Genomic DNA, 72,089 nt, shown 5'->3' with positions numbered 1-72,089 from the left:
GTGTCCGCATCGTACCTGCGAGGCTCGGTCCGGAGGAGGGTGACGAAGCTGCTCGGTGGCATCAGCAGCGAAGGGCATGTGGTGCGAGAAGCGAAGGCCACGAGGCCTGCTACAAGGCTCGGACAGGAAGCGATGCGAAGGGCACATCAGGGGCTCGTGGCTACTTCAGATTAGGACATGTGTCACTTCTCAGGCTAGGCCACATCTCCGACGACGCACCTGCTTCGTGCGAGGTGACGTGGCCGGTACTATTCAAGCGAGATTTCTCGGTTTTCGGGCCCCGAACTTCTAAAATCCATAACTTTCGCATACAAGCTCCGTTTTTGACGTTTTTATATGCACGCGTAGCTAAAATTACGCTCTACAACTTTTGTTTAGACTTCGTCGGCTAATTTTGAATTTATTTTTAATATTATTATTTTTAACAGACTGGGACAAGAAAATCCGTTAAAAATTCATAACTTCTTCATCCGAAATCCGTTTTCGTTAGACTTTTTACCGTTGTACTAAAAATGACGAGACCTTCGATTCTCGTCCTATGTATCGATTAAATATCGCTCGATCTAAAATTCAAGTTTTTAGCTGTCTACTGCTAAGTTGAAACTTCGAAAAATCATAACTTCTTCATACGAAGTCAGATTTTGGCGTTCTTTTTATCAAATTTCTCGGTTTAACGAATACTACGACTTTCATTTAGATTACTAAGGCTAAAAAGTAGTTTATCAAAAACTCACTTTTTACGTCATTCGGCGTCGTCCCGGTTTTGTCGCGGATCTTCGGTTGGTCATAACTTTTTCGTTATAACTCGGATTTCGACGAGGTTTTCGCCTACAAGTTTCTAACGAGATTCTCTACGACATAAAATAATAAAATTTTACTTATTTAAAATTTTATATTTTCGCTAAATTTCACTATTTGGCTTTTAATTGGAATCTCATAAGACTTCCAATATTTTCTGAGTGATTCTAAACATAGTTTTATTTCATTTTTGGTAAAAAAAAACATCTGTTAGAACTCAACACTCAATTTCACATAGTATTTCACAATTTTATTCATTACAAAACACGATTTCAAAACGTGTATGTTACATCTTGGAAGATCTAGCACTCAAAGTAGGAATGTCTCTAATAGCTCACAACCAAAAGACTAAAACCCTAGAAACTTTAGGAGAGAGGAGAGAGATTATAAAATCCAAAAATCTAAACTTTAGGGACTATAGAATTGGATTTACGAATGCCTAAAGGGGTCTTTACATAGATGTGGTAACTTGTAGATAAACCTGATTTGAATAAACTAAATAATTAGATTTAATCCAGATTCAAATCTTTACCTTATCTGTTACGTGGATCAATTCTGGAAGCTCTCCAAAATTGTCCACCTCCATGGAGATCCATAATGTTCTTTTTGCTCAACTATTGAATAGTTAACATTCAGTCCTTTTACCTTTTAAATAAATCCATATTAATTCCAATTTATTCCAAATTATTTCTAATTAGTTTTAACAAGTTTCTAGTTAATTTATTAACTTGTAATAAATTAATAAGCTATTTATCTCACTCTCTTAAAACATTTCTAGCTATTTTAGCTCTTGAGAGCAAACCAAAATGACTTTGCTATTATTCCTAAAGTTACACCAATTAGTTATGACATTGGACACTTATTTCCAACAATCTCCCACTTGGACATGTCATCAACTACTATTGGTCGAATAATCTTCGAATAACCAACAAAGTGTGCATTCTACAGCTCCTGTTGAACTCTGATCTAATCAAAAGTCATCCCTTAGATAAATTATCGATTATTCCTTTGTTTCTACAAGATATTATCATGAACTAAGACATGAATAATGAATCAACCTAACAGTTCATCATTATGTTTCTCGATTTCTAACTTATGATGATCAAGTCAGACTATCAATTAAACACATCAATTTAGTTTAGGCTTGGCCAAGCACATGAATATCATCGTCAAATCACTGAGGGGCCTATGATATCACATTTCCTATTAAGGGGAAAAGGAACAAATAAACTTCGACTACATAGTTTTTGTCTACAAATCAAATCTAGCATAAACTTACCCGTTATGACCACTAATTATGGATAGCTTTAGAGTAAGACTAATACATAACCAACTTGTATGCAAAGAACTCAATGTCTCCCCGTTTTAAGAATAAAAGATATTATCATTTTAGATTTACTTGTGATTGAATCCATGAAGTAATCTCTCTGAGTGTGGGTTTTTCCACTACTTAAATATCTATTAATCACTCATGAATGTTATTCGTAATCTCTATGAAATGTCTAATCACTATAGACAATCTACTAACACTGCACGAAAATCTTAACTCAATACTTACTCCCAAGAGTATGACTGATTGTGGAGTTTGACTAAATTAATATTGGGAAAGTGGGGATCTAAACATGCAAAAACGAAAAAAAAATATAATAATAAATTAGTTGTAATGGAATCAAACTTGAATATAATTAAATCTTCATTATTTAATCATCATAACAATTACAAAAATTATTCATTGTTCTAAATATTTCAAAATAATCAACTAACTACTAAACTTAATATTGTCTCTCATGCCTATGCTCCTAGCATGCACATTATATGTTTCCTTCGTGAACGGATCAAATAGATAATCTTCATATGATACTCTCTTCACAACTAGATCTCCTTCCTCAACTATATCTCGAATGTAGTAGTATTTCCTCTTTATATACCTTGACCTTCTGTGATCCATAGGCTTTTTAGTCATGATGATTGCACCTTCATTATCATATAATATCTCTAATCAATCTTTGTTACTCATAACAACTTAAAGGTCTCCTATGAAGTTTCTATTCCAGGTAGCTTCATGAGACATTTCACTTGTAACAATATATTCAAACTCGCATGTAGAGTCCTTCATAACTAGTTCTTGTTCACCACCTTACACAAGCAATATTTCTTTAGTATTTCTCAAATACTTGACAACCGTCTAATGACTAAGTCCTGGATTTTCTTGATATCAAATCACCATGCTCAAAGCATACAATACACCAGGAAGAGTACATACATAACATACATGATCGATGCTATAGTCGAAGCATATAGGATTCGTCTCGTTCTATCTTATGCATCATAAGAACTAGGACGTTGAGTCTTGCTCAATTTAATGCTATGATTGTAACACCCCGGTTTTCAGGTATTTTTGAATCCTTCCTTTGGTTTTAAATTATATCATTTTGATCCTTGGATTGTAAGGATGTAGCCCTAGTGGCAAAATGGTAATTTTGAGATAGGGGTGTACGTTGAGCGTACATGTGAGTACGCTAAGCGTACTAGGGCGCACCCTAGTAATGTTAGAGTTATGAGGTTGTCCGGTATGGTAAAGAAGAAGATGCGTGAAGGTTGATGTGGCACGGACCAAGACGCGTGAACACCGACCCATATTCCAGTGGGGTGCGCGTGACGTGAGGCGGAGGACGGGCGAACACGCAGTCAATGATTGGTCAATTCTTTTTTTGACCGTTGTTGTTACTGTTTGATAAATAAATAAAAAACTTTTTATTACCTTTTCAAATTCTCTCCTATATATACATCCATTTTACATATAATTTCTAATAAACCACACCCACATTTTTTCAAAACAAACACACACATTAAACGAAAAATGGATAATTTTCCACCTCCGCTTTCTGCGTCATCCGATGATAACGATTCTGATGACGATTTGATTTTGTATACGTTGTTGTCCGCGACACGAGACATGGTACGTGAGAGGGGAGAAAGTTCAAACGTCGAGAAGAAGCATAGAAAATGGGTCAACCGGGATCGTGAGGCGGCACATGAACTTTTGGTACGTGATTATTTTGTCGTTGATAGTTATATGATCTATCGAAATTCGAAGAACGTTTTCGTATTAGTAGAAATTTATTTTTATGTATAGCTGGAGATTTGGTACGTAATTATGGATTTTTCCAATTACGATGGGATGCTAAAGGTAAACGTAGTTTTACTACGATACAAAAATATACGGTCGCTCTTAGACAATTGGCATACGGTATCGCTTCAAACGCATCAGATGAGTATCTGAAAATGTCTGAAAGGATGGGTCGAGAGTGTACATATCTATTTTGTGAGTATGTCATAGAGATTTACAGTGACATATACTTGCGATATCTAACAAAAAGCGATGTTGAATAGTTGTATGCCACACATCAAGCTAAGCATGGTTTTCCAGGGATGCTTGGTAGCATTGATTGTACACATTGGGAGTGGGAAAATTGTCCCAACGTGTGGCGTGACCGGTTCACGCGAGGTGATCATGGGGTGCCTGTTAGGTGCATTTCATGCATTCATTTTTTATAGTTTTAGTTCATAAAAGTGCATTACATTTAGGTTTAGACTCATGCATTTTGTATAATTTCGGTATTTTTCATGATGCAATTCCATTCACACGCTTTTAGAATATTTCAGGGACTTATGAAGGTTGGATCTTGTTGGAGGAAGTTATCAAGAGTTGGATACAAAGTTGTAGAAGTTTTGGAGCTTTGAAGAGTGAGAATGAAGAAATGAAGAATTTGGTTTCACAGGAGTTTACACGGCCGTGTAAATTTATGCCTTTGATTTACACGGGCCGTGTAAACGTATATGCAAGGACATTCTACTTCGAAGACCTGGAAGACTTAAGCATTCTACTTTTCTTGTTTAGACGGCCGTGTAAATGGAACCCTTTGGTTTACACGGGCCGTGTAAACGTCTCGGCAGTTTTAAAGTGGTTTTGTCTTCTTATAATTCAGACAATCAGTTTTTATGGGAGTTAGATCGGATTTTGGAAGGAGAAGAGAAGATTTTCAGAGCTTTTGCAAGTAGATTAACACTTGGAAAACACTTTAATTTCTTTTTGTAAGTCAATTTGAAGTTTAAACTTGTTTGATTTGTAGTCCAACCTAGATATGTGTGGTTGATTTTATTATCATTTCCGAATCTGAATTCTTAAGTATGTGTTGTTAGATTGTAACTTGAATTTGACTTATGTTTAACATCTAGTAATCTTTGATTTGATCTTAATCATGTGTTTGATTAGTTCTCTTTTTCACTTGATCAATGAACTAGGGTTCTATTCAATCTAGTTAATCAAATCATGAAATTCGTATATGTTTTATGATTTGATGTTAGTAACACTCACTTATTTGGTTGTAATTAGATCAAAATTAGTGCAATCAAAGATTAAATGTTTATATTCCCAAGCTTAAGAGGAATGTTAAACATTGTTGGTAATTAGTGCAAGAACTTAATGTCATTTAATGATTTAATGCAAGAGCTTATTTGGGTTGAATCAAATAAATGAAATTTTATTTAAAGAGCTTATTTTGAATAGAATACTTTTGCCAATTTGGATATTAGAGTTTATTAATATCCAACTTACTAACCTAGATTGAACATGAGTTATAATCATATTACATCTTTCAACATAGTACATATATAAGAGTCAGAATCGGAAATGTACTTCTTTTACTGCGTTTGTTTTCAATCTTTCTTATTTATGACGTTTAATTCAAGTTTAAATACAAACCCCCATTTAAATATTACTTGTATTATGTGTGAAAATATGGTAAGATGAAAAGTCTCGTATCTCTGTGGACCGACCCTGCTTACTCTATACTATCTTTAGTATTAGAAATAGCAGTGATTTGAGTTATATTAATATTATTTTATCCCATCATTTGTTGGTTTGACACCCAAACAAATTGGCGCCGTTGCCGGGGATACGGTAGTACTAATTGTTTATGCCAAGATCTTTTCGCACAGGTACACCTTTACCAGTTGATTTGGAAATAAAGAAATCTGCTAAACAGAGAAGGAAGCAAGCCAGACTTTTAAAGAAACAACAACAATCCAGAGCTTCTTCATCAAATCCATCAACTACATCCTCTCCAACATCCAAAAGTATCACCCCACCATCTTCACCTACTCCTACCATGGCAGACAACCATGGAGGACATCAAAATCCTCCACATCCACTACCTGAACAAACCTTTAGACAATGGGCTACTCAAGATGTCACCCAACAACCTTTGTGCATAAATTACCCTGCAGCAATCAACTTTGAACTCAAGTCTGGACTCATCCATTTGTTACCCTCATTCCGTGGTCTTGAGAATGAAGATCCACATAAATTCCTTAAGGAATTTCATGTTGTTTGTGTGGGTATGAAGCCACATGAAGTCACAGAAGATCAAATCAAGTTAAGGGCATTCCCCTTTGCTTTACAAGATTCAGCCAAGGAGTAGTTGTATGACTTACCACCGGGGTCAGTCACAACATGGAATGAACTTGCAAGGATGTTTCTGGATAAATATTTTCCCGAAATGAGAGCTTCAGCTTTACGTAGAGATATAATTGGCATCAAGCAACAAAAGAGAGAAGCCTTGCATACTTATTGGGAACGGTTCAAGAAATTGTGCTCAAGATGTCCACAACATGGGATTACAGAATATCAGTTGCTGCAGTATTTTTGTGAAGGAATGTCATCTTGGGATAGGAGATTGCTCAATGCATCAAGTGGTGGATCTATAGCTGATAAGACTCCAACAGAAATCAGAGTTCTTATAAAAAAACATGGCAGAAGAGTCCAAGCATACAGTCCAAGAAGAAGAGTGGTATAGTGATGCACCAAGGGGGGTGAAAGAAATTTCTACTCCAAAAATTGAAAGTCAACTTTCTGAGTTGACTAAGGTAGTAATGATGCTTGCAAAAGATAAGGGCGTGCAACCACCAATAGTCAGACCTTGTGGCATTTGTACACAAGTTGGACATCCCACTGATATGTGCCCCATGTTACAAGAAGATGTAGAGCCAGTTCAAGCTATGGGATTTTCAAGTCAACAACAAGGAAACTTCCAGCCAAGAAGCAATCCAAATTGGCACCAACCTAATACCAATTTTCAGCCTAGACCACCACCTTATCAACCAAGACCCCCATTTCAAAATCAAATGCACCATCAACAAAATTATCAACCACATTTCCAACCAACTCAACCTCCTCATCAATCTCAATATCAACCTTAAAACATGCATCAAGGAAGTAGTTCAAGCGGATCGGGAATGTCCTTGGAAGACATTGTTAAGAGTTTAGCCACAAGTACTCAAACATTTCAAAATGAGACCAAAGCGAGCATCAAGACTTTAGAGCAACAAATGACTCAACTCGCCACATCTGTGAGTAAATTGGAGTCACAAGGCAAACTACCCGCGCAAACTGAGAAGAATCCAAAACATAGTGCATGTGCCATCACTTTGAGAAATGGTAAAGAATATGAAGGTCCTAAAATGATTGAAGAAGAAGAAGAGATGGAGTTAGAGAAAGAAGAAGAGAAGTCAAAAACCCCTTCCAAGCAAGCTCCTATTGAAGTAAAAGTCACTCCTCCTCCGTTTCCCTCAAGATTAAGCAAGTCAAACCGTGAAAGAGAAGACAATGAAATCATGGAGATGTTCAGGAAGGTAGAGGTAAATATTCCTCTTCTTGATGCCATCAAACAAGTCCCTAGGTATGCAAAATTCCTTAAGGAATTATGTACATCCAAGAAAAAGTTGAAAGGGAATGAAACTGTTAAAGTAGGGGAAAATGTGTCTGCAGTGTTACAAAAAAGATTACCTAAAAAATGTAAGGATCCGGGTGTTTTTATGGTTCCTTGCAAATTAGGTAATCTTCATGTTCCACGAGCTATGCTAGACCTTGGAGCTTCTATCAATGTTTTGCCATATTCCATCTTTAAAACATTAAATATTGGCACATTGAAGAAGACCGGGGTAATCATTCAATTGGCTGATAGATCTTTAGTACATCCCAAAGGTGTGTTAGAAGATGTGTTAGTCCAAGTGAATGAACTAGTATTTCCAGCAGATTTTTATGTACTTGATATGGATGATGATGATTCACCGAATTTGAGTTCAATTCTCCTAGGAAGACCCTTTTTGAAAACAGCCAGGACGAAAATTGATGTTTATGATGGTACATTGTCCATGGAATTTGATGGGGAGGTGATAAATTTCAATATTTATGACGCTATGAGATATCCAAGTGATATTTCATCTTTGAATTTTGTGGATGTCATTGAACCATTGACAGAGGAGTGTTTTGATCTGTCTAATCTTGATGTGTTAGCTCTTATTTTAGACAGGAATCTTCAAAAGGAAAGAGTGGAAAAACTTGCCAATAAATTTACAATTGACAAAGAGATTATGGAGGTTGTGTCTTGTATGGATGAGAAGAAGAAAATGAGGTTTGATGTTCAAAAGCTGAAAATACCAATGTCTAATGAGAAACTTGTTCCCTCTATTGTGCAGGCACCAGAATTGGAGCTAAAAACTTTACCCGAGCATCTCAAGTATGCATATCTTGGAGATAAGGAAACTCTACCAGTGATCATTTCCACCAAGTTGTCAACAAAAGAAGAGGAAGAACTTGTCACCACCTTGAAGGAATATAAGGAAGCAATTGGGTGGACTATAGCCGACATCAAAGGGCTAAGTCCTTCGCTTTGCATGCATAAAATCCTTATGGAAGAAGATTACAAGCCTTCCCGAGAAGCTCAAAGGCGTCTGAATCCTCCAATGATGGAGGTTGTGAAAAAAGAGATTTTAAAGTTGTTGAATGTGGGAATGATTTACCCTATATCAGATAGTAAGTGGGTAAGTCCAGTCCAAGTCGTGCCGAAGAAGACAGGTATTACCGTTACAAAGAATGACCAAGGTGAATTAGTCCCCACCCGTGTGCAAAATGGGTGGAGAGTTTGCATTGATTATAGACGGCTCAATTCCTCAACCCGGAAAGACCATTTCCCACTTCCCTTCATTGATCAAATGTTGGAAAGGTTAGCGGGAAAAACACATTATTGTTGCTTTGATGGATATTCCGGTTTCCATCAAATACCCGTTGCACCTGAGGACCAAGAAAAAACTACTTTCACATGTCCTTTCGGAACATTTGCATATAGACGAATGCCTTTTGGGCTTTGCAATGCTCCAGCCACTTTTCAAAGGTGCATGGTAAGTATTTTTTCGGAATTTGTTGAGGAAATCATTGAAGTTTTTATGGATGACTTCACCGTTTATGGTAATTCTTTTCATGAATGTTTGGGAAATTTGAAAAAGATTTTGCAAAGATGTATTGAAACCAATCTTGTTTTGAATTATGAAAAGTGTCATTTTATGGTTGACAAAGGTCTCATACTAGGTCATATTGTGTCTTCTAAGGGTCTAGAAGTGGACAAAGCAAAAATAGATGTCATAAAATCTTTACCTTATCCCACTTGTGTTCGTGAGGTGCGCTCATTTCTTGGTCATGCAGGATTTTATAGAAGGTTTATTAAAGATTTTTCCAAGATATCTCGTCCCATGTGTGAGCTCCTACAAAAAGATGCAGAATTCGAGTTTTCTAAACAGTGCAAGCAAGCTTTTGATCAGTTGAAAGAGTTGTTGATCACAGCACCAATACTTCAATCACCGGATTGGAGTTTGCCTTTTGAAATCATGTGTGATGCCAGTAATTACGCAGTTGGTGCAGTGTTAGGGCAAAGAAAATACCGTGTTCCTAATGTCATTTATTATGCTTCAAAAACACTTGATAGTGCACAAGCCAATTATTCAACAACTGAAAAAGAATTGTTATCTATTGTCTTTGCTTTAGACAAATTTCGTCAATATCTGCTAGGTTCTAAAGTCATTGTTTATTCTGATCATGCAGCTATTAGGTATTTACTTGCAAAGAAAGATTCGAAGCCTAGACTCATTCGATGGGTATTACTCTTGCAAGAGTTTGACATTGAAATCAAAGACAAGAGCGGAAAGTCAAATCTTGTAGCTGATCATCTTAGCAGGATTGTTTCTCCCGAAGATTCAACTCCCATTCATGATGCATTTCCCGATGAAAATCTGTTTTCAGCAAAAGTTGCCCCGTGGTATGCCGATATTGTGAACTACATTGTCACAAATCAATTTCCACCAGATTTAACTCGATGGCAAAAAGACAAGATCAAGAAAGAAGCCAAGAGGTATGTTTGGGATGAGCCATATTTGTGGAAATATTGTGCTGACCAAATGATTAGACGATGTGTGGATCAATATGAGGTAGCTTCTATCTTAACATTTTGTCACTCTTATGCTTGTGGAGGACATTTTGGTCCTCAAAGGACTGTAAGAAAAGTTTTAGAGAGTGGATTTTACTGGCCAAGTATCTTCCATGACTCTTATGTTTTTTGCTCAAGCTGTGATAGATGTCAACGAATGGGCTCTTTAAGCTCAAAGAATCAAATGCCCTTAAACCCCATATTAGTTTGTGAAATTTTTGATGTTTGGGGCATTGATTTTATGGGACCTTTTCCATCATCTTCGGGTTTTATTTATATTCTTTTGGCTGTGGACTATGTTTCCAAGTGGGTGGAAGTAAAGGCTACCCGTACTAACGATTCAAAAGTTGTGATAGATTTCTTGAAGGCTAACATTTTTTCCAGATTTGGTGTTCCAAAGGCCTTGATCAGTGATCGTGGTACACATTTTTTTAATCGTATACTCGGGAGTGTTTTGAAGAAATATGGTGTCACTCATAAAGTTTCCACAGCATACCACCCACAAACAAATGGACAAGCTGAGGTGAGCAATCGACAAATCAAGGGCATTTTGGAGAAAACCGTGAATACAAGGAAAGATTGGAGTACACGCCTTGATGATGCTTTGTGGGCGTACCGCACTGCATACAAAACTCCAATTGGAATGTCGCCATATCGTATTGTTTATGGAAAGCCGTGTCGATTACCCGTTGAGTTGGAACATAGGGCATATTGGGCAGTCAAGCAGTTCAACATGGATTTAAGTGAATCGGGTAAGAAGAGGAAGCTGGACATACAAGAATTGGAAGAAATCCGCAATGAAGCGTATGAGAATGAGGTTCTTTATAAGGAAAAGACTAGAGCATTCCATGACAAGATGATTACACGCAAGGTATTTCACAAAGGTCAAAAGGTACTACTTTACCATTCGCGTTTTAAATTGATTCCTGGAAAATTAAGGTCCCGTTGGGTGGGACCATTTGTTGTCACTAATGTTTTTGAGCATGGTGCAATAGAAATCACAAGTGAGAAAACCGGGAAGATTTTTAAGGTAAATGGTCACCGTTTGAAGCCTTATTATGAAGGATTTCAAGTCAAGAATGAAGAGGTGGAGGAAGTAATGGATCCAAAGTATGAAAATTGACAAATAGTTGGGGTCCAAGTCGAGCCAACGACATTAAAAAGGGGCGGCTAACCGGGAGGCAACCCGGGGGTATTTTTGTCATTTAGTATATTTTCATTGTATTTTCTTTGTTTTCAAACTTCCAAGTTGTTTTTCATGCTAAAAAAAGGGTTAAAAATCATTTTTCGGGCAGTAGAGGTTTAGCGGGTTGCATTTTCAAAAAGTGAAAAAAAAAATCAAGTTTTTTGGCTTTCTCAGAAGTTTACACGGCCGTGTAAACTTATGCCTTGCATGTACACGGGCCGTGTAAACAATTGAACACGGTTTTTATGATTCAGGGATTTACACGGCCGTGTAAACCCTCCCCTTTGATTTACACGGGCCGTGTAAACGCAAAAACAGGGCTGAACGATTTTAAGGTCAAATCTCGATTTTTCTAACTCATTCTTCACTCAATACCTGCGATTCCCTCTCTCCCTACTGCCCCCTTTCGAAAAAACCCTTCCAAATACTCAATCTTCCTCAATTTTGCATCAAAAATCAAGCTCCAAGGTATGAAATTCCTCCCTTTTCTTCATCTTCTTTATCTTCCACATCTATATCCTTCTCCCATGGCCGATTTTGGGTTTTTTTTAACAAAACCCTAGAATTTTTTTAACTTCAAATCTCAACCTAATGTTTCAAATTTCTTGTAGGATAAGCTTGGGGATAGCTTGGGGAAGCATTAGATATCATCTTATCACCATTATCAAGCACAACTTGGTATAATTGTTCCAAACTCTTACTTTGTGCATTTAGATAGAACACATTCCTTTTTTTGGGTGTTTTTGGTGAAACTTGCTAGTTCTTGTACTTCAATTGTCTTAATTGTGTGCAATATTTTGTTGATTCATTTGGGTTATGGCTTCCCGGGGTAAAAGACATAGAGTTGGCACTTCACATGATGAACAAGACCCACATGCCATAGACAACCCCTATGAATTTGGTCTTATTTTTTAGAACAATCGACAGGAAATCTTGTATGCAAATCTTGTTACAAGAACAATGGGTGCTCAAAAATTTGTGGACATCCAGGCCCTCAAAGATTTACACATATACAAGGGTGTTCACAAGCTTTTTAAAAATATAGGATGGGAGGGTCTTTTGAATCTTCATGCAGTTAGTTACCAAACACCGATGTTGGAACTTTTGTCTTCCATTTCGTTTGACTATCAAACCCATCTCCTAACTTTCCGTCTGCTCAACCAAACGCATCAATTTCATGCTGATATCCTTTGTGATATAATTGGTGCTCCTAAAGCAAGAAGGGATATATACACAGCTAAGGGTAGAAAAAATGTTGTTTTTGAGCAAGACTGCGCAAATTTTTGGAGAAACATCTCTTGTGAGTATGAGTATCAATCGGGCACCGCAAAAGCTTCTAGCATTATCCATCCGGTCTTGAAAGTAGCTCACCGGATCATTGCTTCTCTCTTATTCCCTCAAGAAGAGATTAGCAAAGCTAATAAAAAAGAGCTAGAAGTCTTGTGGTGTATGATTAACAAGCCTGCAGAAGTCCCTCATTTTGGTTGTTGGGTTATTCAAAAAATGCTCAGAAGTGCTACGAGCAATGGTGGACAGCTACATTGTGGAGGCATGGTTTCTATTATTGCAGAGCATCTTGGCCTCCATCTACCTAATAACCCAACAAACATCATCATGGGCCGTACTCGTCTATCAATTGATGTTATGGAAACAATGCATCTTTTCCACTGCCTTCCCACTGGGGATATTCATTGGACAGTAGATGGGAAAGAGTATCTACGTATAGATAGCAGAAATAAGAAGATACTCAATTTAGCCAATGATATTCCATCAACTAATTGGAAACTCAGATCCAACTTAGGTGTTACAGTAGATCATAGTCCTCCATCCTCTCCTCCTCCTGCTCCTCCTGCTGGTGCTTCTAGTTCCTCTCGCTCTATTCCTTTTTCTGAACATAATCTTTATATGGGCGAGTTTACGCGTTTGAATCATCGTTACACCAGTCTACAACAGGAAATCGGGGACATTTATACGGGTGTCGCTGAAATCACTTCTGATTTTCAGGACTACCGTAACTTACAGGAAGAGCATTGGGCCCAACAAGAGTTGCGGTGGGCTGAGCAAGATCAAAGATGGGCTACTCAAGAGCAGCACAACCGCAACATTCACCATCTGCTGAGTGATATCCATAGAGTTCTTGTGCTCCCCACACAGTCGCAGCAGCCATCAGCATCCCAACCCCAATGACCTCCCTACTATCCTACAGATTACCCTTCACAGTTCCCTCCATATCCTCCACCTGGTTCTCAATAGGACGGTTGCGCCTCTCTTCAAGCATCGAGGACGATGCTATATTTTAAGCTTGGGGAGGGGTATCCATCCATTGCATTATCCCGTTGCATGTAGGTTGCATGTAGTTTTGTACATATTGCATTAATTTTCATTTCATTTTCTTTTTCATTTTTTTTTCTGCATGGAAAATTTTTCAAAAAAACCAAAAAGATTTTCTTTCTATTCTAATTTTTATTATTTTCTTTGCATCTAAATTTTTGCATTGCATTCATTGCATAATTACAAAAAAATAAATAAATAAATAAATAAATAAATAAACGATCCAATCCCAAGCAACCGAATCTTTTCAAAACAGTTGAGCAGGTAAATGAGTCATGTGCCTTGAAATTGGCTTGCTTTTCTTATTGAAAAAAATCTAAAAGCAAGTTAATCACACACGAGCACATCTCCCGAAGCTACTTGTGCAAAACAGAAAATGAGAAGATTGTCAACACTGGAGCATAACAGCAGGTATGAGTCGATTCTTTGGGACATATGACCGGTCTTATGAGTAGTAATGCTCAATTGAACTTAAAATGTCAAATTCAAAAGTTCATAAAAAGAATGCAAAATCTCAATGTCCCGCCTTCCAGCGCTCTTAAAAGTTCTTTCTACTTATTCTCTTTTATATATACCCTGCTTGAGGACATAGCTTTCAACTATACTTACGGGTTTTTACATGTTAACATTTAATCCCTCGAAAAATGTCCAGAAGTCCCTCACGGTAATAGACCGTGAGATGTCCCACAATAGAAAAGTCAAGGACGGAAATATAAGGAAATTGGCCAAATAAACAAATTAATAAGAGTGTTATGTGTTAACTTAGTTATTTGTATATGTGTTATATTAAAAAAAAAAAAAAAAAAAAAAAAAAAAAAAAAAAAAAAAAAAACTATTATTAAGTTAATCTGTGACCTTTGGGATTCGAACAAGTAAACTCTGAGGGGTGTTCTACACCTAATCACCTAAAGCTAAATTGTTTGGGATTGATTGGGTTGAAAGTTCGCTATATAGGTTCCATAGAAAGTCATGAACTTAATAATAGTAAATAAAGCTAATCTGTGGCCTTTGAGGTTCGGGCAAGTAAACCCGAGGGATCTCTTTAAATCTAGCACACTAAGGTCATTTGATTTGGATGTGTTGGTTGAAAGCCTGCTACACGGATTTCAAAGAAAGCCATGAGCTTTATTTATTAAAAAAAAAAAAAAAAAAAAAAAAGTGTAATTAGAAAGTTTGTACATAGTTGTGTTTATAGTTTAATTAGATGTTGTGTTTAGGAAAAATAAATGGTTGTCAAAAGATTCCCTTGGACTTGGATTTGAATTTATGACATTGGACTGAATGTTAATTACTTCAACTGGTGTAAGTGGTTTGAAGTTTGTAATCAATCTAGATAAATATTAGGGAATTTTTAGAAAATATTTTTCAGAAAAAGATTGTTGTTGACCAACAAATAGCTGGAATCGAACATTGTTATATTTTATGAAACAAAGATGGTTGAGCATGTTTTGTCATATATAATTTCACGAGAGTAAGACCATAATTTGTTCCAAGAATTGACTTGATAATATTGAAAAGGAATAAGTGTTGTGATCTTTAATTCTGTTGAGTTGTACTAGGGAGTGGCCAAAGTCTTGTTTCTATTATCATTTAATATTGTGAGACTAAAGCAAAGTTAACTCGAGGCATGACAGGTACATTCTCAACTATGGTACAAAACAGGGTAATTGGGTTGGATCATTTCATGTTTGTTTTGATTTCATGCATTAAGTTTCAAATAGTTTTAACTTTAATTTTCTTTTCTTCTATTCTATTTTATTTCCTCCAGTTTAAATCTTCTTGTTCTTTCTTGAGGACAAGAAAGGTTTAAGCTTGGGGAGATTTGTTAGGTGCATTTCATGCATTCATTTTTTATAGTTTTAGTTCATAAAAGTGCATTACATTTAGGTTTAGACTCATGCATTTTGTATAATTTCGGGATTTTTCATGATGCAATTCCATTCACACGCTTTTAGAATATTTCAGGGACTTATGAAGGTTGGATCTTGTTGGAGGAAGTTATCAAGAGTTGGATACAAAGTTGTAGAAGTTTTGGAGCTTTGAAGAGAGAGAATGAAGAAATGAAGAATTTGGTTTCACAGGAGTTTACACGGCCGTGTAAATTTATGCCTTTGATTTACACGGGCTGTGTAAACGTATATACAAGGACATTCTACTTCGAAGACCTGGAAGACTTAAGCATTCTACTTTTCTTGTTTACACGGCCGTGTAAATGGAACCCTTTGGTTTACACGGGCCGTGTAAACGTCTCGGCAGTTTTAAAGTGGTTTTGTCTTCTTATAATTCAGACAATCAGTTTTTATGGGAGTTAGATCGGATTTTGGAAGGAGAAGAGAAGATTTTCAGAGCTTTTTCAAGTAGATTAACACTTGGAAAACACTTTAATTTCTTTTTGTAAGTCAATTTGAAGTTTAAACTTGTTTGATTTGTAGTCCAACCTAGATATGTGTGGTTGATTTTATTATCATTTCCGAATCTGAATTCTTAAGTATGTGTTGTTAGATTGTAACTTGAATTTGACTTATGTTTAACATCTAGTAATCTTTGATTTGATCTTAATCATGTGTTTGATTAGTTCTCTTTTTCACTTGATCAATGAACTAGGGTTCTATTCAATCTAGTTAATCAAATCATGAAATTTGTATATGTTTTATGATTTGATGTTAGTAACACTCACTTATTTGGTTGTAATTAGATCAAAATTAGTGCAATCAAAGATTAAATGTTTATATTCCCAAGCTTAAGAGGAATGTTAAACATTGTTGGTAATTAGTGCAAGAACTTAATGTCATTTAATGATTTAATGCAAGAGCTTATTTGGGTTGAATCAAATAAATGAAATTTTATTTAAAGAGCTTATTTTGAATAGAATACTTTTGCCAATTTGGATATTAGAGTTTATTAATATCCAACTTACTAACCTAGATTGAACATGAGTTATAATCATATTACATCTTTCAACATAGTACATATATAAGAGTCAGAATCGGAAATGTACTTCTTTTACTGCGTTTGTTTTCAATCTTTCTTATTTATGAAGTTTAATTCAAGTTTAAATACAAACCCCCATTTAAATATTACTTGTATTATGTGTGAAAATATGGTAAGATGAAAAGTCTCGTATCTCTGTGGACCGACCCTGCTTACTCTATACTATCTTTAGTATTAGAAATAGCAGTGATTTGAGTTATATTAATATTATTTTATCCCATCATTTGTTGGTTTGACACCCAAACAGTGCCGAATGTTATTTTGGAGGCGGTTGTTTCAAATGACCTATGGTTTTGGCATGCATTCTTTGGTATGACCTAGTCAAATACTTGCGACATCCGACTAAAAGCGATGTCGAACAGTTGTATGTCGTACATCAAGCTAAGCATGGTTTTCCATGGATGCTTGGTAGCATTGATTGTACACATTGGGAATGGGCAAATTGTCCCAACGCGTGGCGTGGCCGGTTCACGCAAGGTGATCATGGGGTGCGGACTGTTATTTTGGAGGCAACTGTTTCAAATGACATATGGTTTTGGCATGCATTCTTTGGTATGGTCGGGTCAAACATTGACCTGAATGTGCTCCAAGCGTCTCCGATATTAACGATATTTTACAGGGTAAAGCACCAAAAATATCATATGTTATCAATGGAAATGGATACAAATATGGGTATTACCTAGGTGATGGGATATATCCAGAATACGCTACATTTACATTTCCGGCCGACGATAAACGGAAAATGTTCAAGTTAGCACAAGAATCTGCGAGGAAGGATGTAGAACGGGCGTTTGAAGTCCTCAACAAAAGTGACACATAATCAAACATCCGGCACGAACATGGGACAGAGAAAATTTGAGGACGGTGTTGACTGCTTGTGTTATTTTACATAATATGATAATAGAAAAAGAGGGTAGGGCTATTTGTTCATATATCACAAACGATATACTTAATCAACCTGCAATAATACAAATTGACATCCTGACATACTTCTCAAGGGTTTTGAAAATATAAAACCGTGAAACACATCACAATCTACGATATGATTTGACCGAATACATATGGGAAAAACAATTTTAAGGGCAAAATGACGGTGAAGATGAAGAGGATGACGATGGTGACGACGAAAAGGATGATGACAGTGATGACGAGGAGGATAACAATGGTGACGATAAGGCGGATGATGCCGGTGACGACAACGACGACAATTAGAATTTTTCTATGATTTTTTATGTTTTTTAATTTTTATTTTATTTGGACAATGTAATGTTTAATTTTAGTAATTTAAGTTTTAAATTTCTATGTTTTTAATTAATAAAATGTGGTTTTTTTTTATGTTTTAAAAAATTAATTTATGTTATAAATTATGCTTTTTAATTAATATTGTTCAAAAATTAAAAAAAAAAAAAAAACCCGAAGAATTTATGGAGTGATAAATGTTTAATGGGTTGGTGGTAAATTGTGTGTGAAACTGACTTAACACGTATACGTGGCAACATTTTTTCGGTGGATGAGGGTATGGATGAGGGTATGATCACTCCCAATTGGTTGCATCGTCACACCTCGTTTTTGTAAAACAGCCTTATATTTGACTTTGACTTTCTTCGTCTCTCTCATCTAACAAAGCAAGGGTATGATCACTCCCAATTGGTTGCATCGTCACACCTCGTTTTTGTAAAACAGCCTTATATTTGACTTTGACTTTCTTCGTCTCTCTCATCTAACAAAGCAACAATTCGTTTGTTTCTTTGATCCAACTTTTGATCCCCATTCACCCGCAATATCTGCTAAACTTTATCATTCTTTGTTAATCCAACTCTTCTTTCACAATCGTAACTCGTAAGTCAACTCTTAATTTTCTTTACGCTTATGCAAAGAACGATTAAAGTTGATTTGATCTAGAAGTATGCTACTGCTATAAAAAAAAAAAAAAAAAAAAAAGTGTCTCTGTTGTTCTACTTTATGTTATCATTCATGTATTTGGAATTTGGTTTTTAGGGTTTAGTCGATTAGATTCAGTTATGGAAATCTGGTTATTGTTGGGAATTTTGAATGGTATGAGATCGTGAGGGTTTGATGTTCAACGATTTGCGTGAAATAACTGTTGTTTTAGTAGAAAAATTGAAGGTTAAGTGTTGGATGAAAGGCGTTTAGTAGAGAATGGATAATCCTAATTATTTTGGTAATAGACATGATGAGCATCTGGGTGTGAACAAGATTGGAAAAGATATCAGGAAAAGCCCACCACCGTATTTCGCTAATCCGGCCATACAACCACCGTACCCTCAGGTCTACACCGTCAACAAAAATGATTTCCGAGATACCGTTCAACGTCTTACTGGTTCACCTTCACACCACCAAGAACCACCTCCTGGACCTCATCTCCGAATGCAAAAAGTCCGTCCACCAAGATTAGCACCTATAAACGTCTACAGGCCCCAAATGCCACTTCTCCCGCCTAGACCTGCCGCCCAATATGGCCAACCACCACCAATGACTTCCGGCGACCATATGGGGTGGGCAAACAACGCAACAGAGTCTCCTATCTCAGCTTATATGCGTTACCTTCAGCATTCTGTCTTGGATTCAGGCCAAAGACCACCACCACCACCTCTTTTTCCTTCTCCAAGAATGACCGGACCACCACCACTTCTTCCATCTCCGGTAACAAACCGCCCTCTTAATCCGCCATCACCTACTTCTCAGTTCCTTCTGTCATCACCCTCTGGTTACTTGAATCTGTTGTCTCCTCTATCACCTTACCCATTGCTTTCTCCTGGTTATCGGTTTCCAACGCCACTCACACAAGATTTTTCATTTTCACCGGTGGCGGCTCAATCAGGAATCTTTGGTCCTCGGCCACCACCTCCACCTTCGCCGGGCATGGGCTTTCCATCACCAGGGTTCTTTCAATTTTCTAGTCCCAGATGGAGGGATTAGCACCCATTGTTCCCCACGGTGTTTCTTTTGGAGAAATAGGCAAGGGTTCGGATACTGGTGGTGTGTAGCTCAGAAGTTGCAGTAAGAATGAGCTTTTTGCAGGAAAGATCGTAATGTCAGTGGTACAACCCAAAGTGTAAGGTAGATTGGATGTATAGACTCTAGGAAGTTGATTTTTGTTCATAAATGATGGATGTTTTATGTAAACTTGCACTTCCTGTTTAATATTATATATGTTTGTACACATGACATGCTTATTTCTTGGAGATATTCTACTCTAATTCTTTACATAATGTAACGAATAGCGTGGACATACGTTTTCCTAACAAAAGGAAAAGTTCATTTCAAGTTAACAGATTTTAGTTATTACAAAAACTCTACTGCGGTTTAAAACTTTTTACTATCATTTTGAATACTGTTTTTCTTTATGACACACAAACTTGAATTTGAATAACCATTGTCTCATAAACCACTCAACCCAAAATAAACATCAACGTTTCATCCAAATCAAGGTCATTTTTCAAACATCACTTGAAAAAAAATGAAAAAAAAAAAAATACTGTTAACCAAAATAGCAGGGGGGAATTAGGTATAACTAGCAGAGTCTCTATAATCCTTACTAAAACTTTAACAGTAGATGGACAAATATTTCACTAAATTTGATCGAGCAAAATGCAATCTTTTACATATTTGTTGGTAATAGCCGACTCCAGTCCGACGTGCTTCGGAACTAGCAATTACCTTTTCCGACCACCACGTTCTCTTAAAGACAGAGAAAGCATTTCGCCTCCACCAACATTGTAATACGCAAGAGACAAATTGTCCTTCAAAAACCCGGCCTTCCCGCTCAGTTTCTGTTTGTTTGCTGGCAGCTGAATGTCTCCAGCAATTTTCTCTTTCAAACTCCCAACTGTCTCCGATAATGACTGAATCGTTATCTCAAGTATTTGTCCTTTTAGATTTCCTTCATCAAGATTTGGCACCGATACAGCAATACGAATAGGTCCCTATTAAAAAAAAAAGATTTCAATAATCATATAACAGTAATACACATGACTAAATGAAGGGCAATCATGTCTTTTGTAAAAAAGAGTTTTAAAAAAGAAACGTACCGGATGTTGAGCCAAGAACTGATCCTCAGGGACAAGAAAAGAATCATCAAGCCTTTGCTTCTTCGGCTCAGGTTCTTCAGGAAGTGGAGGAGGAGCTTCCTCCGGTGGCGGCGGCGGCAGAATTCCATGAGGCATAGGCGGCGGAGGAGCCATAACCATCCCATGTTGGGTCATAAAAGGACGCGGTGGCAGTGGCGTAAACTGAGATCCCGGTGGCAGTGGCACCGGAATACTAGCCGGATTAACCGGAAGCGGCGGCCGATTCATATAACCCTGCTGACCATAACTCATTTGCATCGCGGGCGGAGGCGGCACCTGTCTTTGCGGCATAACCATCGTGGGCGGCCTCACTGGCGGTGGGACACCTGCGTACTGCACCGTACCAGGGGGGACACGAGGCATATTCAAAGCAAGCCCAGGCGGTGGAGGAAGCGGGCGAACGGAGGGAACACCAGGGCGTGGAGGAGGAGCAGCCGGACCCGGAAGATTCCGGCCATCATCAAGTAGATCATCGGCATTCTGGGACATGGCCTGAGTTGCAGTCCGGCCAATACTTCCGGTGTGTCCATCCCAAATCACTTGTTTTGGCTGCTCATCATTCTTTTTCTCAATCTCTTGTTTGACCGCGTTTGACACCTCCTCCTCGGTTGTCCCGAAAATATCCGGGCGGGTTCGGGCAAGCCCCACAATATTTTTAGAAATTTCATCATCTTGAGCAAGTGTTGTCTCCCGAATCTTTGCAAACATTCTCTCTTTTTGTTCTTTATATTTCGGATCAATAAGAGAAATTCGCATATGCTCCGACATCTCACTAACCGGAATTAGTTCTCCGGTGATCGGAGAAACCACGAATTTAGTCGGATTCCGCTCCGCCGGAATCCGATCCTCCGGCCGCTTCCAGTTCTTCACGATCCTCATCGGCGGCTCGTTTTCCTCCGCCACCACCCTCACCCTGGCGGCAAGCACCTCCTTTCCGTTTCCATTTCCATTTCCATCATCACCATTCTCTTCCAAACTTGCCGCCTGCATGCCCTCTTGAACAAGTTGTACTTCCTCTTCATCCATTTCCATTTCAACTTCCTTCCCGGGCTCCATCACCTCCTCCTCCTCCACCGCTGCTGCCATCTTGCTCCTCCTTATAACCTCCTCGAGAGTCATCGGAGGCGGCAAGTCATCATCCTCATCATCTGCAAAATCAATAGTTTCCACCACTACAAAATCATGCCAATCGATCATGGACATTAACAATCTTTCTTGCTCGATTTCATCTTCGGCTTTCTGTCTCGCCTGTTCTTGAGACTGCTCCCATTCGAGGCGGTGCAACCCCCGTTCAAGCACCGTGGTCATGTCTGCAACACTTTTTTTTAGCTTTTCCGGCAACCCTTTGGGCGGCATTAGGACTTTCGAGTAGGCATCCGCCAGTGATGTAAAGAACATAAACATACTATGAGTCGGCTTCAGAAAGTGGAACTGAGGATTGTTATTTTCACGACTCGTTAATCCTGTCAAAAAAGATTTCCCATTTCTTGCTACAAATTGGGCAGTGAGTTTGATTATATCCAATTCCTCCCCGGTGATCCCCTCCGGCAGCCGGATTGTGTACTGCTCAGCCTCCGGCGGGTCAAGAATTTTCCGAACGGGTCGAAATTTTGCCGATGGGTCGGTCTTCTCCGGTGCATCACCGTCCGCCGGAGCGGAGGACGGGGTGGTTTCCGGTGGCGGAACGTCGGATTGTACTGCCGGATTTTGATTCTGGGAACGGAATTCTGAAAGGCGATGTTGGTAGTAAGCATGATAGGGATCAGAACCATTCAAGAAATTGAATTTGGGATTTGCTGCATTGCTAATGATGATTCTTTTTTCGAATTCTGGTCCATTTTTTGCCACAAAACCGGCGGTTTTGTCCACAATCAACCGGATGTCTGGTGGTGGATGTATGATTCCGATTGTTCTGGTGTGTGTGGCGATTGATGCAGGGGCGGAATTCGACTTATTCTGGTCATCCTCAGCCTCTGGCATATGCTCATCTTGTACTTGGGATGGCGGAAGTGGGCCCAGATTGCCATCGGAGGGTGGTGCCGGGAGGGGCAAAATCGGCAATGAGCCCAACATTTGTCTCCGTTACCAAAAATATCCTTCAAAATGTTGAATAGAATCGGCACTCCACAGAATCTAGTTTCAGTAGCAATTTACCATAGTACCCTGCAATGAAAAAAAACTAGAGTTATGTACTTCCAGGAGACATTAACAACATTATGGAGATAAGAATCATGATTGTTGTTAAAGAGTTGAGGCATAGTTGGTAGCAACAATAAGTTCATCAAAACTATCAAGGCTACCTGCAACATTGTAGTCCTTTCAAAAGCTTTCTTATTATAGCAGTGAAAATTGCTTTGTATTGAGATGACTTTGCTATGCTTGGGTAGCTTTTTCAAAATACAATGTTGTAATAGGAAGAAATCATAATAGAATCCTGTAAGGCCAGAAGGGACATATCAATGATGGTATATTGATATTTCTTTCATTAAACCCAAACCATAACTAGGGTTTTGGTAAATTCTCAAAATTATATTCCCTTATTGCTAACATGTATCAGAGCAGGTCGACCTGCTGACCCATTTTGTTACAAAAGTGATATGCATTTCATATATACAAGCATAACGACAATTATAATTTCCAAGAAAACTTCAATTAAGGAGTTGGAAGAAATGTCTTTGTTCATACTATTAGATTCCATTTTCCATTTCGTATACCTAAACTTCCGTCAAGGAGATGTCGCTTGAGTTGTGAGCACGAATTTACAAAAAATTCAATAAGTTTCATCTTAGGAAACCGGAGATCACTATCCAGCATTCAACTACACAGAAACTGCTTAAAATGAAGCGCGTATACACAGAAACTAAGAATAAAATCATACAAAAAGGTAGAATACAAATGAAATTGAATATTTTTTGCAGCAAATCACAAAAACCCTAATGTTAACAAACAAACAAATTAGGCGATTAGAATCTCAATAGTTCGAGAACTTACCGTGGAACTGTTGGCGTTGCAATAGCAAGAGATGAGAGATGAACAAAAATCCAAGCAAGATTGCGTAACGATGGATGTTGCACCGTGACGCCGACGAAGGAACCAGATGAAAGGCTATCAATCGCAGGCGCGAATACAGAAAAAGAAGATCGCGAAAATAATGGTTCCCTATGCCCAATTAACCTATTTAATTTCAAATTAAAATTATGATACGGGCCTGTTTGACCCATTATGGCCCAAAGATATATACCTTCATAAGATAACCGAAAAAATAGGCTTTCATGGGAAAATAAAATAAATATCAGACTAAATTACGTGTTGGATCAGACACAGTTTGATCCATTTTTTTTTCTCCGCCATTAGTAATTGTTTCGATGTTATAAGCTTTCGTTATGCAATAACATGATCTTAACTCATCCCTTAATCATTCGTACTAGTTTCAAGAAACTCATTTTTTCTTTTTTTTCTTCTTCTACAAAGTCGAGTTTCTTAGCAATCACATTATCTCATTAAAAATATCAATAAAGCGGAAAAGCAATAAACAATTGTTGATCTCACACGTAAAGGATAGTTCTAACGACGTGGTTTATTCATAGAAGAAATATCTATACGACGTTAACATTGTGTACATGGAGTTGGAGGTAGCTCGAGGTTTGTTGTTATTGGTTTGTCATGTGGTAGTATGCATCAACTACTCACCGTCTTCCTATTTTTAATTTTGTAGATGGTTTCGATAACTTGTTTACTTTGGATATAAGGGGGTGTTTGGTTTATCTTTTGAGAGATCAAAATGATTTTTGGGAAAAGATATAAAAAATCAGGTTTTCTTGACTTTTCTAAAAAATCAATTTTCCTTATATCAAAATCTCAAAAATAGTTTTTAAAATGTATTTATCAAATATCTTTTCTCTTCTATCTTTTTCTAAAATGACTTTTTGTCTCTCAAAAGATAAGTCAAACACCCCCTTAAACATGGTAGTGTTTTCACAAGATCTCGAGGAAGAAGATACATAGACAAGATTTTGAACTTCACTGATTATGTAAACATCTATGAGTTTTCGGTTTATGAGTTGAATACAATACTATTTGAACTTAGGGAATTAGGGTATAGTCCATTACTGACTAATGAATCTATTCTTTGTAAGAGAAATTAAATATCCTCTTACATTTTATTCATACTATCATCTTATCTAGGGTGCAAACGAGCCAAGCTACTCGTGAGCTACTCGAGATCGGCTCGTTAAAAGCTCGATTCAAAACCAATTTTAAATGAGCCCGAGCCGAGCTCGAGCTTAATATTAAGCTCGTTTATTAAACGAGTTCGAGCTCGAGCCTATGTCACTAAGCTCGATTAGGCTCGTGAGCCTAAACGAGTTTTTATATAATATAATTTATTATTATATATTAAAAAATATATATTTAGGGGAACTAGGAATTTATGGTATTAATAAACAAACTTCTTAACGAGCTCAAGCCGATCTTAAGCTTATTTAGGCACATCGAACAAAAAACGAGTCGAAGCTGAGCCGAGCTTGTATAATTATTTACGAGCTCGAGCCAAGCTCGGTACAAGAAAGCTTGAATCGAGCCTCATATAACTTAAACGAGCCCGAGTCGAGCCTGACCAGGCTCGGGCTTGGCTCGGCTCGTTTGCACCCCTAATCTTATCCATATTAAATGGTAACAAGTTGACTAAAATATTATTAATTTTAATAAATGTGTCATTAAATGTGAAAACATGTCAACATTTGATAATTGATATGGTAAGAAGATAAATATAAATACAATATAGGGGGATATTTAATTTATCTCTCAGTTGTTATCTAAAACCATGTGCTCGCTTGTATTATGGTCTTGTAGCACTGGGGAATGACCAATATATTTTAGGTTTGTCAAAGTATGTTGCTAAGAAAAAAAATGAGCCTTTATATTGAAGTTGAAATGAAAAGATTGGCAATATTTTTAAGTCTCCATTTTAAGGCGATGATGGAGGAAATATATGATACTGTTTAACCTAAGTGCATAACTAAGATAAAATTTGGTTATGTAGTAGAAAACTAGTTCTATATGACAATGAAACAATGTTCTGATATCCATGGGCTCCCCCCAGGGTCTTTACCTGGACTGCCATGGGCTCCCCTATGGTCTTTACCTGGATTGCCATGGGCTCCCCCAATGGTCTGATATCCAAGTGTCATGGGCTCCCCCCATGGTCTTCTATGCAAGCATCACAGAGATAACTAGCATTCCACATAACAAGTAATGGGTCAGCATTGGTGCCTTCGACCCATGTATATAGTGAGAAGACTCACCTCGATCCACTGCAAATCAGCTAACACTTGGCTACTGAACCGGAAATCCCACACTAATAACAAATAAATTCCAATTAATAATTATACCATAATCCATTAACCGCGGTCTCAACTCATAAGTATGACTCCTAGGGTAAAAGACTGTTTTACCCTTTCCTTAGTGGGCCCATCCCAAACTTAGCCCAAGGCCCACTGATGGCCCATCAACAAAACTCAAGGCCCAATCTATACCTAAGACCAACTCAAAGTCCTGAGGCTCAACCAAAGCCCAACCAGTTAACTCATAGCCCAACGAAACAATCCAACCCAACCGAAGCCTATTCCAAGAGTCCAAGTCCAAAAAGCCTAATTCCTATATGATCAGATGTATGCACGGTGTACATGGCTTGTACGCAAGGCGTACGTCGCTGGTCTAAAACGGGCATCATTGGTAGAATGCACGGTGTTCCCCAATGGTACGCACGACATTCCCGACGGCCTCACAAAAGTCATTATAATGACTTAATCCTTTAGGCCAAACGTCCAAAACCTCATAATAGCTAAATATAAGTGACTTGATCCATAAAGTCGTAGGCTTTAAGCCTTTTCATGGCTTAATGAAGCCTAATCACCAAAGATGAACTCCAAAAGGTCAAAATCACTCCAAAAATGTCTTAAAACTTTTTAATACCTTAAGACCTCAGTCCAAACTTCCAGATCTGATTTTAGGGGACTTCTTAAGTAATAAAGTTTCCAACTTTATGACTTAGCATAACTTAATGGGACCCAAATCAAAACCCTAAGTCCCAAAACTCATCAAATGACTACCAAATCATGCATGGAAGATTTATACCCATCAAGATCTAAACTTTATGACTCCATAACCTCAACAATGACCAAATATGAAGCTTAAGGGTTCTGGAGTAACTTCTACTCACAAGAATCACCTCAAAGGGACCAAAACCATATCAAAACACCACTTAGCTATATTTACATGAATGGGTTATCAAGGTTGAGACTTTATACCTCTAGAAGATAGATCTAGGTGCACAAAGCCAGGATCCAAAAGCTCCAAGTCAAGTAATGACTCTTCAACAAGTTCCTTATTCCTCCTCAAGAACCAAAAATACTCATAAATCACTTTGAAGCTCAAGAATCACTCAAATGGAGGCTAGGGTTTCGCTTTTAGGGTTAGAGAGGATAGAGGATGAAGGAAATGAGGGTTGGTAGTGAGTTTAAGTGTTCGTGATTTGTTATCATCAATGTTATTTAAGTGTAATGGGATTACTTTGTTGACAAAAAGTGATCTTGATAAATATTAAACAAGTAAGGAATGTGTGAAGTACACACTTGTTTAAGTTTGATCAAGTTTCAAAGTACACTGTCATTTAGGGGCAAAGCCCCTGAACGAACAGGGGTTCGAGGCAGCGCCCCTGGGAGCGGGGTCCAAGGGGTGGCAGCCCCTAGCGGGGTCCAATGGGCAGAGCCCCTAACACATCAGAAAATTGGTTTTTTCAGATAATTAACCATTGGTTTGACCCTTATCCATATATCTGTTTTTTTGACAGCTTTTATGGTTTGTTGACAGTTTAAAACTGTCATATGACAGTTTTCAAACAAATATCTTAAAGTTGGTTTTGGTCTTATTTTTGGTACAGACGAAAATATCATTAAACATTCTCTGTTCTTGTCTTTCTGAGTCTTATCTTATTGAGGATTTAGGAGTACCACCCAAATACTTCTATTTGAAAGTGATAATCACAATTCTCAAAATTTTAAAGCCAAATATACCCAATTTTCTAACATTAAGGTCTTTAAATAGGGTCCAACTCCCTAAATTAGGGTTTTAATCTAGTCTGATGAATGCAACGTGCTCCCTTGGGGAACGCAGGGCGTTCCCAAATGCTCTTGTATATGCCATGCGTACCTCCCTTATACATCATACGTACCCGGTTTGGTCCAAATTCCTGTGTACGCCATGCATACCTCCCTACACTTCTATAAACTTTATTTAGTCTGAAAACCACCCGAAAATAAATCCAAAATTCATAAAAGACCTGAACCAATGCCTTTACCAATACCCTTGGGCACCAAAACACAAACCGAATACCCGGATCATCCAAACTAGATCATCCACCTCCATATGAGCCTAAACTCAATTACTCAAGAGTTCTAAGTCTGCTAATACCCACTCCTTGATCGTCACCCTACAATAGGAAACGATTTAAAATAGGGCGTTACACATGAGGTATAGAGTAGCTCATACTCACTAGGACCAAGATTAATGGACAATATAGCACCTGGTTCTTGGTATGTATTCTTGATTATTAACTCTCCTTATGTGTTGCATGTTAACCTTAGACTCGGCGAGTTGAAGGACTAACTCGCCGAGTAGAAGCAGATTTAGACTCGAGTTCAGCTCTGTCTACTCGGCGAGTAGGCCCGTGGGACTCGGCGAGTAGACCCTGTTTGGACTGAAACCCTAACCCGGGTGTTTGCACCCTATTTAAACGGTCTAACCTAGCCTCCATTACCCCTAGCACTCCCAGAGATCTGTAGAACGAAACCCTAGCTCCTTTGTGTCCTTGTGGGTGATTCTTAGCATTGTGAAGGTGGTTTGGAGCTTGGGAGAAGAAGGAGAAGGTTGAAGAGTGCAAGAAGGGAAGAAGATCCGGAATCTACTCTGTAAAAGACTTATATTCAGGTAAAAAAGTTCCTACCTTGATCTTTAGTTCATTGAACCCCCTTCTTGTCCCTAAAAAGAGGTTTTAAGCCCTAAGAACCTAAATCTCTATGTGTTAATGGTTAATGTTCTGCAAGGACTTCGGATTTGGACCTTTAGGACATCCTAGTAGCATAAAGTCTTTGTGGTTGAGGTGATTGAGGTCCCTATTGAGTGTAGGACCTCTTAAAGAGCTTGAAATTGCATGTTTGAGCTCATAAGGTCGTGCATGCACGTAAAGTTTGCAACTTTACGTGGTAAACATGCCCTAGGTGTTGGATTAATGTCTAAGTCCATAACTATAATTGGTAAGACTTGACCCGACCCGGCATGGTCCATTTGGGTTGCATACCATCATGCACTTGGATAGACTATAATGAGAGAAATAAGACACTTATGGTTATTAATATATTGTAAGTTCTAGTATATTAATAATAAGAATAATAAGATTATTTAATTAGTATTGATCAAGAATTAATCTAGGATTAATTAAGTGATCAAAAGAAGACTAATTAAATATATGGGTTGATTGTGTAAATCATCCATACTTATATAGTAGGCTAATGCTCCATGGATAATCAAGTTGGGCTAAAACCCATAGGATGGTCCATGGATGCTCCATGGTGTATTTGAACCCATGGATCCAAGGAAATGGAAAGCCATGACAATTAAGGATTTACCCTAATTGTAACACTATATAAAGATCTTATTCTTGACAAAAATCGGCCACTAGAATCACATTAGAAAGTGAAGAAGAGGGCTAGCCGATTTCATGAAGTGTAGAACTCTCTTAAGTTATTCTAAGTGTTTTGATGATTGTGATTCCATTTGAGGCTTCCACACTATTGGGGCTAGGCACTCAAGCTTCATGAAGACTTTCTACATCAAAGAGGTATGTATTCTATCTTGTTACACTCATTGTTTTGTATGCTAGATTAGGATAATACCTTGGATGTTCTTATTTGCATGTATAATAGAGAAAACATAGATCCAAGGTATTTAGGGTTGCATGTACACTTAGGAGTGTTAGAATGCTCAAAACCCAACAGTGGTATCAGAGCCTAGGCTTGTTTTCTTGTTACACCTGCAATAGATGCTTAAAAAATCGAAAGTGTTGCTGTTTGATCATCAGACTCAGCGAGTCCATCAAGGGACTTGGCGAGTCCATGCCTAAAAATTGATCAATTCGATCTAACTCGCTGAGTTGGTTCATGCACTCGACGAGTTGGACCCCAGACAGCACATTTTCGAGGTTTTTGGCTAGAAATGGACTAGGAACATTACCCTAAGTTGTTTTTGAACTTATAAACTTGTTTTTAATGTGGTAATGTTCATGCTAATCCATTTTCAAAGATAATTGTCAATAGATTCATGTTTTGTATTAGTTTAAGGTTTAGACTAATTACATGAGAAAGTTTGATTTGAATTATCTTGTTCTTATGAGTTGCTTAGATTAATAGAAAAGTTAATTGAAATAGTTGTTTTCAATCCATTTTAATCTAAGAGTTGAGTATAAAATGTGTTTGTGTAACTTGTCCTCAAGTTACATGAAGAGTCACATTAAAGACTCATAAAACTCATAAAAGTTGGTAATGGTTACAAAATGAAGAGTCTTGTGTCATTGAATTTTTTTTTATGACTCCATAACTTGTCCTCAAGTTATGGAAGTTCAAGAGTCACTTCATTAATAAATAAATAAATAAATAAAGTGTAACCTTAATTAATTCCATAAGTTATAAAAATAAAGAAAATTTAATTCTCTTATTAGTTTAAAGTCTTCCATAAGTTATGGAACTTGAAGAGTTTTTTGGATTAAAACTACTTTAAACACATAAGTTATGGAATTAATTAGTTTTGAATAGTTTCAAAACTTGCCCTCAAGTTTTTGAATTTGAAAAGTTTTCTCTTATGAATACTTTAATTCCAAGTTAGCCCTTAGAATTCTAAAGAGTTAAAATTCAACACTTATACTATTTATAACATTAATGGTTAATTATATATATATGTATAAGAACAAGTCGTTTTACCGTTAGTAGGCCTCATTCATGAAACCGGTCTATAAGGTGGGTATAAGGTTGTTGCCTATAAAATGGCGACTTAATGGGTCTATACTCTCACCCACCGCTTGCTTGATCGGTGGAGGGTCGTTAGCCGAACGGGTAGGACAATGACTTTAAATTCTCCCTTCATTAAAAGTATTAATGATAAATACTAAGTAACTAAAATCTTAATAATTCCCAATCTTAGTTACTTTAGGAAAAATGTGAATTTGGTACTAGCCCATGGAATTCACACTTTGTACCTTACCAAGTCGTTGGTGAAGCGTGTGTGGTTAACCGGCACACTAACTTGGACTAGTAAGGATCACGAAGGGTGACTTAATGTTTGTCATAGATCAATGGAGCGTGTGTGGTTAACCGGCACATTGATTAGGTGATAATATTAAGGGTACCAAGTGAATTAGTATGGTTATTCACACCTTGTTTTGTGATCCTCGGCATCCCAGTCACAAAATTTGAGAGGGCACACTCGAGATTGAAACATGCCATTGAAAAGTTCAATGAATCTCAAAAGATCTAGGAATTTCAAATCCAATTAAAACCTAATAAATCATTTCGTTTATCTTGGTGGAAATTGGTGAATCGTCATTCACCTACCTTCAAATATTTTATAGCTTGGATTACGGCATCCCTGTTCCAAATTATAAAATATTGTGTTGGGTCCTAGCCTTAATATTTCATATTGGGTGTCATATTAAGGACTTTAAATCAACTATCTTGAATATCTCCCAAAACATGTCTGGTTTAGACATTTATGATCTTCCCAAATCATTTGAAGATGGTGTCCCTCAACATCATGCTTCACTTCCTCCATCTCTTCTCCCTCACCCACAAGTTCTGAAAAGTTTAAAGTCACTCGAGCCCTATTGGCAAGTAAAGGTCTTGGTGTGGTCACATCTTGGAGATGTAGTCACATATTGACAAGCCGGGGAGAGTTGGGTGTCAAAGTCTTGAGAAAGTTGGTGGTTCAATCACTTTCTAAGTCACATAGTGAGTTCTTTTGGAACACCTATGAAAAAGACTATGACAAGACCCTTAATGATTTTATCTATTTGTTAAGATCAACTTCCTCAAAACTTGATGGACATTGACAATAGTGACACAGGAAATCCAGAAAAGCATTCTCTTCCCAATGGAAAGGGACCGGCCATAGTTAACTCGGTTGACCAAATGGTAAAGAGAAAAACTAAGTCTATGATAGTCCCGTGTACCATTATCAAAGGGTCCATATGTTTATATTGCCAAAGAAAGGGGCATTGGTTGCAAAGCTGCCATAATTTACCTAAGGATGTTAAAGTCGATAAGTTTGACTCTACTTCAGGTAAAGTCCACTATCTAACTCTGCTAAGTTTCTATTTGGAGATTCTTATTACATAATGTGAATGGGTCACATGCTGATGTCTTTTAAGAATCAAAGAAAAGATAAGAAGCTTAAAGAAGTATATGCTGATTTTGATTGCGAAGATGGGTTTCGATCGCATGGTTCGGTAATCAGAATTTTGAGCTGTTGCTTAAGAGTTATAATATATTGCTTGTGAATTGATAACAACAAGGTTTTCATGTGGATTGTAAGGATATGTTTTTCCGCAAAGTTTTAAAAAAAAGGAAAAAAAAGGGTTTTAATTTTATTTATTTTAAAAATATCCTTACAATGGCATCTGTGGAAAATTGTTGCTTATATGTTTCCAGTAATAGCAATATTGGAAAGTGGATTTGATTCTTTCATTTGTGGTAGTGTCTGAATTTACCAAATGAAGAAAGTTTTTCATCACCCAAGTTTCAATTGGACCGGAACTTGGAATCATGCAAGTTGTATAGCATGATGAATGAGAACTTTCAAGTATTGGAAAATTAAGACTAATTACTTATTCACATGGATATGTGAGTCAAGTAATGGACTAAGGGATCGAGTACATAGTCATGTGCACTAATTAAGTCCACCACAAAAGATATAAGGCTATTTGTCATAGTTTACTAAAGCTCAGTAAATATGATTACACTTATAAGGTTAAGTATAATTCTGTAACATTGAAAAGGTTCCAATGTATGGCAGAGCGAATAAGAAGAATCAAATTAGGCAGGAGGATAAAAGCTTCTCAAATCTGAAAAGATGGGAGAGTACTTTAGTATCAGTTTTATGATCATCTTAATGATATAGAAACCATATCACAAATTCATACTCTAAGGACGTCTTAGTGCATTGTTATGGCTAATAAGAGAGGTCATGAATTGTTGGATTGGTTAAGATCAAGGAGATGAGTCATACTTCGTTCCAAAACAATTCTTAGAGTCATACTCCAAGATTGTAACATTGAGTGACATGAAGTAAGGTTTAAAACACTTATCAAATGTAGTGTGAAATGTTTCTACTCTTGTACATTTGAGATTGGTAAGTTGTGATGTCTTGGATGAGACAAAGACCAACTAAGACCAATTGTGTGAAGTGTGAGTCTTGATAAGAATCCGCACTATCCCTTGAATATTTGTTTTGTCAAGGAATGGTTCTTGACTAGGAAAACTTATATGTCAAGGGGACAGTGGGAGCCTTGAAGATCCTGAAAGAGTTTCAAGATTTAATCAAGAGTAAAACCTGTAATTTATCACTAGCACACGACTTAAGGTTTGCAACCTATCGTGTTGACATAATTCTTATTTCTGTACGTACTTCAAATAAGTTGAATTTGCATGTGAGTTATCAGAGTTCAACTAGGAAGCATTGGTGGGCCTTGTGCTACCAAGGTGATAAGAAACTAAGATTGAACAAGTTTAATCCATGTAAGGCTGAATTTATCACTAACCTTGTCTTGTGATTATGGTTTTGACAAATTCACATAGATAGGAACTCATACACTATAAAATCTAAGTGTCATAAGGTTTCTCTCCGATTCATGAAAATGATGGTGAGGAAACGCTTTCACTAAGTAGATTTTACGTAGATAGCAATTGTGTTATTTGCATTTCCAAAAGTCGTTAGTGGAGCGCGTGTGGTTAACCGGCACGCTAACATGGACTTGTGAGAAATGGCAAATGCCTAAGCAATTGAGACTATGATTACGGCATCCCTTTTCATAGTTCTGAAAATTGTTTAGACACACATGTGAGCTATCTAAGAAAGGGTGTATGAATCTAAATTTCAGAAGTCCAGCAGATTTCTGGAAATATGTCAGAGCTAGTGGGAGCATAAGTGTTATGCTGATAATCATCATGTTAGTGGGAGCATGATTATTATGATTAGTATTGCAAGCTAGCAATGTTAATTATAGAAAACAAAGTTTCAATTCGTGAAGTTGCAGGGGTTGAAAAGTTGTTTTTGCTATAATTAAGGGAGAGGAAATTATACTTCATTTCAATTCTAAAGCTTAGATTGAGATTTTAATCATCTTTAGTCAAGAATATATATGAATTTTGTGTTGGAATGGTTCAAATTGAAGAAATTCTATATATATTGCATTTTCAAAATTCGGTTATGATTACGGCATCCCTCTTCATAGTTAAATTTTGAAAACATGGCAAATAAAAATACTGTAGCAAAAGACTGGTCTAGTATCATGTCTTTATGTCAAACATCATGAATCGTGTCCCATATGCTTCGGATATAGGATCGATTGCATGTGCTATAATATTCATCCTTTCTAAATTTTCCAAATGCTTAAGGCATTTAGAAGGGAAAAGTCTAGAACTAGATATGACTAAAGTGATTAAACAATTGTCGAGGACAATCTAAGGTTTACCAAATATTGGTTTCTCAAGGACAATTGGAAGTATAGTGATAATTCTGGAAGGACCATATTGACATAATCTGTAAGGAGGCAACTCTTGTTCAGAAGTGATAGTCAAAATGGGATCTGGAAATGTTTCAAAGTTAGAAATTATTCAATCTATGTAAGATTAGGAAACTTAATGCAAGAAGGATGTTCCCAAGGAGCTGATCTCCTTTGGAATGCTCTGTAATGGTTATTGTCAAGTCTTTCTGACTTCGTGCATAATCATTACAAGAGGAACATTGCATAAAAGTTCAAAATCTAACCGTTTTTTTTTTTGTCAAGGATAGGAATCGGGGATTCTCACATTTACAATAAGTATTTGGGATTGTGAAATGAGTATCATTGGAATCATGTTCAATTGATCTACATCACAATGTAAGGATCATAGACAAACATAGTGTGCATACTTGGGGTATGGCATAACTATTGTTTAGAAAAACAAAGTGTACATGCTAGGAGCATGGGACGACTGTTGTTTTTATTCAAGTCTTAAGTTGATTATTTGAAACATTGAATAATGTGTAATCAATATGGTGATAAATAAAAAGTGGTTTTATTTATATTCAAAAGGGTTCTGAGACCATATTAGATTCGATTATTATTGTGTTTCACTTTGCATGTTTTGACTTCCAAAATAGCTAGGTTATTCTTTCTGAATGACTAAGTTATTTAAACACTCCACAGTCGTTCATATGTTGGAAGTAGGTATGAATCAAGACTGTCATGAATCGGGTTTGTAGATGGCTAAATGAGTTTAGTCATGGCAATGGTTGCTACAACATTCATGAGTGCTCATAAGTTATGAGTATTGGAATAAACCCACGCTCACTTGTATCACTTCATGGAATTTATCTCGAGTGATCGTGAGACGGTAATATCATATAAATTTTCAAACCTAGAGATATGAGTTGTTACCTATGAGTTGGTTGTGCATTGATTGCACGTAAACGCATCAGTTACTTGATGTTATAAAACGTGCCTTTGTGTACAATTCAACAAGTAGTAGAACAAGCATATGAGTCGAAGTTTATCTGTTCCTTCTAGAAATAAAAGCGATATCTGGTCCCCTCGATGATTTTGTTGTGACCTATGTACCGGTCGGTCAGAACTGAATTGATGTGTTCGATTAAGTTCTTTGTCAAACAAATCGAAAATCGGGAAACAAACTGCTGGACAATAAGTACGACGTTGTTCCATGTATTTGTCCGGCTGATATCATGAGAACAGAGGATTATATGGTCCCTTATCTAATGGACAAGTCATTGACAAGGTCAGAGTTCATCTACAAGGTCAGAGTTCGACAGAAGCTTTTGAGAGCTACGATTGCCAGTTGGTTCCTGAAGTCATACGTAATAATAGTTTTAGACTTATCCAAGTGGGAGACTGTTGAATTAATGTCTAAGTCCATAACTATAATTGGTAAGACTTGACCCGACCCGGCATGGTCCATTTGGGTTGCATACCATCATGCACTTGGATAGACTATAATGAGAGAAATAAGACACTTATGGTTATTAATATATTGTAAGTTCTAGTATATTAATAATAAGAATAATAAGATTATTTAATTAGTATTGATCAAGAATTAATCTAGGATTAATTAAGTGATCAAAAGAAGACTAATTAAATATATGGGTTGATTGTGTAAATCATCCATACTTATATAGTGGGCTAATGCTACATGGATAATCAAGTTGGGCTAAAACCCATAGGATGGTCCATGGATGCTCCATGGTGTATTTGAACCCATGGATCCAAGGAAATGGAAAGCCATGACAATTAAGGATTTACCCTAATTGTAACACTATATAAAGATCTTATTCTTGACAAAAATCGGCCACTAGAATCACATTAGAAAGTGAAGAAGAGGGCTAGCCAATTTCATGAAGTGTAGAACTCTCTCAAGTTATTCTAAGTGTTTTGATGATTGTGATTCCATTTGAGGCTTCCACACTATTGGGGCTAGGCACTCAAGCTTCATGAAGACTTTCTACATCAAAGAGGTATGTATTCTATCTTGTTACACTCATTTTTTTGTATGCTAGATTAGGATAATACCTTGGATGTTCTTATTTGCATGTATAATAGAGAAAACATAGATCCAAGGTATTTAGGGTTTCATGTACACTTAGGAGTGTTAGAATGCTCAAAACCCAACACTAGGACCTTAGATCTGTGGTTTTGAAGCATTGCATGTCTCAGATTTGGCCTACTTGGAAAATGGGTCAAGGAACTCGGCGAGTCCCAAAGTGGAGCTCAGTGAGTTCTATGAAGATGGTCTTAGACTCGTTGAGTTGGAGGAACAACTCAGCGAGTCCTATGAAGATTAGTTGGAGCTCGTCGAGTTGTTCTTCAAACTCGGCGAGTCATACGAACTCTCGCAGAGCAAGAGGGGTTTAAGCGTTGAAGGGTCAACCCTTCGTAACCGCACGCAGAATTAACCGTGTAGCAAAGTCCCCAAAACCCCAAACCCTCGTATGGGGTGTTCTGGTGTGGATTGGAAGCGAGTAGGGGATCCGCTCAAGGAACTCGGCGAGTTGCTCGCGGACTCGGCGAGTCGGTACTCGAGTCGGCCCCATAGTCCCGAGTGGTGAGTCAAGGGTGACTCAGTGAGTGGGGAGAGGGACTTGGCGAGTAGGACCGGATTAGTAAGGGGAGGACTCGGCGAGTCCAGTCAACTGGAAGTTGACTTTGACTTGGATTTCGACTTGGTCAAGGGTAAAAGGGTCATTTTACCCTAAGTACATCTAGCAGTGTTTGACTGATTGTTTTGTGGGAATCCAGCCGGAGGGCGTCCACAGCACCAGCAGTAGACAATCAGTTTCTAATCAGATCAGCAGCTACTTTGAGGTGAGTTACCTTCTAGTAGCGATGGGTATAAGGCCATAATATCGGCCCACCAGTAGGAGATGTGTGATTAGATGATTGTCTTTGTGATATTCATCTAGGGTTGCTACTACCTGTGTTATTTTTTGTGTTAGTGACAGTAGGGGGAGATAGTCCCCCAGAACACCGGTCGATAGGGCCGAAGGGGTGATCATGCCCAAACATGCTAGATAGACTATGTGATATATGTGTTATGTGGTAGTAGTAGGGGGTGAAATAGTCCCCAATATCCGGTCGAGAGGACCGAAGGGGAGGCCAGCACCCAGATATGCTAGGAAGTATCCAGTCGAGAGGACCGAAGGGGAGACCAGCACCCAAATATTGTAACAGCCCGTATCCAGGTATTCTTCTATTTTGGATTAAGTTGTTAATTTAAGGTTTCCATGGTAGGCGAGTACGCTGGGCGTACAAGGTGTACGTTGCGCGTACTCGCGCGCCTCATTTGGACGCGTTCCCCCTCAGGTACGCGGGGCGTACCCAAGGTTACGCCCGGCGTAACTCATTCAGACCCAAACCCTAATTTCCTTTGAAGGGGCTATAAAAGGAATGTGTGGCTGGACTTCTCAGCCACCATCCCTCAGAGTGAAACCCTAAAAGAGTGTACCTTCGTTCTTTAGCCATTGTGTGTGTATTCTTAGCTTGGTGGTGCCATTCCAAGGTTACAAAGGAGAAGAAGAGCTTTTTGGAGAGGCTAGAAGTGGTGCTCAAGTGTAGATCTGAGCTTTGCAAGGGCTAAAGCTTCATTTTCAGGTATAAAGTTCGGATCTTGTCACTTGGTTCATGTTGTATGCTTTATATGTCATTTTCTAGGGTTTAAGTCCCAAAGGTGGAGACTTTTGTGCAAATGACCTCCATAAGCTTAGATACTTCATATTTCTGATCTTTTGGAGTTGTAGACTCATAAAAATGGCATCTTGGACGTGGGTATTGCACCATGCATGAGATCTAGGTCCTTGAGTTTGAATAAAAGGTTGTTATGTGATGTTGGGGCCTTTACAGCCATGCCAAGGCTTAAAGGTCTCGACTTTATGGATTTAGACACACAAAAGGAGTCGGATCTGGAAGTTGGAGTAATGACTTAACCGATTAAGACCAGAAATGAAGAGTGGCTGATTCTGATGGTTACGCTGGGTGTAACTTTCAGTACGCGCAGCGTACTGGGTGGAGACCCCGATCCAGGGGGGTTGGCGATGTACGCCCCGCGTACATCTAGCAGTACGCCCCGCGTACTCTCAGGGTTGACTTTTGTTGACTTTTAAGGTTTTGGTCAACATGAGGACTTTAGGTCAAGGAAGGGTAAAATAGTCTTTTACCCTTTGAAGAATGATGATAAGGGATAAAGTTTTAGTGGTGGAAGTCTTTGCGTATTAAATAATAATATTTTTATGTTTAGGCGAGGTAGAGTCATCGTTGAGATTCGGTGATAGCGAGGACACGAGATCTTAGACTTTCCACGAGGTGAGTCTTCTCACTATACTGTACCCGGATGGGTTTGACTGTGTGACCGGAAGGTCGGATATGATATGAGATATATGTATTAAGTGTGATAAGTTAATCGTTATATGTGCCATGTATGATATGCTTGATATGGGCCAGAAGGCATTATGTTATGGGCCGGAAGGCGAATATGATAAGGGCCGGAAGGCGTTGTGATGTGGACCGTAAGGTTGATGTGGGTAGGACCGAAAGGTTTACCTAGTCGGGACGGAAGTCCCCTGAGACACATGGACCGGAAGGTCAGGGCCTAGAAAGGCGTATGTGCGTAAGTTGTATCTTAGGGAACTCACTAAGCATTTATGCTTACAGTTGTTGTGTTATGTGTTTCAGGTACTAGCGAGGACCGTGGGAAGGCGCCGACGTGATCGTACACATTATCGGGGGAAAACTATTTTTATGATCTTTGTGATGTATTCGGTTGTGACAATATTGTTTACATTTGAATTTGAAATATTAATCGATGTTTGATGTTTGCAAAAATGAAAAATTGGTTTTAAAATTAACGTCGTTATAAGTTGGTATCAGAGCCTTGGTTTGAGGGATTCGGATACACCTTCGGGCGTAACTGAACTCAAACCGGGGATTTGAGAAATTTCTAATTAATAAAATCAATAAAAAAATTTGATAAGAGATTTTGAAACAATCAAGGAAGAAGAAGTGTGTACGGTCAGCCAGCACCCGAACGGTAAACTCCCCAAAATACTCTTACAATATTTGTTATGAGATATGATATGATATGATATGCATGCTAGTAGACTAGGTATTCATATTAGGACTAGAGTGGCCTGATTTGTGATGCCTTAGTCTAGGGAAATCTGCTGCTATGAGGTGCTTTGAGAGCGAGTGGGTAGCTAGTGCATGGCAAGATTAGAGTACTCATGATTCGGGGTTTGGGGAGGAGGACTTGGGGTGAATGCTGATGCGGTGTAGTTGGTAGTATTGGGCCCATACTACTGAAGACACCGAGTCAGTGAGCAACCCAAGTAAGAATCCCTAGGTATCGGAGACTGAGTAGGGTTGCGTTATCGAGTGCGATTATGCTCGATAGAGTCTCTGATATTTCTATGTTGTATTTCAGAGGCATCATGGTTGGACCACACCACAGACCTGGTACGAGCAGTATGAGTGACGAGGAGCTTCGTCAGATGATTCATGAGGAGGTGGCTGTAGCGATCCGGGCTGAGATTCCGGAGATGTTTGGGTCTATTAAGACCACACTGATGGAGACTTTTGATGAGTGGTACGCCACATTGACTGTGGCCGCAGTCGTTGTAGCTACCGTAGCTGTGGCCGCTGCCAGACCACAGGCAGGTGACTCGTTGCTGTTCTGGGAGTTCAGCAACATGAAGCCACCTGAGTTTGACGGGACGCAGGATTCGATCGCTGCGATGAGATGGATTGCTATTATCGAGGGATGCTTTTACACTTGTTCATGTCCGGAGCATCTGAGAGTACGGTTCGCCTTGAACCAGCTCCGCTTGGGAGCAAAGGATTGGTGGAAGTTCGTGATGACGAACTTCACTCTGGCAGAGGTTTCAGCTGTGACTTGGGAGAGGTTTACTGCTATGTTCAGAGACGAGTACGTTCCTCCGGTGGAGAGGGAACGGTTGGTTCAGGAGTTCTTGACCCTCAAGCAGGGTAATGATTCTGTCACGGTGATCACGCAGAAGTTTCATGAGAGGGTGATGTTTTGCCCTGAGCAGGTGTCCACAAAGCAGGCTTGGATGAGCCGGTACTTGGGTGTGTTGAGGACGGATATCCGGGAGTTCGTATCGAACTCGTCATACCAGACTTTTGCTGAGCTTCAGGCAAATGCCAGGAAGCGTGAGATCGAGTTGGAGACCCAGGCCAGGGAGGAGGCCGAGTCTCAACGGGTGGATCGGCGGCCGGCTCAGTCTCAACTGGCAGCCAAGCGGACCAAGTCCGACGATTCGAGATCAGGTGGTCAGAAGGGCCGCACTTGCGGAAAGTGCGACAAGGGTCACGAGGGGGCATGTCGATCGGGTGCTTGTTACAAGTGTGGCAAGGAGGGGCACATTGCTAGGGATTGCCCCAAGGGATTTATGGTTTGCTTTCATTGCAACCAGACCGGCCCTCGGAAGGCCGAGTGGCCCCAGCTTCGCCAGGGATCTACGCCTGCTGCCAGGGTTACTGAGACTTGGCCGGTGAAAGCCGAGGCTCCGAAGGCTCGTGGGAGAGCTTTTCAGTTGACTGCGGAGGAGGTCCGCGCGACGCCTGATGTCGTAGCTGGTATGTATTCTTTCGCGTATTTACTTTTATGATAAGGTATTGTGCTTATATTATGATATGCGTAGGTACTTTTCTTGTGAATTTTGTACCTGCTTTGGTATTATTTGACTCAGGTGCGAGTCGGTCTTTTGTATTGCTAGCTTTTAGCCAGCACATCGGTATTGATCGGGAGGTGATGAGTCGACCCTTGCGAGTTTCTATAGCGGATGAGAAAGCGGTATACACCACTGATGTGATTCGAGGATGTGTGCTCGATATTTTTGGGGTCGAGTTCCCTATAGACTTGGTTCCTATAGCGATGGGGGATGTTGTAATGCCCGTAGATCAGGGCTAGTCAATTTAGAGATAATAAGCGTCAAAAATGACTTTTTGATAGAAGATTATTTAGGATGAATAATCCTAACTAAGTTGTATTATATGTTACAAGGTTTCCGTGCATATAAAGACCGCCAAAATCCGAGTTATAACGAAGAAGTTATGACTTGTTAAAGTTTCGCGACAGAACCGGCACAATGTTGAATGACGTAAAAAGTAAATTTACATTAGAGTGATATTTAGCCTTAGCGATCTAAACGAGAATCGAAGATCTCGTTGTTAGTATCAAAGCGATAAAAAGTTAGGCGAGAACGGACGTCAAACGAAGAAGTTATGAATTTATAACGAAATTTTCTGTCCTGGCCTATTATAAATAAATAATAAAAATAAAGTCAAAATTAGCCAACGGTATCTAAACGAAAGTTGTAGAGCGTAGTCTCACCTTCGCGTGGATATAAAGAACGTCGAAAACGGAGTTCGTATGAAGGAGATATGAATTTCCGAAGTTTATTAAATAATTAATAATTAAAATTAATTATTAAACCCCGGCATTATCCAAAGAGGAGTCAGCGATCCGATCCGAAGTACGCCCCGCGTACACCGAAGATGTCGAAATTCACACTCGAGTTCTTCGGATGACGCATGCAGTGACGAATTCGGACGCGTACGTCCCGCGTACTCCGAGGCTCCAGCCTCCTATAAATAGGATGCGAGGCTGCCGAGTTTCTTTGCTATTTTTCTCCATTCTCTCACTCATTTTGCCTCGATTTGCGTGCCAGAAATACCCCGAAGCCCCGATAATATTCTCGAGCCCCGAATCAAGTCCCGAGATCCCAAAGATCCCGAGAAGTGCGGTTTCCGAGCTGAAGCTCTGCCCGCGAGAAGTTTGATTTTTGCGGAGATCTTCCAGATCTACCGAAGAATACTACTTCTGCAAGTTGTAGTGTTGTCTGATCATCTTCTGATCAAGTGAGTGTATACTACCTTTCATAAACACGATAATAATACAAGTACGGTTTGAGTGTATTAAGTTTATTGTTGTTTATATGTGTGAGTGTGTAGTTACTTTCTTCTAACACATAAATGTGACGTATTTGCTATGAGATACGTGCTATGTGTTTATATGTTATTTGTCTATTTGAGATGGGCATGGAAATTGGAGTTTTATACAGGTGTTAAATGATTTAAACTATGTAAGTATTTATATCTACAAAATTGTTGGGTAGAACATAGGTAGATGGAATAGTTGGTGACTATGGAGTTAGCGCCTATTTGAGTAAACCTTGGCGACTATGGAGTTAGCGCATGTTGAGTAAACTTTGGAGACTATGGAGTTAGCGCTTGTTGAGTAAGCCTTGGCGACTATGGAGTTAGCGCTTGTTAAGTGAACTTTGGTGACTATGGAGTTAGCGCCAGATAACTTTGGATTTAGTACTTGATAAATAAGCTTTGGCAGCAATGGAATTCGTGCCAAATTCCTTATGAATAAATGAATGAAGGATAGTTGGTTCTTAGGGTAAAATCTTAAGAAGATAATGGGGATGGGTAATTGGGTTGATTGTTTGCTGATTACATATAATAATTATATTATTGTGGGTTGAAAACCCTATATGCTCACCAGGCTCCCAAGCCTGACCCACTCAGTTTTCTTTTCATTACAGGTAATGGCACAAGGGTATAAGTTGGTGGACTTGACGAGAGATTTTGGATTATAGATCAGTAGTTGAATAACTATTGTAAGGTCTATTTTATATTGTTTATGCTTTTGGTCTGTAACGAACATGACATCCTGAGTTCTTATTATTTAATGAAAATACATTCTTTTCGAGAAATGTTTTGATAAATGGTTATCATATTTTATTTTGGGAACAAATTCCGCAACTCTTTTAATCAAAAGATTACTCTGATTTTATAAAACAAAGCATAAACAAATCGGTCTTTTCTAGCCGTGAAATTGGGGATGTCACAGATGTCTGCATCATCGTGGGCATGGACTGGTTGAGTAAGTTTGGGGCAGTCATTGACTGCGAGAGACAGCTGGTGACCATTCGAGACCCTAGTGGGGGAGTGCTTACGGTGTATGGCGAGGGGACCCGGTGTGGGTCGGCGTTTTGTTCGGCTGCCAGGGCGAGGCAGAGTTTGCAGCAGGGCTGCAATGGATTCATAGCCTACGTGATGCATACTCGAGTGGCCGCGGGGAGGCCCAATTCGGTTGATGACGTTCCTGTAGTATGCGAGTTTTCGGATGTGTTCCCCGAAGAGTTACCAGGTGTGCCTCTGGAAAGGCAAGTGGAGTTCTGTATCGATTTGGTTCCGGGAGCGGTGCCCATCGCCAAGGCGCCTTATCGTCTCGCTCCACCAGAAATGTAGGAGTTATCCTCGCAACTTCAAGAGCTGTTGGGGAAGGGGTTTATTCGACCGAGTAGCTCACCTTGGGGAGCGCCGATTTTGTCCGTCAAGAAAAAGGATGGTTCACACCGGATGTGTATCGATTACCGGGAGTTGAACAAGTTGACGGTTAAGAACCAGTATCCGTTACCTAGGATCGACGATCTGTTCGATCAGTTGCAGGGGGCATCTTGGTTCTCCAAGATAGACTTGAGGTTGGGTTATCATCAAATGAGGGTTCAGGATGAAGATATTCAGAAGACTGCTTTTAGAACTCGTTATGGACATTATGAGTTTGTGGTGATGCCTTTTGGGCTCACCAATGCCCCGGCTGCGTTCATGGATCTTATGAACCGGGTGTGCAGGCCGATGCTGGACCGGTCGGTGATCGTATTCATTGATGATATTTTGGTATATTCGAGGTCTTGGGAGCAACATGAGGAGCATTTGAGGGAAATTCTTGGAGTATTGAGATCGAAGAGGCTGTATGCCAAATTCTCCAAGTGTGATTTCTGGTTACGAGAGGTCCAGTTCCTTGGACACCTTGTTAACCAGAAAGGGATATTGGTCGATCTGGCCAAGATTGAGGCGGTGTTGAGATGGGAGGTGTCGAGATCGCCCACTGAGATCAGGAGTTTTCTGGGATTGGTCGGCTATTATCGGAGGTTTATCAAGGATTTCTCCAAGATCGTCGTGCCACTTACTAGGATGACCCGGAAGGGTGTTGCATTTTCGTGGGGACCGGAGCAGCAGTCCTCATTCGAGACTCTTCGTCAGAAATTATGCGAGGCCTCGGTGCTTGCACTTCCGGAAGGGATGGAGGATTTTGTGGTGTACTGTGATGCATCTATATCGGGTTTAGGGGAGGTGCTTATGCAGAGGAGGCATGTGATAGCGTATGCTTCGAGGCAGTTGAAGCCTCATGAGTCGAGATATCCCACCCACGACCTGGAATTGGGGGCTGTGGTGTTTGCCCTCAAGATCTGGCGGCATTATATTTATGGGGTTCGGTGTACCATCTACACGGACCACAAGAGTCTGAAGTACTTGATGGATCAGCCAAATCTAAATATGCGACAGAGGAGATGGTTGGATGTGGTGAACGATTACGATTGTGAGATCCTGTACCACCCGGGGAAGGCTAATGTGGTGGCCGATGCGTTGAGCCGTAGGGCGGTAAGCGCCCCGATCCGAGATATTTGTATGAGGTTGACGGTGATGACCCCGATTTTGGATACTATTCGAGGAGCTCAGGCTGAGGCTGCGAAACCAGAAAACCAAAAGAGGGAGCGGGTTGTAGGTCAGGTATCAGGGTTCGTCACGAATGGTCGAGGGCTTATGACTTTTCAGGGTCGGATTTGGGTATCGTTTGTGGGCGGTGTGCGTGCTATTTTGATGGAGGAAGCGCATCGATCGAAATTCTCGATTCATCCCGGGGCTACAAAAATGTATTTGGATCTAAGGAAGGAGTATTGGTGGCCCTGTATGAAAAGGGATGTTGCATGGTTTGTTAAGAGATGCTTGACTTGTCGGCAGGTTAAGGCTGAGCACCAGCGACCGCACGGTAAATTGCAGCCGCTAGATATTCCCGAATGGAAGTGGGAACAGATTACCATGGATTTTATCACCAAATTGCCGTGGACTGCGAGGGGAGTCGATGCGATTTGGGTGATCGTGGATAGATTGATGAAGAGCGCTCATTTTCTAGCCATCAGCGAGAGCTCTTCTGCAGAGAAGTTGGCGGAATTATACGTGAGGGAGGTGGTATCGCGGCACGGGGTTCTGATGTCGATTGTTTCAGACCGCGATGTGCGTTTTACTTCCAGGTTTTGGAAGAAGTTTCATGAGGATTTGGGTACGACACTGCATTTCAGTACCGCATACCACCCGCAGACGGACGGACAGAGCGAGCGAACGATTCAGACGCTCTAGGATATGCTCCAAGCATGTATTTTGGATTTCGGGGGGAGCTGGGACACCTATCTACCTTTAGCAGAGTTTTCGTATAACAACAACTATCATTCGAGCATTGGTATGCCACCCTTTGAACTGTTGTATGGGTGGAGGTGTCGCACCCCCATCTGCTGTGGAGAGGTGGGGCAGCGGGTGATGGGTAGCACGGAGATCGTACTCCAGACGACCGAGCGGATTCAGCAGGTCAAGCAGAGGTTGTTGACCGTGCAGAGTCGCCAGAAGAGTTATGCGGAAAGGCGGCGGTCCGAGCTCGAGTTTCAAGTGGGTGACCTTGTGCTCCTAAAGGTCTCTCCTTGGAAGGGAGTGATTCGGTTCAGGAAGAGGGGCAAGTTGGGGCCCCGGTATATTGGACCCTTCAGGGTAATTGCTAGGGTGGCCGGGTAGCCTACCGGTTGGATCTACCTGCTGAGTTGGGGCAGATCCATGATACCTTTCATGTCTCGCAATTGAGAAAATGTATTGCCGACGAGTCGGCAGTGGTGCCATTGGATGATATTCAGGTGGATGCAGGCCTGAACTATGTGGAGAGACTAGGAGCGATCAGGGATCGGAAAGTTAAGGTTCTGAGGAACAAGGAAGTATACAAGTGCAGTGGCAGCATCGGAAGGGGTTCGAGCTGACATAGGAGCCCGAGTCTGAGATGCGGGATCAGTATCCAGAGTTGTTTTCAGTATGAGACTTTGGGGGCGAAGTCTGATTCTAGTGGGGGAGAATTGTAACAGCCCGAATCCAGGTATTCTTATATTTTGGATTAAGTTATTAATTTAGGGTTTCCATGGTAGGCAAGTACGCTGGGCATACAAGGTGTACGCTGCGCCTACTCGCGCACCTCATTTGGACGCGTTCCCCCTCAGGTACGCGGGGCATACCCAAGGTTACACCCGACGTAACTCATTCATACCCAAACCCTAATTTCCTTTTAAGGGGCTATAAAAGGAATGTGTGGTTGGACTTCTCAGCCACCATCCCTCAGAGTGAAACCCTAAAAGAGTGTACCTTCGTTCTTTAGCCATTGTGTATGTATTCTAAGCTTGGTGGTGCCATTCCAAGGTTGCAAAGGAGAAGAAGAGCTTGTTGGAGAGGCTAGAAGTGGTGCTCAAGTGTAGATCTGAGCTTTGCAAGGGCTAAAGCTTCATTTTCAGGTATAAAGTTCGAATCTTGTCACTTGGTTCATGTTGTATGCTTTAGATGTCATTTTCTAGGGTTTAAGTCCCAAAGGTGGAGACTTTTGTGCAAATGGCCTCTATAAGCTTAGATACTTCATATTTCTGATCTTTTGGAGTTGTAGACTCATAAAAATGACATCTTGGACGTGGGTATTGCACCATGCATGAGATCTAGGTCCTTGAGTCTGAATAAAAGGTTGTTATGTGATGTTGGAGCCTTTACAGCCATGCCAAGGCTTAAAGGTCTCAACTTTATGGATTTAGACACACTAAAGGAGTCGGATCTGGAAGTTGGAGTAATGACTTAACCGATTAAGACCAGAAATGAAGAGTGGCTGATTCTGATGGTTACGCTGGGCGTAACTTCCAGTACGCGCAGCGTACTGGGTGGAGACCCCGATCCAGGGGGGTTGGCGATGTACGCCCCGCGTACTCTCAGGGTTGACTTTTGTGGACTTTTAAGGTTTTGGTCAACATGAGGACTTTAGGTCAAGGAAGGGTAAAATAGTCTTTTACCCTTTGAAGAATGATGATAAGGGATAAAGTTTTAGTGGTGGAAGTCTTTGCGTATTAAATAATAATATTTTTATGTTTAGGCGAGGTAGAGTCGTCGTTGAGATTCGGTGATAGCGAGGACACGAGATCCTAGACTTTCCACGAGGTGAGTCTTCTCACTATATTGTACCCGGATGGGTTTGACTGTGTGACTGGAAGGTCGGATATGATATGAGATATATGTATTATGTGTGATAAGTTAATCGTGATATGTGCCATGTATGATATGCTTGATATGGGCCGGAAGGAATTATGTTATGGGCCGGAAGGCGTTGTGAGGTGGACTGTAAGGTTGACGTGGGTAGGACCGGAAGGTTTACCTAGTCGGGACGGAAGTCCCCTGAGACACATGGACCAGAAGGTCAGGGCCTGGAAAGGCGTATGTGCGGAAGTTGTATCTTGGGGAACTCACTAAGCATTTATGCTTACAGTTGTTATGTTATGTGTTTCAGGTACTAGCGAGGACCGTGGGAAGGCGCCGGCGTGATCGTACACATTATCGGGGGAAAACTATTTTTATGATCTTTGTGATGTATTCGGTTGTGACAATATTGTTTACGTTTGAATTTGAAATATTAATCGATGTTTGATGTTTGCAAAAATGAAAAATTGGTTTTAAAATTTACATCGTTACAGATATGCTAGGCAGTATCCGGTCGAGAGGATCGAAGGGGAGGCCAGCACCCAAATATGCTAGGCAGTATCCGGTTGAGAGGACCGAAGGGGTAGGTCGGGCACCCAGATATGCCTGACAATTTATGTATGTTATGTGATTATATGGTATGTGGTACAGTGGGGGAACTCACTAAGCTTCGTGCTTACGGTTTTCAGTTTTGGTTTCAGGTACCTCTTCAGCTAAGGGGAAGGAGTCGGTGCGGTAGCAGCATATCACACACACACTCTTGTTTCCGCAGTTATGAGTTTATTCTCGGATTGATACTCTGATATTTTGGTTATTTACATGTTGTGGATTTCGAATTCGGGTTTTTGATGTGAAATGGTTTAATTAAACAATGTTTTAATTATTAGTGTTTTCTAAGTAAAGTTTTAAAAATGAAATTTTTGGACGTGAAAAAAATTGGGTCGTTACAAGTTGGTATCAGAGTCCTGATTTGAGGGATTCGGACACACCTTCGGGGTGTTTGAACTCAAATCGAGGGATTAAAAGATTTTGGAAAGAGAAAATGTTTTCTAAAAGGCTAAGTAAAGGGTTTTAAGAAAGAACAAAGTGTGTGATGTGCGCGACCAGCCGAGCTCAAGTAAGTATTCCCCAATGTACCCATACAAGTTTATTTATGTTTATCAGTTTCTGTAGAACAGCATGCTAGAATAGGACTAACAATCTAGGAGTGATGCCTTATGTGCATGCTTTATGTGCTTCAGTATATGAAAGAGTTGCATGCTAGAGTTGAGTAGATAGCAGTAGGGTAGCCTGTTTAGGTTATTCCTAATAATACGAGTTTAGCATTGTATGCTAGTTCAGTTTTCTCTACGAGGATAGAGTTGCTTGAGATTGTTTTCCTTATGTCCAAATGCTATTTCCTTTGTGCTATGTGTGTAACAACGCAAATTTTCAAACAAAATTTTCATTTCAAATAAAGTGACTTTATTCAATTAAATATAATTATTCCAAGTTTTATGTCAAAATACAATCATAAAATCCCCAAGATCTCAAAATATCGAACAGTGTGTACGCATCACGCCAGCGCCTTCCCACGGTCCTCACTAGTACCTGAAACACATACATAACAACTGTAAGCATAAATGCTTAGTGAGTTCCCCAGTATACCACTTACACATATACGCCTTTCCAGGCCCTGATCTTCCGGTCCACAGCACAACGCCTTCCGGCCCATAACATAATCGCCTTCCGGCCCATAACATATTTGCCTTCCGGCCCGTAACATATTGCCTTCCGGCCCATAACATATTGCCTTCTGGCCCATACACATACACAGTACATAATACATTTAACTTACCACATATAACACATATATCATATATCATATTCGACTTCCGATCACATAACATATTGCCTTCCGGCCCATATAAACATACATAGCACGCATAGCAATTATCTTACCATTTATAGCACGTATAACACATATCATATCTGACCTTCCGGTCACACAGTCAAACCCTTCCGGGTACAGTATAGTGAGAAGACTCACCTCGTAAATATCGAAAGCTAGCAACCCCTGAAATCACTCGTACTCGATCCGCCGAGCTACAGACTCCCTATAATATCATATATCCCTTGTTAACACTTTTATCTTGCAAGACAACTGACCCTAAGAAATCACATGTAGGTCAACCCTGGTCAACGGTCAACGGTCAACTTGACCGGACTCGGCGAGTGCTATGGCGACTCGGCGAGTCTAGACGTCCTCATAACTTCCTGATGTTCCCTTTCTACTCGTCGAGTATCTCTCTTGACTCGACGAGTTCCTCGTGGAAGAATCGCGGGGCCACCCCGACTCCACTCGCCGAGTTTGAAGAACAGCTCGACGAGTCCCAGTTAATCTCCAAGCTACTCGCCAAGTCTGTTTATTGGACTCGGCGAGTCCATGCCATGCAGTCGATCAAACTGCTTCCTGAGATCAGTATTGTCCCGACCATTCATAGGTCTGGTCCTCCTAAGCTGGTCCATCACTTAAGGCCTTCATTTAGGTGCTCATGCTACACCCCAAGACTTATAATTTACATTTTAACTTAAGGCATAAGGATTCCAATCCAAAACCTCTATTGATTCCCGAAATATACAAGCATGGGACATTCTGGACCTCTAAAGGTCCTAATACAGGGCTACAATCGCTTGGGGAACACGGGTGACATCCAATCTAGCCACAAAAGGGTTCCATAAACCCTAAATCCATGCACACATCAACATAGCAGAAAATGAACCGAATTATTACCTGAATAATGCACTCTCTGTGTCCCCAATCTTCAGAACGTGACTCCCTTGCTGTTCCTTTAGCCAAAACCCTTCTCTTCCTTGCACAACAACTTCTTCAAGGTCACCAATGGCCTTCAATCTTGCTCTAGATGCACACAACCGATTTAGGGTTCTTCTCAGTAGGCAAAAACGGACAATGACGGCCTATAAGTTATTTTATACGTCCCAAAACCAAACGGCTAGGGTTTCCGCTGAACAACGCAGACTCGTCGAGTCCATATCTGGACTCGTCGAGTCCAGTCGCGAACCCGCGACCTCGTCTGCGGTCCTACTCGGCGAGTCTGGCTCCAACTCGTCGAGTCCCCTCTTAAAACACCCCAAAAACATAATTATAACAATACCTGAAATTCCGGGCTGTTACAACTCTCCCCCACTAGGACTAGACTTCGCCCTCGAAGTCTCACTCTGCAAATAACTCCGGATGTTGCTCCCGCATCTCACGCTCCAGCTCCCAAGTCATCTCCGATCCTTTCCGGTATTGCCACTACACCAACACCAGAGGTACCTCCTTGTTCCTCAGGACCTTGATCTTACGATCCCTGATGGCTACTGGTCTCTCGGCGTAATTCAGGCTCGCATCCACCTGAATATCCTCTAATGGAACCACTGCCGACTCATCGGCTATACACTTCCTCAACTGCGATACATGAAAAGTATTGTGGATCTATCCCAACTCTGCTGGCAACTCCAACCGATAGGCTACCCGGCCTACCCTTGCAATCACACAAAATGGACCTATAAACCGGGGCCCCAACTTGCCCCTCTTCCTGAACCGGATCACTCCTTTCCAAGGAGAAACCTTCAGGAGAACGAAGTCGCCAACCTGAAATTCAAGCTCGGATCGGCGTCTGTCCGCATAACTCTTCTGTCGGCTCTGAGCGATCAATAACCTCTGCCTAACCTGCTGAATCTGCTCTGTCGTCTGAAGTATGATCTCTGTACTGCCCATCACTCTCTGTCCCACCTCTCCCCAGCAAATGGGGGTCCGACACCTCCTACCATACAACAACTCAAAAGGTGGCATACCAATGCTCGAATGATGGCTGTTGTTGTAGGAAAACTCTGCTAAGGGTAAATACGCATCCCAGCTACCCCCGAAGTCTAACACACACGCTCGAAGCATGTCCTCCAATGTCTGAATCGTCCGCTCGCTCTGACCGTCTGTCTGGGGATGGTATGCGGTACTAAAATGCAGTTTAGTACCCAGCTCCTCATGGAATTTCTTCCAGAACCTAGAAGTGAAGCGTACATCACGGTCCGAAACAATCGAGATCAGCACTCCATGCCGAGATACTACTTTCCTCACATATATCTCCGCCAACTTCTCCGCTGATGAACTCTCGCTGATGGCAAGGAAATGTGCACTCTTTGCCAACCTATCCACAATCACCCAAATTGTATCGACTCCCCTGGCAGTTCTCGGCAATTTGGTGATGAAATCCATAGTAATATGTTCCCACTTCCACTCAGGAATCTCCAAAGGTTGCAGCTTGCCGTGCGGTCTCTGGTGCTCGACCTTAACTCTACGGCAGGTCAAGCACCTCTCAACGAACCAGGCGACGTATCTCTTCATACAAGGCCACCAGTATTCCTTCCTCAAGTCCAAATACATCTTCGTAGCACCGGGATGAATCGAGAATTTCGATCTGTGAGCCTCTTCCATCAAGTAGCACGCGTACCGCCCACGAACGGTACCCAAATCCGGCCCTGAAACGTCAGAAGTCCTCGTCCATCCTTAACGAACTCTGAAATTAACCCAACGACTCGCTCTTTCTTCTGCATCTCGGATCTCACAGCCTTGGCCTGTGCCCCACGAATAGTATCCAATACCGGAGTCATCACCGTCAGTCTCAGACATACATCTCGCAATGGAGTGCTCTCCGCCCTGCGGCTCAATGCATCGGCTACCACATTAGCCTTGCCCGGGTGGTACAGGATTTCACAATCATAATCCTTGACCACATCCAACCACCTCCTCTGATGCATATTTAGGTTGGGCTGATCCATCAAATACTTCAAACTCTTATGGTCCGTGTATATCGTACATCGAACCCCATACAGGTAGTGACGCCAAATCTTGAGAGCGAACACTACTGCCCCTAACTCTAAATCGTGCGTAGGATATCTCGCCTCATGAGGCTTTAGCTGCCTCGATGCATAAGCTATCACATGACCTCTCTGCATCAACACTGCACCCAGTCCCGAAATCGATGCGTCGCAATATACGACAAAATCTTCCATCCCTTCCGGAAGAGCTAATACCGGGGCTTCGCACAGTCTCTGGCGAAGTGTCTCGAAGGAAGTCTGTTGCACGGGTCCCCATGAGAATGCAACACCCTTCCGGGTCAATCTGGTGAGCGGCACTGCGATCTTGGAGAAGTCCCTAATAAACCTCCGATAGTACCCCGCCAACCCAAGGAAACTCCTGATCTCAGAAGGTGACTTCGGTACCTCCCAACTCATCACTGCCTCAACCTTGGCCGGATCGACCAATATCCCTGCCTGATTAACAACATGTCCAAGAAATTGGACCTCCCGCAACCAGAAGTCACATTTGGAGAACTTTGCATATAGCTTCTCCGACCTCAGTATCTCGAGGACCTCCCGTAAATGTCCCTCATGCTGCTCTCTAGATCGCGAATACACTAGGATGTCGTCGATAAATACAATCACTGACCGATCCAACATCGGCCTGCATACCCTGTTCATGAGGTCCATGAACACCGCCGGGGCATTGGTGAGCCCAAAAGGCATCACCACAAACTCGAAATGCCCATATCGCGTCCTAAATGCTGTCTTCTGGACGTCCTCATCCCGCACTCTTACCTGATGGTACCCTGACCTCAGATCGATCTTGGAAAACCAAGATGCCCCTTGCAACTGATCGAATAAATCATCGATCCTCGACAACGGATAACGGTTCTTGACCGTCACTTTGTTCAACTCCCGGTAATCAATGCACATCCGGTGTGAACCATCCTTCTTCTTGACGAACAAAATAGGTGCTCCCCATGGCGAGCTGCTCGGCCGAATAAACCCCTTCCCCAGCAACTCCTGGAGTTGCGAGGACAACTCCTGCATCTCTGGAGGTGCTAGACGGTAAGGCACCTTCGCAATAGGCGCGGCCCCCGGAATCAGGTCGATACCAAACTCTACTTGCCTCGCAGGAGGTACTCCCGACAGTTCCTCGGGAAATACATCTGGAAACTCATGCACCACTGGAACCTCCTCCACTGACCTCGGTCTCTCGGAAGCCTCCCGCGTATCCATCACACACGCCACAAAACCCTTACATCCCTACTGTAGACATTGCCTCGCCTTAGCGGCCGAACAAAAAGCTGATCCCGAACGGGTACCCTCGCCGTACACCGTAATAACTCCCCCACTAGGGTCTCGTATAGTCACCAGCTGACGCTCGCAGTCGATGACAACGCTGAATCGACTCAACCAGTCCATGCCTACGATGACACAGACATCACCCATCACAATAGGAATTAGGTCAATCTGAAACTCAACCCCGAAGATCTCTAGTACGCATCCCCGAAGAACCTCCGTGGCACAAACCACCCTCTCGGCCGCTATAGAAACGCTCAGAGGCCGACTTAACAACTCACGACTAATGCTGATATGCTGACTAAAAGTTAAAGATACAAAGGACCTACTCGCACCCGAGTCAAATAACACTAGAGCAGGCATAGAGTTCACAAGAAAAGTACCTGCCACAACATCGGGTGCAGCGCGGACCTCCTCCGCAGTCAGCTGAGAGGCTCTCCCGTGAGCCCTCGGGGCCTCGACCTTCGCTGGTCGAGTCTTAGTAGTCCTGGTAGTAGGTGTAGACCCCTGACGAAGCTGCGGGCACTCGGCCTTCCGATGGCCTGTCTGGTTGCAATGAAAACAAACCATAAACCCCTTAGGACAATCCCTGGTAATGTGTCCCTCCTTGCCACACTTGTAGCAACCACCAGCTCGACACGCCCCATCGTGACCCTTGCCGCACTTTCCGCAAGTGCGGCCCTTCGGACCTCCCGTCCTCAAATCGGCGGACTTGGTCCGCTTGGCTGCCGGCTGAGATTGAGCCGGCCGCCGGTCCACCTGGTGAGACTCGGCCTCCTCCCTGGCCTGGGTCTCCAACTCGATCTCTCGCTTCCTGGCATTCGCCTGAAGCTCAGTAAAAGTATGATAGGTGGAGTTTGACACAAACTCCCGGATATCCCTCCTCAAAACACCCAAGTACCAGCTCATCCGCGACTGCTCTGTAGACACCAGCTCGGGGCAGAACATCGCCCTCTCATGAAATTTCCGCGTGACCACCGCAACCGAATCAGTACCCTGCTTAAGGGTCAAGAACTCCTGAATCAATCGTTCCCTCTCCACTGGGGGAATGTACTCGTCCCTAAACATGGTGGTAAACCTCTCCCATGTCACTGCTGTAATCTCCGCCATCGTGAAGTTTGCCGTCACGAACTTCCACCAATCCTTCGCTCCCAGACGGAGCTGGTTCAAAGCGAACCGTACCCTCAGGTGCTCCGGGCATGAGCAAGTGTAGAAGCACCCTTCAATATCGGCGATCCACCTCATCGCAGCAATCGGGTCCTGCGTCCCATCGAACTCAGGGGGTTTCGTGTTGCTGAATTCCCGGAATAGCAATGAGTCGCCCCCTTATGGCCTGGCAGCGGCCACGGCTGCGGTAGCGGCAGCGGCGGCAGCTTCAGTCAGTGCGGCGTACCGCTCTTCGAATGTCTCCATCAGAGTGGTCTTAATAGACCCAAATATCTCCGGAATCTCAGCCCGGATCGCTGCAGCTACCTCCTCCTGAATCATCTGACGAATATCCTCGTCGCTCACACTGCTCGAACTCGCCCCGTGGCGTGTGGTAACCATGATGTCTCTGAAATACAACATAAAATTATCAGAGACTCCCTCAAGTACAATTGCACTTGATAACGCAACCCTACTCAGTCTCCGATATCCAGGGATTCTTACTTGGGTCTCCCACCGACCCGGTGTCTTCGGTAGTACGGGCCCAATACTACCGACCACACCTTATCAGCATTCGTCCCAAATCTTCCTCCCCAAACCCCAAATAGTGAGTACTCTACTTTTGATATGCACTATCTACCTGCACGCTATCAAATATCTCATATTGGCAAACTCCCTAGACTAAGGCATCACAAATCAGGCCACTCTAGTCCTATTATGAATACCTAGACTTCTAGCATGCATAACAATTCATAATCCATTGCATAACATAACATTGTAAGGTATTCTGGGGATCTTTACCGTTCGGGCGCTGGCTGATCGTACACACTGCTTCTTTCTTGTTTACCACGTTATCATTTATAAAGGTTTATGCCTTTATTTTTTTAAAATTTTTCCTCAAATCCTCGGTTTGAGTTCAGTTACACCCGAAGGTACACCCGAATCCCTCAAACCAAGGCTCTGATACCAATTGTAACAACGCAAATTTTCAAACAAATTTTTCATTTCAAATAAAGTGACTTTATTCAATTAAATATAATTATTCCAAGTTTTATGTCAAAATACAATCATAAAATCCCCAAAATCTCAAAATATCGAACAGTGTGTACGCATCACGCCGGCGCCTTCCCACGGTCCTCACTAGTACCTGAAACACATACATAACAACTGTAAGCATAAATGCTTAGTGAGTTCCCCAGTATACCACTTACACATATACGCCTTTCCAGGCCCTGACCTTCCGGTCCACAGCACAACGCCTTCCGGCCCATAACATAATCGCCTTTCGGCCCATAACATATTCGCCTTCCGGCCCGTAACATATTGCCTTCCGGCCCATACACATACACAGTACATAATACATTTAACTTACCACATATAGCACATATATCATATATCATATTCGACTTCCGATCACATAACATATTGCCTTCCGGCCCATATAAACATACATAGCACGCATAGCAATTATCTTACCATTTATAGCACGTATAACACATATCATATCCGACCTTCCGGTCACACAGTTAAACCCTTCCGGGTACAGTATAGTGAGAAGACTCACCTCGTAAATATCGAAAGCTAGCAACCCCTGAAATCACTCGTACTCGATCCGCCGAGCTACAGACTCCCTATAATATCATATATCCCTTGTTAACACTTTTATCTTGCAAGACAACTGACCCTAAGAAATCACATGTAGGTCAACCCTGGTCAACGATCAACGGTCAACTTGACCGGACTCGACGAGTGCTATGGCGACTCGGCGAGTCTAGACGTCCTCATAACTTCCTGATGTTCCCTTTCTACTCGTCGAGTATCTCTCTTGACTCGACGAGTTCCTCGTGGAAGAATCGCGGGGCCACCCCGACTCCACTCGCCGAGTCTGAAGAACAGCTCGACGAGTCCCAGTTAATCTCCAAGCTACTCACCGAGTCTGTTCATTGGACTCGGTGAGTCCATGCCATGCAGTTGATCAAACTGCTTCCTGAGATCAGTATTGTCCCGACCATTCATAGGTCTGGTCCTCCTAAGCTGGTCCATCACTTAAGGCCTTCATTTAGGTGCTCATGCTACACCCCAAGACTTATAATTTACATTTTAACTTAAGGCATAAGGATTCCAATCCAAAACCTCTATTGATTCCCGAAATATACAAGCATGGGACATTCTGGATCTCTAAAGGTCCTAATACAGGGCTACAATCGCTTGGGGAACAAGGGTAACATCCAATCTAGCCACAAAAGGGTTCCATAAACCCTAAATCCATGCCCACATCAACATAGCAGAAAATGAACCGAATTATTACCTGAATAATGCACTCTTTGTGTCCCCAATCTTCAGAACGTGACTCCCTTGCTGTTCCTTTAGCCAAAACCCTTCTCTTCCTTGCACAACAACTTCTTCAAGGTCACCAATGGCCTTCAATCTTGCTCTAGATGCACACAACCGATTTAGGGTTCTTCTCAATAGGCAAAAATGGACAATGACGGCCTATAAGTCATTTTATACGTCCCAAAACCAAACGGCTAGGGTTTCCGCTGAACAGCGCAGACTCGCCGAGTCCATATCTAGACTCGTTGAGTCCAGTCGCGAACCCGCGACCAAGTCTGCGGTCCTACTCGGTGAGTCTGGCTCCAACTCGCCGAGTCCCCTCTTAAAACACCCCAAAAACATAATTATAACAATACCTGAAATTCCGGGCTGTTACAATGTAGGCTTTGAAGTGATGGGAGTTAAATGTTAGGTGATACGTTAAAGTCACAAGGGATCAGGGTTGTATAATCTCAGAGTGTTGGATTTGACTCTATTGCGTAGCTCTTGTTTGAGTCCTAACCGTTGTGGAGATGAGTCCCTTACTCGAAGGATTATCCGAGCCTCATCACATGTGATTGTATTCAGGTAATAGTTAATTGGCATCACCGAGAAGCTTTCAGTAGCTGAGGACTGGGTTGGGTGGAGTCAGAGGTTTCCTAGGGTAAGCCTAGGATAAAGAGTAGCAGTGATCAGCGGTAGTGGAAGGGACCTGGTTGAGTCGAGGCGGTCTTTGGGGAAGGTACGGATAGATGTGGAAGGTAGTATGGGCCCGTACTATTGAAAGTAGAGGATCTGTACCCGAACCGAGGAAGGCTAAGATAAGACCAGGGAACTTGTAGTGGGTGGGATCCCTCCAGGGGTATCAGTATCGCTAATAATTGTTATTTCTTTGTATTTCAGAATGGTGGTACTATGCCCGAAGCCAAAAGTTGGTAGTTCAGGAGAGGGATCGGCTTCGGGATTAGGTTTCGAGCCAGGAGATGAGAGGCTGCGCGAGTTCATCACATCTGAGATCACCAGAGGTATCCTTGAGTCGACCCCCATTATCTTCGGGTCGATCAAGGAGGGGATATTGGAGATGATGGAGGATCGCCTCCGGGCATTCAGGAGTGACATGGCATCTGGCCAGTCGGGATCTCGCACACTGTCCTTCAAGGACTTTCGGGGCAGTGATGCACCAGACTTTCATGGGCCGAAGGACCCCATAGCTGCTAGACGATGGATTGCAGACATGGAGTCTGCACAGTTGACTAGCTTCTGCCCCGAGGGGTCGAAGGTGAGGTATGCGGCAGAGTGCTTACGAGACCGAGCTCGAGACTGGTAGGAGTCAGTGGGTGACTCGTTGGGAGCCTCAGTGATCGAGGCTATGACCCGGTCAGATTTTGTGACCAGATTCAGGGCAGAGTTTGCGCCGGCTGTCGAGCTTCAGCAGCTGGCCGTGGAGTTTTTGGACATGAGACAGACGATGGAGACTGTGGCAGAGATCACCGCCAAGTTCCGGGAAAGGGCACTGCTGGTGCCCTAGTACGCGGGCGACGAGGACATGAGGAGGACCCGCTATCATGATATGCTCCGGGTTGATATCCGGGAGCACGTTAGTTTTTCAGCTTGCCCTACCTTGGACTCCATGATTGCCACAGAGAGGGAGAGGGAGATAGATTTGGAGCACATCCAGAAATGGAAGGCGGAAGAGGGACAGTCAGGAGGGGCTTCGGGGAAGAAGCCCAAGGGATCAGATGTGGGGCCGAAAGGCCAACAGGGACGGGGCCGCTGCAGGAAATGCGGCAAGACACACGAGGGGGTGTGCAGGTCGGGATCATCAGGCTGCTATAAGTGCGGCAAGTCTGGGCACTATAGCATGGATTGCACTGCTCCGGCGGCAGTTATTCAGATGTCTGAGTTGCTGTATTTCCACTGCAACCAGAGGGGCCACAAGAAGGCCAATTGACCCCAGTTGACAGTTCCAGCGCCGGTAAAGGCGCCAGCTCCAGCGACCCTGCGGATCACGGATGGCCGGCAGGGCAAGGCAGAGGCTCCAGTGGTGAGGAGCTGGGCATTTCAGCTGACCGCCAAGGAGGCACGCGTTGCACCCGATGTGGTGACGGGTATGATTCTTTCCTTCTCATTATTTATATGATGTTATGATATTGATATTGTTGGATAAGGTGTCTAAGTCCATAACTATTTCTGGTATGTACTTGACCCGACCCGGCATGGTCCATTTGGGTTGCATGGCACCATGCAGTTGGATAGACTAAATGAGAGAAATAACACTTGGAGATTATTAATATATTATAAGTTCTAATATATTAATAATATTATTTGATTAGTTTGATCAAGAATTAATTTAGAATTAATTATGTGATCAAAAAGATAACTAATTAAATATATGGGTTGATTATGTAAATCATCCATATCTTGTATAGTGGGCTAAGAGGCTCCATGGATTATCAAGTTGGGTTCCACCCATAGGATGCTCCATGGATGCTCCATGGGAGTTACAAACCCATGGGTCATGGAAATGAAGAGTCATGACACATTAGGGTTTAACCCTAGATGTGTCAACACTATATAAGAAACATGTTCTCCACCAAAATCAGTTACACCAAGGAAACAAGAGGGCTTGGCCGATTTCAAGAAGTGTGTATTCTCTCATAAGTTCTTCCAAGAGCATTTGGTGTTGTGTGAAGCATTTGAGGCATCACACTTGGGGTGCTCGGCTCACAAGGTTTCAAGGAACACAAACAACAACAAGGTAAGTTATTCTATCTATTATTCAAGTTAAAATTGTTCCCCATGTATGCTAGATAGGAATATAACTTTGGAATTCAACTTTGCATGATAATTAGACAAAACATATGTAACGACCCGTTCCCGGTACGTTAATTCATTGGTAATAGTTGTAAGTTTTCAAGAGGGACTCGGCGAGTTCTAGCCTGACTCGCCGAGTAGGGTCGCGACTTCGAGCATGCGTGAGCCGGGGACTCGGCGAGTCCATATCCCTGACTCGGCGAGTCCATCCGTCTGGGTGAAACCCTAAATTCCCGGGGTTGCCCACTATTTAAACCACCTTATAGCCCCCATTCTCGCCTCCCTCACCCTGAGAACACTGTGAGATAGAACCCTAATCCTCCCTTGTGTGAGCTAAGTGTTTTGTGCCATTTTGTAAAGGTTTGAAGAAGGAGAAGAAGAAAGGAGCAAGGAGAAGAGGTGTAGTGCAAAGATCCAAGGGCAAATCTGAGTTATTTGAGGTATTTTCGGATTTCCCCTCTTGTTATATGCTGTAAACCTCCATTAAAGCTCTTCTAAGATCTAGTTGATGCTTGTTCCAAGCCTTATGTTTGCATGAATACCATAATAGGCCGAGATATCTTTAGATCTGAATGATTGGGTGTTGTAGAGCCTAGATCTACTGCCTTTTTGGAGTTACTTTGCATATTAACCATAGATCTACCCATTTTATGCATCTTTTAGCCTTATTTCCCTTATTCATGAGGTTGTACACGTAAAGTTGGAAACTTTACGTGGTAAATCAGCTTATTGGACCCAGATCTATCAATTGTATGTGTTGGATTCAAACAAAATCGAGTAAAAATCAGTTGCATGGTGGCAACTCGGCAAGTTGGGTCGCGAGTTCCCGATTCCTTCATTTTTACCAGTGTCGAGTGAACCCAGTGAGCTAGAGAGTGGACTCAGCGAGTTGAGGGTAAACTCAGTGATGGAGGGACTCGGCGAGTTGTTCATCAACTCGGCGAGTCCAAGGCAATCTCCTTAAGATCAAGAACAACTCGTCGAGTTTGTTCATCCGGCTCGGCGAGTCGGATGAAGATTGTCTGAGTTCTTGGATTAAGAGGGTACTCGTCGAGTCGATGCCATACTCGACGAGTAGCAGCGAGTAGGATTGAAAAGTGAGAGTAGGACTCGGTGAGTTGGGTGGCCCAACTCAGCGAGTCAGTCCAAATGAGAGTAACTTTGACCAAGGGTAAAAGAGTCATTTTACCCAAGTGCAGTGTTTAGTATTTGATTGAGTGTGTTTATGGACTTGTAGCCGAGGAGATTCAGGAGCAGCAGCCGTTAGCTTCCCGAGCCACACACTCAGCAGCCAGCTTACGAGGTGAGTTTCCTTCCAGTAGGAATGGGTCTAAGGCCACAATGCCGACCCGTTCAGCTAGCAGTAGTTTCCGGATTTAGGTCCGATGCAGTAGCTAGTATGTTTGATGCCTTCGTGGCTCGAACAGGATTTCTGTGCTATGTTTTATGCGTTAAGCATTATGTGTTCCGGGCTACGGCCCGATGTAGTATGCCGTATATGTGTTTATGCTAGTTGATGTGTTATGCTATGCCATGTTCAGTCAGTCAGTTCCGGACTTTGGTCCGATGCAGTTAGTTCCGGACATTGGTCCGATGCAGTTAGTTCCGGACTTCGGTCCGATGCAGTTAGTTCCGGACTTCGGTCCGATGCAGGGGACAAGGTCCCAGTCAGTTCCGGACTTCGGTCCGATGCAGTTAGTTCCGGACTTCGGTCCGATGCAGGGGACAAGGTCCCAGTCAGTTCCGGACTTCGGTCCGATGCAGTTTCCGGGCTTCGGCCCGATGCAGTGGGCAAGGCCCAATATGTGTTTATATGTTATTGTATGGTATGTGGTAGTTTGGGGGAGCTCACTAAGCTTCGTGCTTACAGTTTCAGTTTTGGTTTCAGGTACTTCCGCAAGCAAAGGGAAGAGCTCAGGGTGATAGCATCGCACACACCACAGCTTTAGCTTTTAGCCTGGGATTGATTTAGTTTGTTTTGATTTGCCGTAGTATGATACAGTTTCCGCACAGTGTTTTCATTTATGTTGGAATACATCACGTATAGTTTTATTATATGACACCCTGATTATGGTTTTGATTATATCAAAAAACGAAATTTTTGGGTCGTGTTTTTGGGGTTGTTTCAACATAGATCGAAGGTTATTAGGGTTGCATGTACACTTAGGAAGTGTTAGAATGCTCAAAACCCATCAGTGGTATCAGAGCCTAGGCTTGTTTGCTTTTTATTTGTGCTTAAAAGTTGAAAAAATATCGAAAATCTTGCTGTCTACGAGTGGACTCGTCGAGTCTATAGGGGGGCTCAGCGAATTCACGTGTATCTTCAACCAACTCGGCGAGTAAATTCATGCACTCGACGAGTAGGATCGACTGATTGAAGAATTTCGATTTTAGTTGCTGGAAATGGACTAGAAACATTACCCTAAACTGTTTTGGTACTTGAAAACTTGTTTTGATGGTGTAATGTTCTTTCTAATTCATTCACAACAACTAGTTATCAAAATTACAAAGTTTTAAATGTAATTTTTGATTGTGTTCATATTCATGTTCTTGTTCTTATGATGTTTTAGATGATCATAGGAATTATTTGTAACCTATGTGGTAGATTAATTCTTGATCATAATGTGTTTTAATGGAGTCCATAACTTGTCCTCAAGTTATGGAAAACCAAGAGTCACACTTGAATTAAAACCATTAAAAAAGAACACAAGAGTTAGAAAAATGAAGAGTCTTCATTTTATTACTCTATTAAACTCATAAGTTACAAGAAATGAAAAGTTTTGAAAGTTACAAAACTTTCCCTCAAGTTTTGGAACGAGTAAAGTTAAGTTAAAAACTTTAGTTCCAACCCCTAGAATTTTAAAAGTTAAAATTCAACCCTTATACTTATATTATGATGATTTAATAATTATATATATATATATATATATATATATATATATATATATATATATATATATGTATAAGAATAAATTCGTCTTACCGCTAGTACGCCTCATTCACGAAGCCGGTCTATAAGGTGGGTATAAGGTTGTTGCCTATAAAATGGTGACTTAATGGGTGTCTACTCTCACCCACCGCTTGCTTGACTGGTGGAGGGTCGTTAGCCGAACGGGTAAGAAAAGGACTTATAAATTCTGATTCAAAGTATGATGAATATTATAAAGTAACTAAATGTTTTATTAAATTCCCAATCTTAGTTACTTTAGGAAAATGTGAATAAGGTGCTAATCCATGAAATTACACTTTACACTTTGTCTAAGTCGTTGGTGGAGCGTGTGTGGTTAACCGGCACACTAACGTGGACTTAACAAGGTAGGTAAAGGGTGACTTAAGGTTTATTATAGTATCGGTGGAGCGTGTGTGGTTTACCGGCACATCGATTGAGTGATAAACTTTAAGGGTACCAAGTGATTTGCATGGTTACTTCACACCTCGTTTTGTGATCCTCGGTATCCCAGTCACAAAACTAGGAGGGCACTCTCGAGATTGAAACATGCCTTTGAAAAGTTCATTGAATCTCAAAGAATCTAGGAATTTCTAAGAACCAATCATAAAACCTAATATCTAATATTTCAGTTTTCGTGGTGGAAATTGGTGAATCGTCATTCACCTACCTTTCAAATACGGTATAGCTTAGATTACGGCATACCTCTTCTAAGTTATATTATATTGTGATTGGATCCTAGCCTTAATATTACATTTGGGTGTTTTATTAAGGACTCTCGTAAATCTATACTAAACTTGTTCTCCTCTTTCAGATGTCTTCAAATAATGCTTCTGGCTCGAATCCTAATGGCTCCTTTACTCTTATGAGTTTGTGTGGGAAAGTCACCTTTGATGGATCCAACTTCAATGAATGGATCAGAAACATCAGGATGATTACCCGCTACGAGGACAAAGAATATGTCCTTGACAAGGAGCTTAAGGAGATTGATGAGACCACTGCAACTCCTCAGGAGATCGCTGACTTTCAGGCACATGAAAGGGATGCTACGAAAGTAGCATGCATCATGATGGCCACAATGACAGCAGAACTCCAAAAGTCCTATAAGGATTTCTACCCTTATGAAATGCACCAAGATTTGATGGAAAGATACCATCAAAGTGCACGACAAGAGAGGTACGAAATCATCTGCTCCATGATAACAACCATGATGAAGGACGGGGATTCCGTCACGAGCCACATGCAGAAAATGCAAAGGTATGTGGATCGATTGCTGAAGCTTAATGTGAACTTCCCGGAGGAGCTTGCAATAGATATAATTTTGTGCTCCTTACCATCGTGCTATGATCAATTCCGCATGACATATCACATGAATAAGGAAGAGGTCACACTCAGCAAAATTTAGGGACTTCTCAAGACTGCAGAATCAGGTCTTAAGGGGAAGTCGGTTGCTATCACTCCTACTCCTAACTCAACTCCGGTTTTGGCAATCGGGAAAAGTAGAGGGAGGAAGAGAAAGAGATCTTCGAAGGGTACCAAGGCTCGGACCCTTGATGGCTCTTCTTCAAGTGGAACCAAGAAAGGTTTCATTACTCCTTCTTCTAACCCAAAAGAGGCTGAATGCTTCTATTGCCATGAAAAAGCTCATTGGAAGCAAAACTGTCCAAAGTACCAGCAGGATGTGAAGGATTGGAAAGTCAAACCCAACCATGCAGGTATTTACACTATCATTTCTAATAACTCACCCATTCTAATTCTTGGGTCCTTGATACCGGTTGTGGTATTCATATTTGTTCTGACTTGCAGGGACTAAGAAGAAGTGAGAATGTGGAGCAAGGAAGAATAAACTTGATCATGGGGAACAGGAAAGCTTCACCTGTCACCAAGATTGGAGTTTATACTTTATCGCTAAGTAGTGGGTTTAGCTTAGATTTGAATAAGTGTTGTTACTCGCCAGGAATGGCAAGAAATATTATTTCCTTTCATGCATTGTACAAACAAGGTTTCACCTTTTCATTTGATAATGAAGTTGGCTCGATTAATGCTTTCTTTAATAATGTTCTTTATTTTAAAGCATTACCTTGTGATGGTGTGTATGAAGCTGTGTCTGTTGTAGATAACTTAGGAAATAATGTTTTGTGTATTGATTCTACTAATAACAATAACTTGGATAAAACATCATTATGGCATTGTCGGCTTGGACATATAAGCAAGAAACGCATAGGCCAACTCCAAAAGGATGGAGTCTTGGAACCGTTTGACCTAAAGTCAGATGATAGTTGCGAATCATGCTTACTTGGAAAAATAACAAAGTCACCCTTCACAGGCTCGTGTGAAAGAGGTGAAGGTTTGTTGGACCTTATACACACGGATGTGTGTGGACCATTTAAACATGCCACAAGGGATGCTAATCGTTATTATTTGACTTTTACTGATGATTACAGTAGATATGGATATGTTTACTTAATCAAGCATAAGTCAGAGACTTTCGAGAAGTTTAAGGAATTTAAACAGGAAGTCGAGAATCAATTGGGCAGGAACATTAAGATGCTTCAATCCGATCGGGGTGGTGAGTATCTTAGTTCAGAGTTCCTCGACTATCTAAGGGAATGTGGGATTGTCTCACAATTGACACCTCCCAGGACACCACAGTTGAATGGTGTGGCTGAGAGGCGTAATCGAACCTTGTTGGACATGGTTCATTCCATGATGAGTCGAGCTTCGCTACCAATCTCATTCTGGGGGTATGCCTTAGAGACTGCCGCCCATATCCTTAATCTAGTCCCTACAAAGAAAGTTGCCAAAACTCCTCACGAGATGTGGACTAGTAAAGTACCTAAACTAAACCACATCAAGATTTGGGGTTGCGAGGCTTTCGTGAGACACGAGACTCATGATAAGATCGAACCTCGAAGCGAGAGGTGTATTTTCATCGGCTACCCACAGCAATCCTTTGGTTACCTCTTCTACAGACCTAGTGACAATGTGGTCTTTGTAGCAAGAAGAGGTGTCTTTCGAGAAAGAGAGTTTATAAGCCAAGGAGACAGTGGGAGGCAAATTGATCTTGAAGAAATTCAAGAGTCAAGTGGTGATGGAACTTCAAACTCTAGCCCTCAACTTGAGGAGGAAACTCCTGTTGAGCCAGTTGACGAATCTGTGCCTCTGAGGCGTTCCACGAGAGTTAGGAGTGCACCTGAGCATTACTATGGATTCCATATTACTGCAGAAGGTGAGACACTTATTAGTGATGGGACACTAGTAAGTCAAGATGACCCTAACAGCTACGAGGAAGCCATGGCAGGCCCCGAGTCTGCTAAATGGAAAGAGGCTATGGATAGCGAGATACAATCCATGTATGACAATCAAGTTTGGAACTTGGTTGAGAATGTACCAGGTCGTCAGACTGTAGGGTGCAAATGGGTCTTCAAGAAGAAGACCGACATGGATGGTAAAGTACACACTTATAAGGCTAGACTGGTTGCAAAGGGCTTCTCTCAAATTTCTGGAGTGGATTATGATGAGACCTTTTCTCCGGTAGCCAAGATTAAGTCTATTCGGATTCTGTTAGCCATAGCCGCATTTCATGACTATGAAATTTGGCAAATGGATGTCAAAACCGCTTTCCTTAATGGAAAGTTGGCTGAAGATGCTTACATGAGTCAGCCAGAGGGTTTTGTCAGCAACGAGTACCCTAATAGAGTGTGTAAGCTTGAGAAATCCATCTATGGATTAAAGCAAGCACCTCGCAGATGGAATCTTTTCTTTGATGAAAAGGTCAAGGAATTTGGCTTTTCTAGGAGTGAAGATGAATCTTGTGTGTATGTCAAGGCTAGTGGGAGTATAGTTAGCTTTTTGGTATTGTATGTGGATGACATACTACTCATAGGAAACGACATTCCAACCCTGCAGGAAGTAAAGTCCTGGCTTGGAAAGTGTTTCACTATGAAGGACCTTGGTGAAGCTGCCTATATTTTAGGGATAAGGATCTTGAGAGATCGGAGTAAAAGACTAATTGGACTTAGTCAAAGTACCTACTTGGATAAGGTGCTGAAGAGATTCAGAATGCAAGACTCCAAGAAAGGAGAGTTGCCCATCCAGAGTAACGCCAAACTGAGTAAGACACAAAGCCCTAGCACTGAGGCTGAGATAGCACAAATGAGTCGAGTACCTTATGCTTCAGCTGTAGGATCGATCATGTATGCTATGACTTGTACTTGACCTGATGTAGCTTTTGCCCTGAGCATGGTTAGCAGGTTTCAGGGGAACCCTGGCAAGGCACACTGGACTGCGGTAAAGAATATTCTCAAGTACCTACGAAGGACTAAGGACTGGGTCCTTACCCTCTGTGGGAGTGATGACTTGAGAGTTGTAGGGTATAGTGATGCTAGCTTCCAGACTGATAGGGATAACTTCCGCTCTCAGTCGGGCTGGGTCTTTACCCTAAATAGAGGAGCAATTTCTTGGAAGAGTTCCAAGCAAGAGACAGTGGCAGATTCTACTTGTGAATCAGAGTATATTGCAACTAGCGAGGCGGCAAAGGAGGCGTTATGGTTGAGGAACTTCATTGGAGACCTTGGAGTTGTACCAGCTATTAAAGAGCCAATGGAAATTTTTTGTGATAGTGAAAGTGTTGTTGCCTTAGCCAAGGAAACAAGGGATCACGGGAGATCCAGACACATCGACAGAAAATACCATTTCATCAGACATCGGATCGAAGAAGGACTCCTCGTGGCAAAGAGGGTATCATCAGATGAGAATCTGGTAGATCCCCTCATGAAGGGACTGACTCGGGTTAAGCATCTCCAGCATGCTCGGAGCATAAGGCTGAAGGATGATATTAGATTTAATAGTTAGATAACCTCGAAATTTGTAAAGTGTAATTGACATCTGATGATGAATAAAAGTGTTTTATTTATGAGTAAAGTGTTGGTATCTCTTGTCGATCGTTTACTATATTTCTTTTGCATGTTTTGACTTCCAGAATAATTTTTGTTTGGTATAACATATTATTTAAACCTCCACAGTCGGTCATATGTCGGAAGTAGGTATGAATCAAGACTGTCATGTTTGGTTGTAGAGGTCTTGGACAAGGCTACAGCAATCATGAGTGCTCATAAGTTCTGAGCATTGGACTCAACCCACGCTCACTGGAATCACTTCATGGAATTCTATCTCGAGTGATCGTGAGATGGTAATATCGTATAAGTCTTCAAACCTAGAGATATGATTTGTTACTTACAAGTTGGTTATGCATTGATTGTACGAAAAACGCATTGGTAACTCGATGTTATAAATCGCGCTCTTGTGCGTAATTCAATGAGTGGTAGAACAAACATATGAGTCGAAGTTTATCTGTTCCTTCTTGGATTAGAAGCTGATATCTGGGCCCCTCGATGATTTTGTTTTGACCTATGTGCCGGGCCCGGTCAGAACTAAGTTGATGTGTTCAATGAAGTTCTTTGTCAAACAAATCGGAAATCGGGAAACAAACTGTTGGACAATAAGTAAGATATTGTTCCATGTATTTGTCCGACTGATATCTAGAACAGAGGATTATATGATCACTTATCTTAAATGGCGTATCATCATCTTCTCAATTCCGAGAAACCTTGAAAAGAGCTACGATTGCCGATCGGTTCCTGAAGTCATACTTGCAGTAATAGTTATTAGACTTATCCAAGTGGGAGACTGTTGGATAAGGTGTCTAAGTCCAGAACTATTTCTGGTATGTACTTAACCCGACCCGGCATGGTCCATTTGGGTTGCATGGCACCATGCAATTGGATAGACTAAATGAGAGAAATAACACTTGGAGATTATTAATATATTATAAGTTCTAATATATTAATAATATTATTTGATTAGTTTGATCAAAAATTAATTTAGAATTAATTATGTGATCAAAAAGATAACTAATTAAATATATGGGTTGATTATGTAAATCATCCATATCTTGTATAGTGGGCTAAGAGGCTCCATGGATTATCAAGTTGGGTTCCACCCATAGGATGCTCCATGGATGCTCCATGGGAGTTACAAACCCATGGGTCATGGAAATGAAGAGTCATGACACATTAGGGTTTAACCCTAGATGTGTCAACACTATATAAGAAACATGTTCTCCACCAAAATCGGTTACACCAAGGAAACAAGAGGGCTTGGCCGATTTCAAGAAGTGTGTATTCTCTCATAAGTTCTTCCAAGAGCATTTGGTGTTGTGTGAAGCATTTGAGGCATCACACTTGGGGTGCTAGGCTCACAAGGTTTCAAGGAACATAAACAACAACAAGGTAAGTTATTCTATCTATTATTCAAGTTAAAATTGTTCCCCATGTATGCTAGATAGGAATATAACCTTGGAATTCAACTTTGCATGATAATTAGACAAAACATAGATCCAAGGTTATTAGGGTTGCATGTACACTTAGGAAGTGTTAGAATGCTCAAAACCCATCAAATATGTGCTCGGTTTATGTATCTATATGTGTTAGGATCGTTCCATGTGAACGGTATCCCAATCCAGGTGTTGTTCGACTCGGGTGCTACCCGATCGTTTGTTTCCCTTGCGCTTAGCAAGAAGTTCGCTGAGACTTCGGGCATGTTGGATTGCCCTTTAGTGGTAGAGATTGCTGATGATCGATCGGTGCAAGCATCAGCAGTGTTCAGGGATTGTGTTTTGAGGTTATTTGAGGAGCATTATCTGGTGGATCTGGTTCCTATTCCGTTGCATGGGAACAAGGTGATTATAGGCATAGATTGGTTGAGACCCAATCGGGCGGTGATAGATTGCGCACAACAGCTAGTGCGGGTCAGGACCCCAAGTGGGGGAGAGTTAGTGATTCATGGCGAGAGGCCACAGTGTGGACCCTCAGTCTGTTCAGCAGCGAGGGCTAGACGATACCTTCAACAGGGATGCGCAGGTTATGTCGCATATGTGATGGATACCCGGGAGGCGGGTAAGGTGACGGTGAACGAGGTTTCGGTGGTGCGAGATTTCGCAGATGTTTTTCCAGAGGAGCTTCCTGGGATACCTCCGGAGCGACGGGTGGAGTTCCGGATTTACCTCGTTCCTGGTGCGTCTCCAATAGCCAAGGCACCGTATCAGTTGACTCCTCCTGAGATGTAGGAGTTGTCTACGTAGCTACAGGAGCTGTTAGATAAGGGATTCATTCGACCGAGCAGTTCACCCTGGGGAGCCCCGATTCTGTTTGTGAAAAAGAAGGACGGGTCGCATCGGATGTGTATAGATTACCGGGAGCTGAACAAGGTAACGGTGAAGAACCGATACCCACTCTCGAGGATTGATGATCTCTTTGACCAGCTTCAGGGAGCATCTTGGTTTTCCAAGATCGATTTGCGTTCAGGTTATCATCAGATGAGGGTCAGAGAGGAGGATGTGCAGAAGACCGCGTTTCGGACGCGCTATGGCCATTATGAGTTCGTGGTGATGTCGTTTGGGCTCACCAATGCTCCTGCCGTGTTCATGGACCTCATGAACCGCGTATGCAGACTGATGCTGGATCGGTCTATGATAGTTTTCATCGACGACATCTTGGTTTATTCAAAGACACAGGAGGAGCATGAGGATCATCTGAGAGAGGTTTTGGAGACCCTAAGGAGGGAGAGCTTGTATGACAAGTTCTCCAAGTGCGAGTTTTGATTGCGCGAGGTGCAATTTCTCGGACACCTTGTCAACCAGAACGGGATTCTAGTTGACCCAGCCAAGGTCGAGGTCATGATGATATGGGAGGTTCCTAAGTCTCCATTCGAGATTCGGAGTTTCCTAGGATTAGCAGGCTACTATCGGAGATTCATTCAAGATTTCTCCAAGATAGCCGTACCCCTGATGCGGCTGACGAAGAAAGTCGTGGTCTTCCGGTGGGGACCCGAGCAGCAGATTGCGTTTGAGACGCTGAGACGGAGATTGTGCGAGGCACCAATCTTAGCCCTGCCCGAGGGCATAGAGGATTTTGTGGTATATTGTGATGTGTCGATCTTAGGCCTGGGTGCAGTATTGATGCAGAGGGGGCATGTCATTGCTTATGCCTCGAGGTAGCTGAAGCCTCATGAGGCGAACTACCCGACGCATGATTTGGAGTTGGGGGCGGTGGTTTTCGCTCTCAAGATTTGGCGGCATTACCTCTACGGGGTTCGTTGTACCATCTACACGGACCACAAGAGTTTGAGGTACCTCATGGATCAGCCGAATCTGATCATGAGGCAGCGTCGGTGGTTGGATGTGGTGAATGATTATGACTGTGAGATCCTTTACCACCCGGGGAAGGCCAATGTGGTGGTCGATGCGCTTAGCTGCAAGGCAGCGCCGATCAGGAATGTTTGCATGAGGATGACTGTAGTGACTCCTCTGTTGGAGTAGATTCGAGAGACTCAATAGGAGGCTATCAAGGAGGAGCATCGGAAGAGCGAGCGTGTGGTGGGTCAGGTTTCCTCCTTCAATTATGATATCCGAGGACTATTGACACTACACCGAAGGGTGTAGGTGCCGTATCACGAAGGCGTGCGCCAGATCTTAATGGAGGAGGTGCATAAATCCCGATTCTCTATTCATCCAGGGGCGATGAAGATGTATAGGGATCTTCATCTAGATTATTGGTGGCCCTGCATGAAGCGGGATGTGGCTTGGTACGTAGAGCGGTGCTTGACCTGCAGGAAGGTCAAGGCCGAACATTAGAGACCGCATGGAATGATGCAGCCGTTGGACATCCCGTTGTGGAAATGGGAAGATATCGTGATGGATTTTATCACGAAGCTTCCGAGGACCGCGCATGGAGTAGATTCGATTTGGGTCATCGTGGATCGATTGACCAAGAGTGCCCATTTTATTCTGATTCAGGAGAGCATTTCGGCCGAGAAATTGGCCGACATCTATATTAGGGAGATTGTGGCACGACACGGGGTGCCAGTATCTGTTATCTCGGACAGGGATGTGCGTTTTACTTTCAGGTTTTGGAAGAGGTTTCATGACGAGTTGGGTACTCGTTTG

General features: G+C 41.4%; 2 protein-coding genes across 3 annotated transcripts; one reads left to right on the top strand and one right to left on the bottom strand.

Moving 5' to 3' along the window:
* Window positions 1-18,194: 18,194 nt before the first annotated feature.
* LOC145001529 (protein HAIKU1-like) lies at window positions 18,195-19,812 on the top strand. The gene has a single exon (XM_078960902.1). The coding sequence runs from the start codon at window positions 18,787-18,789 to the stop codon at window positions 19,564-19,566; it is 780 nt and encodes a 259-aa protein (XP_078817028.1). The 5' UTR covers window positions 18,195-18,786; the 3' UTR covers window positions 19,567-19,812.
* A 194-nt stretch (window positions 19,813-20,006) lies between these two features.
* On the bottom strand, window positions 20,007-23,873 carry LOC145001528 (SWAP (Suppressor-of-White-APricot)/surp domain-containing protein / ubiquitin family protein). 2 transcript variants are annotated; one of them, XM_078960901.1, is made up of 4 exons: window positions 23,709-23,873; window positions 23,018-23,151; window positions 20,679-22,880; window positions 20,007-20,573 (listed from the first exon to the last, which is right to left on the bottom strand). In XM_078960901.1, the coding sequence occupies exons 3-4, from the start codon at window positions 22,788-22,790 to the stop codon at window positions 20,304-20,306; spliced, it is 2,382 nt and encodes a 793-aa protein (XP_078817027.1). In that variant the 5' UTR covers window positions 22,791-22,880; window positions 23,018-23,151; window positions 23,709-23,873; the 3' UTR covers window positions 20,007-20,303. The 2 variants fall into 2 exon arrangements, with proteins under 2 accessions (XP_078817027.1, XP_078817026.1); XM_078960900.1 differs by lacking the exon at window positions 23,018-23,151.
* Window positions 23,874-72,089: the final 48,216 nt, after the last annotated feature.

The sequence above is a fragment of the Lactuca saligna genome, chromosome 6 (genome assembly GCF_052625555.1).
Source record: "Lactuca saligna cultivar CGN05327 chromosome 6, ASM5262555v1, whole genome shotgun sequence".
NCBI lineage: Eukaryota > Viridiplantae > Streptophyta > Magnoliopsida > Asterales > Asteraceae > Lactuca > Lactuca saligna.
This window is presented reverse-complemented; position numbering and strand designations above follow the sequence as displayed.

Coding starts and splice junctions, on each gene's coding strand:
- LOC145001529 (XM_078960902.1), top strand. CDS start 18,787: ATGGATAATCCTAATTATTTTGGTAATAGACATGATGAGCATCTGGGT.
- LOC145001528 (XM_078960901.1), bottom strand. CDS start 22,790: ATGTTGGGCTCATTGCCGATTTTGCCCCTCCCGGCACCACCCTCCGAT. Junction 20,574..20,678: donor AGTTCTTGGCTCAACATCCG/GTACGTTTCTTT, acceptor TTTTTTTAATAG/GGACCTATTCGTATTGCTGT.